The sequence below is a fragment of the Heloderma suspectum genome, chromosome 2 (assembly GCF_057233095.1).
Source record: "Heloderma suspectum isolate Gila_16-S chromosome 2, 16-S_ref, whole genome shotgun sequence".
NCBI classification, from domain to species: Eukaryota; Metazoa; Chordata; class Lepidosauria; order Squamata; family Helodermatidae; genus Heloderma; species Heloderma suspectum.
Genome location: NC_139459.1, coordinates 387599919 through 387672007, shown reverse-complemented (window position 1 = coordinate 387672007; position 72089 = coordinate 387599919).

Here is a 72089-nt window from a genome sequence, read left to right as displayed (position 1 = left end):
CATAAGACCGCAATCAGAGAAATGGATCCCAATGGGTCTTCTACATCAAAAACATTAAGTTGACTGCAAAGTCAAGAGATTGTATCCTGATGGTGCTTCAGAAAACAACAACAACTGGTTCTCGAAGGGTCTACTGCCTGCCTGCACTGCCATGCAGAGGGAACAATTATCTGCTCTATCCCACGTTTCGTCATCTTTATCATGCATCTTTATGGACGTGTTGCCAAACAGGTTGATGTCCATGTCCTGAAAAGCTGTCGTGATCCAGAGTTTTGCCCCAGTTGGGTTCTTTTTGAGTGTTCTTTGTAGCAAAATCAATGGAAAACAGCCGTAGTGGGAGTCCGCATAGTAAACAATTACCTTCACTTCTTTCCCCAAGAAAGAAAGGTCGATCTGGAATATGTAATTTAAGAAATGTCGTCCTAGTCTTTTGGAGAAAGCAACACAAATTCCACTTCTGATCATCAGGGGTGTCAAGGCACCTAGGAACCTCTCCCCATTCTCAGTGTCTGGAGCAAAGAGACCAACCCACGTCCATCGGAAGAACAGGAGCAGCTGGACGATCCCTGGGTACTGGGTTTCTTCCTTTGGGACTAGGCGGTAGACAAAAGGGAACTGACTTCTGTCATTAACAACAGGAGTAGTAATGCCATAACTGACCTAGGGAGCAAAGTAAAGTCAGAGACAGTAGTTTAGTATCAGTTTGTTTTCTGGATGAAGGTCAAATAATTTTGGCTAAAATAGAAGGATGATTATGTGCCCCGCATTGGGTTCCATAAAGAGGAAAAAAGGCAGGATATAAATGAAATGAATGAATGAATGAATGAATGAATGATATCTAAATCAATACCTGTCAGTATGAGGCAGAATATGTAGACAGGGAGTGCAAAAATATCTCAAGCTCCATTTGTGGTGCAGCCCAAGAGGAACACTGGGGTCCTTTACATGCATTCAAAATACTGTAGGGTGATACACTTCAGGAACCAGTCAATGGAGGTTAGACCTGCTTGCTGCCTTGCGTCAGGGAATTGAAAAGGATAGATTTACCCTCGCCCCCAACTATGTTCTAGATTCTGTTTGGGGAGCACACAGGAGCCTTATTCAAGAATTAAAGCAATCAAGGGGCCACATGAGAACCAAAGAAACCCACTTTGAGTTTCGACCTGGTTACAGGACCGAATCAGCCTTGGTTGCTCTGCTGGATGAACTATATCAAGAGAGGGATGGGGGAATACCACTCTGCTAATTCTGCTCCATCTCTCATCAGCTTTGGGTACCATGGACCATGGTTTCCTGCTGGATCGATGCTGTGGGAAGGGCAGCGGAAGATGTGGCTTACAATGTTTTCACTCAAACTATGGGGCTGCTTTGAGGGAGTAATGTTGGGTGTCCATTTCTTGACCCCTTGGCAGTTGAGTTACAGGGTTCCACAGGGCACCATCTTTTCCCCAATATTACTCAACATCTGTATGAATTCACTGGGAGTAGTCATGAGGGGATTTGGAAGAGGACAGAAGCCCTGTCGGTCACTGGTTCCCAAGTCCAGAAGATAGGGCCATTGCCTCTTCTGGATGGGGCTGCACTCCCCTTCAAAGATCAGGTTTGTAATCTGGGGGGAGTCCTACATCTGTAGTAAAAATGTAACCTAAAAGCCATTGTATGTGTCTTAAGCAGCACATAGTACTGTAAGAGCTGCGCATGCCTGGAATGAGCAGACAGTAACCCTAAGATAAGGTTGCTAAGCAAACCGCTGGCAACCAATCAAAAGTAACACGCTGGCTGAGGAATGCAAGCTAAGTGATAAAACTGTAGCGCGGAGGTTGCCCAGGGTCGACTCTGCTTTGAGCGTGAGCTCCTTTGTCGAACTGTTTCCAAACAATAAAATCGAGTTGGACCCAGCCTGAAGTTGACTCTCCTCTTTGGGGCAAATTGGACTAGCCTCCAGGGGGCGAAACTAGCATTTTGTGCAACAAACTGGCGAGCTGGCAGGAGTCCCTTGGACCACCCTGGGGTCAAACGACAGAACCGGCGAAGGTGCCTGTGGGGCGCGCCGGACCGCCTTTGAGGTCTGCCACGGCACCAGAGAACGGGGGTCGGGACACCCAGGAGGTTAAAGGCGTGGACTCCATTGATTGAGTCAACCAGGCTGAATGGGTCTGAAGAGACGGCACTAGGGTGTTGGGCAGAGTAAGTACTTGATTTCCCTTCTGTCTTTCTGTTTGAGTTGCCTTCGGAGCGTCTGAGGTTTGTCAGACTCTGTGTAAACGTCTGAGGTTTGTCAGACTCCGTGTAAGTGTCGGAGGTTTGTCAGGCTCCGTGTATGGTTTCAAATAGAGGTAGGCACAATGGAGGTGGGTAGCTCCCGTTTAGAAAGCTCTGCCACTCCCTTGGGATGCATGCTAAAGAACTTTAGCAAAGTCAAGCGTCTGAGGTTTGTCAGACTCCGTGTACTAAGATGTCGAAAGGCAAGCTGGTTACACTGTCAATTGGACTGGCCAGCATTTGGAATTAGTTGGCCAGACATAGGATCCTTTGGTGTAAATCTTGTAAAAGCTGTATATAAAAATGTGGTGAATAATGGGCAATGGGATCAATTCGCCTATATTGATGGGTGGTTGAATTGGTGCGGAAAGAATCCCCCTTAGTTACAGAAGTGTAAATGTGTAAATGTGTTACTGGCAAAGGACCACAGGGGCAAGAGACCCCGGGTGGTGTCTGAATCAAGTAGTGAGAGATAAATTTGCCTCAGGGAAGGTGAGGTTATCAGCATTTGGATGAGTGCCAACCAAAATCCACTGAAGGCGAGAAAAGGTTGAATATAAAGTTCAATATTGTAAAGTCATGATGGTATGCTCCGAGGTGAAGCCCAAAGCCCCTGTTCCCCCCGATTCAAGCCCCACGGAAGTAGCTTGAAGACTGGGAGACCCTGCCCAAGGTGCCCTGAGCTCCCCCCGGTCTGATTCGGCCTGTTAGGTTGGGAGGAGAGGTTGTTGGGGGGAGGGAGGGGGCCCTCCAGAGACAGTTTGTCTGCCACCGTATCCAAGTTTGTTAGAAGAAACAAAAGCAGTTGAAAAAGTTGCAACTTCTGAAGAAAGAGATTTGTTTGACGACTTAAAGACTGTGGCAAAATCAAGAAACAAAGACAGAGCAAGTTCTTAAAATATCAGGGTCTGTGTAAGCTTATCTCTGTCAGCCTGCTCAGAGCAGAGCCAAGGGGGACTTGCCTAACCCCCCTTCGCCGCGGCTGGTTTAGCCTTAGCAAGCAGAGAGGCTGGAAGGTGTCTGTGAGGACCTGACAAAAGAGTGAGATTTGCAAAAAAAAAAAAAAAAGCATCACAGCTGGAAAGCTGAGCAGCACTGCTCTGTTCTTATCTGTGGAGGAATCTAGAAGAGGTGTAAGGTTACACCTTCCCCATTCGAACTGATGAAGAGACACAGAGCTTTTGTTAAAACGCATCCCTTCTTTATGGCCCAAAGCCTTCTTTGTTAGAGGCACTCTGCACATGGACTGGAACTTTGGCCAGTTAAAGACTTGCCGTAAAAAGTACTGTGAGGCTTGTCATAGCCTTAAACTCCCGTTGTTGTAGATTGTGTGTTTGTTTGTGATCAGCTCAGTGTACAGTTTGATTTGTGATTTCAACACTCAGATAAAAAGCTGCATTTGACTGAAAGAACTGGGTATATTTAGCCTTGAAAAGAGAAGACTGAGAGGAGATCTGATAGCACTCTTCAAGTACTTAAAAGGTTGTCCCAGAGAGGAAGGCCAGGATCTCTTCTCAATAATCCCAGAGTGCAGGACACCGAATAATGGGCTCAAGTGACAGGAAGCTGGATTCCGGCTGAACATCAGGAGAAACGTCCTAACTGTTAGAGCAATACGACAATGGAACCAATTACCTGGGGAGGTGGTGGGCTCTCCCACCCTGGAGGCATTCAAGACGAGGCTAGACAGCCATCTGTCAGGGATGCTCTGATTTGGATTCCTGCAGTAAGCAAGGGGTTGGACTCGATGGCCTTGTAAGCCCCTTCCAACCCTACTATTCTATGATTCTATGATTTCCAAGGCTTTGATTTCATTTACCCTAATGAAGCATACAGACACAAATTTCTAGAGATTCATAGACTACAAAGGAAACAGCCTTCAAAAAGTTCAAAGAGAAACTACGAAAGTTAGTTTCCCTTTAAAAAGGGGGCAGCAAATTCTCTTAACTTAAGAGGTGAGAGAGAGAGAGTCCCCCACTCTCCCGTGATACTTCTAAGCCCAGCTGTGTTTCTGAAGCCTAAGAAAGTTCCTGCCCCATGTGTTCCAGCTCTTTCTCAAAATCTGAACTGTTCTGACGTTCCATTTGCTCAGAGGCAAACCTGACACTCTGCCAAAACTCATGCAGTGTGGAGTTGCTGATGCAAAAATGGTGGCTTGGAACTCTTTCCACATATGAGAACGCCCTTCCCTTGATTTTGATGGGCCCTGACCATGCAGTCAGAGGAGCAGTATAATGGTTAGATCTGCTCCACCATGCCCTACTATACAAAACAAATGTTTTCCAGTCATGGTGTTAGATTTTAATGATATGAAAAAGGTATAAAAGAAGGCAGAAGAAAGTAGCAGACAAAAAGGCTTAAAAAAAAAAGAAAGAAAGCTTATTCCAAATGTGTGTCGTTGAAATTAGTAAGATCTAAGCAAGCAAGTCTCTGTCGAAGCAATGGCAAACAGCCTAACTTGCAGAGAAAACAAAGAGTTAAAACTGGTGCATGGCACAGAGAATTTAAAACATGATTTGCAGAACAGGCAAGCCAAAAGATAAGTGTGCCTGTTACAAGAGGGAGGCTATAGTAGCCATAAAAAGGGGTGAAGCCCCCGTATGAAGCTTTAACAAAAATATTACCCACTAGAAGTGGACAATTAAAATAAAAAAAGGCTTTTCTTAAATTGAAGCAAGCCTTAATATCACCGCCTGCTTTAGCCTTATCAGACCCCAAATCATGAAGTTTTTAGAGGTATGGTGCACATGAGAGCACATAAAAAAGTGCCATTACTGGAAAAAGGAAAAGGCAATGCTGGCAGCCACCATGGGCGGAGATATAAACAGCAGCTTGAGAGTACAGAAGCGACCAGAGGGGGGGGGGCAGAAAAGGAAAGGGCCGACCGAGGCTCAATAAATGTGCGTATTGCCGAGAGAAGAGACATTAAAAGAAAGATTGTCCAGAGCTGAAAGAAAAAAGAAAAGAGACTCACCCTGAAGGCTGCCAAATGCTGGCAGGGTCCTCCAGTGGGGGGGAGTCTAGCTGAAGGGCCACCACCCTACGAACAAATGCTTGGAAGAATCCCAAGGTAAAAGTAAGGGTTGGTGGCGAGGACTGTAAAGCCCTAGTAGATACTGGAGCCACATTTTCTATGATCCCTGTGTAAGCCCCTCCTCACGAAGACTGGAAATAACATACTGGAACATGCCTTTGTAGTTTCATCTGCATACCTGGTTGCCCTCATGGAGCGGGACTTGTTAACAAAACTGCAAGCTAAAATCTTCTTCAGTGATAATCAGATTGTAGTACAGCTGCCAGCAATGCAGGGCTCAAATTATCAAATGGCCTTTCAAGCAATCAAGATTGTGTCAGAGGCCAAAGAGACTGAGATTTTAGAGAATGTTGATCCATGTGTGTGGGCAGACAGAACCCCTGCCCAAGCAAATGCATGACACCAGTTAAAATCTTCTTTAAAAAGGGAGAGCCCTGTGTGCGTGAGGCAGTATCCTCTGAAAAAAGCCACCTGTGCAGGCTTGAAGCCGCTCATTGAAAAGTTCAAAAATTATGGTTAGCTAATAAAGGGATCGTCCCCCTTTAACACCCCAATTTTAGGTGCGCCCGAGGCAAATAGCACCTCCTTCAGGTTAGACCAAGACCTGAGAACAGTGGCTGATTGCCCTTTGTGCCTCAAAAATGATTCAAAGATGTTTGAGCCCCCAGCTCAAATGAGAAGTCGCCCATGTGCTTACTATCCTTTTCAGAGATTTCAAATTGACTTTTCAGAGTTGCCCCAGACTCATGGCTATCGGTACCTGCTAGTAATGATAAAAGCAATTGACTGCACCGCTCAGACAGTAGCCAAGATCCTGTTAAAAAGTAATCCCTAAGCTCTTGTTACCTAAAGAGAGTGAATCAAATCAGGGGCCCCATTTTGTTGGACAAGTGACGCAAGTAGTGGCCCAGGCATAACAAACTAACTAGAAGCTACACCCCCCTTGGAAACCTCAATCTACAAGTCAAGTTGAGAAGATGAACTGCACCTTAAAGACAATGCTCATTAGAATTTGTTGAAAGATTAAGTTGAAAGGCCACAGGCCTTGCCAATCACCTTGACTCGAGTATGGTGCGCCCCCAAGGGAAGTATTAAATTGACACCTTTTAAACGTTCCATAAGTGCCCACCTCGAATATTACCTATGGCTGATAGCTTAAATGTGAATTTAAAAATAAAAGTTTTAAGATTCAAGGTTATGCTACTGCTTTGCAGTCTGTTTTGTTTTCACAGGTTTGCGAAACTGCACCAATCCTGGCCTTTAGATGCTCCAGTGCATAATCTCAATCCCAGCGATTGGGTGCTAATCCAGTCCTAGAAAGATGAACCACCTACCAAGAAGCAGAAGGGTCTGTTTCAGATCCTACTTACCACTCCCATTGCTATGAAAGTCGCCAAAGAAAAGAAGTGGATTCATCACACTGAATAAAGGCATCACCTGCACCAGAGAGGGTCACACCGGAAGCTGACCCACCTGAAGGTCACCGTTGGAATAATGAACCCCTGAAAAGACTCAAGTAGCTCTACAGAAAGAGGGTGCTCTCGTCTCAAAGGTTCCTGATGAACGGAACAATACTGAGTTCCAAAAGTTCAAAAAAAAAAGTGTTTTTGTTGTCAGCATTCTAGTAGCTAGAACAAAGGCGTCCCAGGCCTCACTTGCTGTTTAGAGAAAACCGTCAATGCCACAGGAATAATAGTTTGCGCCTTTAAGTGCGTAGTCCACCGCTGGACCAAAGAGAGTATAAATTTGAGAAAAGCCTTTTGAGGGGGGAATTGTAGTCAAAATGTAACCTAAAAGCCATTGTATGTGTCTTAAGCAGCACATAGTACTGTAAGAGCTGCGCATGCCTGGAATGAGCAGACAGTAACCCTAAGATAAGGTTGCTAAGCAAACCGCTGGCAACCAATCAAAAGTAACACGCTGGCTGAGGAATGCAAGCTAAGTGATAAAACTGTAGCGCGGAGGTTGCCCAGGGTCGACTCTGCTTTGAGCGTGAGCTCCTTTGTCGAACTGTTTGCAAACAATAAAATCGAGTTGGACCCAGCCTGAAGTTGACTCTCCTCTTTGGGGCAAATTGGACTAGCCTCCAGGGGGCGAAACTAGCATTTTGTGCAACACATCCATTGTCTCTGCAGGCCCACGTGGCCCATGCAGCTTGGAGTGTCTTTTGCCAACATCAGCTGGTTCGCCAGCTACGGCCTCTCCTGGATGTGGTAGCTTGTTCACCATGGTACAGGTGCTAATAACCTGGATTACTGCCATGCACTCTATGTGGGGCTACCCTCAAGGCTCCTCTGAAAGCTGGCGATAGTTCAGAATTCAGGAGCTTGGCAGTTGTCGGTAGGGATGTATGAAAGTCACTTACCTTTTCGAAGATGATTCCCAGTGGGAGGGAGGTATGGAAATCCTAACACAGCTGGCTTTGCTCTGCGGCGACTCGGCAGAGCTGCCAGCCAGGTGCATTCGCAGGCATGCAGAGCCTGCGGATGCAAATGGTGGTGGCTATGGTGGCCTCCCTTTGCGTTCCTGTTTTTTTGCTGTGATAGGCTATGTCTAGTACAGCTTCCGTGGTCTCCTGCCATCCCTGCCTCCAGGGATGCCTGGCCTCCCATCCCACAGCTCCACCACTGCCATGACTCACCTCCAACTCACACTCCAGAGAACCATTATGCCCAGGAGGCACAGGGACTGAAGAGCGAGAGCTGCGCTCAAGCAGTGCTCAGCTCCCCTTTCTATGCACCTGGCCTCCTGTCTGCTCCCCATTCACACCTGTGGGATTTTGGAGGTGCTCGACATGGAGGAAATGTGGAGGGAGAGGTCCGATTCAGCCCCTTCAAGGACGGCCAGCAGGTGATTCTTCCTCCCGCAGCTGTAATGTGGCAAGTTGCTTTCACCCCCAGCAAGGAGCTGCAGCATGGCGTAGGAGGTGGCTCTTCCATCGAAGAAGGACTTGTAGATGTTGTAGCCCAGGGTGATGTTTCTTTCTTTTATACCCTCAAATTCTTTTTCATGCTTTTTCAATCCCAGTAGAGCCGATCATCACATAATGCTTTGGACATTCATAGGGAGCAGCAAACATACCTGTGTTGCAAGGTAATTGAGTATCCATTTACCTGATGAAAGGAAAGATGGAGATATTTCTACCACATTGCTTGAGCGGGGATGTTGGAAGATTGCAAGGAGCAAGGACATAAGTATGTCTGTCTGACTATACTTAGGTAATCTCTCTCTCTCTCTCTCTCTCTCTCACACACACACACACACACACACACATCTCTTTTGTTAAGGCTTACCAGTAAAAACAATCATTCTGTCATGTAGAATCCTCATAGGGGTGGGGTATCATTCAGAATAGTTTCACCAATGTTTTTGAAACTTACAGGTGCCAGAAGAAGTGTTGCGTTTACATGCCATGAAATTTCCAGGTCTATTAGTGAACTATGGGGAGAGAAACAGCAGGATAAAGAGAAAAAGCAAGCAAGCAAACAAACAAACCCCTCTCTCTGTCCAGAGCGACTTTGAGAGTTTGTACCAACAACCTTTTTTGGATCTGAGTTTGTGGAGAAAAAACAAAACTTTTGTTTGTTTGTTTTAAGTATAAAACATTGATGCTTTCCTATTCCTCATGTAGTGGGGATGGTGGAAAACTTTTTTAAAAAATAATCCTTTTAATTTGTATGTAAGTCAATAGGATCTCCTGTCACTTTTTGATTTTGGATGTTGAGGAGGAAGGGGAGAAAACCGGCAGCCATTGTAGGCCTTGTTTTCATTTTCTTTTCTGCATCATGCCATGTTTTCTGGAGTTTGGGAAGGAAATCAATATGGCCACAGCCATTTTTTAAAAAAAAGTCCAAAATGTCTCTCTGTCCAAAGTGACTTGGGGAGTATGTTTTAGTGACCTTGTTTGGATCAGAGTTTGTGAAGGAAAAAAAACACTTTTTTAAAGTCTAAAACATTGATGATTTCTGATTCCTCCTGTGTTGGGGATGGTGGAATATATATATATATATATATATATATTAAAAATAACCCTTTTTAACATGTATGCAAGTCACTAGCCACCATTGTAGGCCTTGTTTTCATTTTGTTTTCTGCATCGTGCCATGTTGTCTGGTGTTTGAGAGGGAGATCAAAATGGCAATGCTAGACGCTATGTTATTTGCGTTCCCCTTATTTTCGCCGTAGTCTACGTAAATATTTACGTAGACTACACATGCCAAAATAAGGAACAGGAATGGCGGCGACCATGGGCGCCGCCATTTGCGTACGCGTGGTTTTTTGTTTTTGTTTTTCACACAGCTGTGATAGGCTACGTAACCATTTGCGTAGCCTATCATGGTATTTTTTTAAAATCTAGCCGTGATAGGCTACATAAATCTTTACGTAGCCTATCACATTTTTTTGCTTTTTTTTTTTTTTTTACTGGAAATGGCAGAGGCGGTTGCTGGTCGGAAATCCGGTGGCTTCCGCCGCCGAACCGCTGTCGACCCGCCGCTGAACCGTGGCCAGAGCCACGACCACCATGGACATTCGCCAAAGGTAAGTCCGGCCCTCGGTGGGTGGGGGGGCAGACCATTTCGCCACTGATTTCAGGGGGCCGAATGCACTGGCATTCAGCCACCCCGAGATTTGTGGCGAAATTCTCTGACATCCCTATGAAAAATGTCTGGAGGGACATGTAGTGGGTATGTACTGACCAATCAAATGATGGTAAAGTAGTCTGGCATATTTAAAAGTAAGTAAATGCTTTGAAGAAATGCTAATTTCAGGTCTTCTGTGTGCACCTGTGAGGGCATGGGCATGCACGGGTCCACAGGGCTCCTTCTTCCTGCCTTTATCGTTCTATGTGTTTCAAGGGATTTCCCTTACGGTTTGACTTCAGCTTCACTCTCTCCTTTCCCCAAAATTATCTTTAAATCACTTCTCTTTTAGCTTTGCAAGCTTTTGTTACCGAATATCACCCGTAGAGACTTAAAAGTGAGTACTATGGGGAGGGGATGTCATAGGTTGACTGTGCCCTCTTATCCATGCTGTTTCAGTATGTATAAATAAAAATAACAATGTTTTTTTATTATTACCTACATAGACCTTATAGTGTATACAGTATTTAAAGTGTTAAGGGCTCGGGAACGTCGCCTCAAAGAACAGCTGTGTCCCACTCACTTTTACTCACTGGAAATCACATCAAAGTGGAAACTGAAAACGAAGCACTCTTTAACGCTTCTGGAAGGATCACCATTTTTCCAGTCGGTAGTCACACAACCTGTAGAACCTTAAAAGGAGGGTTACAGACACTTGCTTTTGCCATCTTAGCTCACTGCAGACAGGATATTCAAAAAACACAGCCCCTCAGCTCAGCTTGGTGCCCCCGAATGCTCAATCTGCCCCCCCAGCACCCCCCCTTGGTACCTGAAGGATCGTATCCTCCCATCTACCCTTGCCCAGACTCTGAGATCAGCTTTAGCAGTCTGACTTCAGAAGCCCCCGCCAAAGGAAGCAAGGTGGGTGGCTAGTAAGACAAGTGCCTTTTCGCCTGTGGCACTCCAGTTGTGGAGGAGAAAACTGGGGTATCGTATTCTCTTATAAGCAGAGGTTGGGGGTGGGGAGTAGATTCTATTCCTTATGTTGAGAAAATGCCTCAACAGACCAGTCTGAATCTTCATAGTGGAGGAGAAGTGTATTTGAGGATGGCCTGTGGCAATTTTGAAGTAGAACTGGTCAGAAATTGCTTTTTTCTAGGAGGTTTAATTTTGATAGGCGAGCTCCTGCCTCATTGTTCTTTAATAACTTTCAGAATGGAGGAGTGATTAGACATATGTCTTGGCATGACAACCAAGCAACAAAGTGGTTTCCAAGGCTCTTAGCACTTTGCAGCTCTGGACCTGCACAATTAATGAGTTGCTGCTGATTTAAAAACCCTTCGGGTTGAGTTTTCTTCTCCTCTGGATTTGCAGTTCCTTAATAGCTTAGAATCCAGTACCACAACCAGTGGTGAATTTAGGATATTCCTGCATAAGGTTGCCAGTTCATAACTTGGAGCTCATGCTGCCTCTTTAATGATTTGGCAGCCATGAAAAGAGAATGCAGCCTCTGGTTCTCCTCCTAATTCCTATCTTTCATGCTCCCCTCCCACCAGCTGAAACAAAGGAGAACATTCTTTTTGTCCCCCCTTGTGGCTGGAGGGGGGAGAGCATTGAAAGGTGGCCTATGGGTTTGAAGAAGGTACACAGCCGTCGACGGTATGGTTTCTTCCTCTTTTGTAGCTGTTAAAAGTGAAAGGCGGGCTATGGGCATTACTTTCCACACAGACATTTTTTCTGGATCTCACAAATGCTCACTCAGTACATATAAAACCACTGCTGACTAACTTCCCAGGGCATTCTGAGGAAAGATTGGTCATTCACTGCCTTGGAAAAGTCAGATATCTCAACAAAGAGGTGGCCAATTATTTATTTATTTATTTATTTATTTATTTATTTCTATACTGCCCAATAGCCGAAGCTCTCTGGGTGGTTCACAAAAATTAAAACCAAACAACACACAATAAAACAATTTAAAATATATAGAACATTAAAACCACAATATAACAATACAACCACAATAAAACCTAGCAGCAGTACAGGAGTTTAAAATACAGATTTAAAACAGCAAAGATAAAAATTTAGAAAGCTAAAATGCCTGGGAAAATAAAAAGGTCTTCACCTGGCGCCGAAAGGAGTACAATGTAGGCGCCAGGCGAACCTCACTAGGGAGCTCATTCCAGAGCCGGGGTGCCACAACAGAAAAAGCCCTCCTCCTAGTAGCCACCCGCCTCACTTCCTTTGGCAGGGGCTCACGGAGAAGGGCTGCTGCTGATGATCTTAAGGTCCGGGCAGGCACATATGGGAGGAGGCGATCCTTCAGGTAACCTGGACCCAAGCCGTTAATGGCTTTGAATGTTAACACCAGCACTTTGAATCGGGCCCGGAAATGGACCGGCAGCCAGTGCAGCTGGAAAAGTACTGGCGTAATATGAGCTCGCAGGCCAGTCCCTGTTAACAATCTTGCTGCCCTATTTTGGACCAGCTGAAGTTTCCGGACCGTTTTCAAAGGCAGCCCTACGTATAATGCATTGCGGTAATCCAGACGAGAGGTTATCAGAGCATGGATAACTGTAGCTAGGCTATCTCTGTCCAGATAAGGGCGTAGTTGGTATACCAGCCTAAGCTGATAAAAAGTGCTCCGTGCCACTGAGTTCTCCTGTGCCTCAAGTGACAGTTCTGGATCCAAGACCACCCCCAAACTACGAACCTGATCCTTTAGGGGGAGTGCAACCCCCTACAGAACAGGTTGATTATCACCTAGCCGGGGAGACGAACCACCCACTAACAGTACCTCTGTTTTGTCTGGATTGAGTTTCAGTTTATTGGCCCTCATCCAGTCCATTACCGTGCCCAGGCACTGGTTCAGAACAGCCACTGCCTCACCTGGTTTTGATGAGAAAGAGAGGTAGAGCTGGGTGTCATCCGCATATTGATGGCACCTCAGCCCACACCTCCGGATAACCTCCCCCAGCGGTTTCATGCAGATGTTAAACAGCATGGGGGATAGAATAGAGCCCTGTGGAACCCCATGGCACAATTGCCATGGCACAGAGCAATAATCCCCCAGCACCACCTTCTGGAATCGGCCATCCAAGTAGGAGCGGAACCACTGTAGTGCAGTGCCTCCAACTCCCAACCCAGACAACCTATCCAGAAGGATACCATGGTCGATGGTATCGAAAGCCGCTGAGAGGTCCAGAAGAATCAACAGGGTCGCACTCCCCCTGTCCCTCTCCCGGCAGAGGTCATCCCACAGGGCGACCAAGGCAGTTTCCGTTCCAAAACCAGGCCTGAAGCCCGATTGACATGGATCTAGATAATCCGTTTCATTCAACAGTGCCTGGAGCTATCCTACAACCACCCGCTCAAGCACCTTGCCCAGGAAGAGGATGTTGGCCACTGGCCTATAATTGTTAACATCCTCTGGGTCCAGGTTAGGCTTTTTCAGGAGTGGTCTAATTACTGCCTCTTTTAAAGCAGCAGGCACCACTCCCTCTCTCAAGGAGGAATTTACAACCTCCTGGACCCAGCCGGACAACCCCTCCTTGTTTGATTTAATAAGCCATGAAGGGCAAGGGTCAAGCACACAAGTGGTCGATCGGACTTGGCCAAGCACCTTGTCCGCATCCTCAGGCCTCAGTAACTGAAACTCATACAATAAAACTGGACCAGACGGTGCTCTGAACACCTCTACCAATGGAACTGCATTAATCGTGGTGTCCAATTCATGACGAATCTGAGCGACTTTATCCTCAAAGTGCCGCGCAAACCCGTCACAGCGTGCTACCGAGGGTTCCACCGTCTCTCTCCCTGGCCCAGAATGTAACAGGCCGCGAACCACTCGGAAAAGCTCCGCCGGGCGACACTGAGAAGATGCAATGCTGGTGGAAAAGAACTGCCTCTTTGCCACCCTCACCGCCACAGAGTAGGCTCGATAGTGGGCTCTTTCCTGTGTTCGGTCAGACTCAGCACAAGTTTTCCTCCACCTGCGTTCTAGCCATCTCCCCTCTTGCTTCATTGCCCTCAGCTCAGGTGTATACCAAGGGGCTGGCCGGGCTCTGCTCAGAGGGAGAGGGCGCTTGGGTGCGATCGTGTCAACCGCCCGAGTCATCTCTGCATTCCACAGAGCGACCTGGGCTTCAACAGGAGCACCAGCCATACCAGCAGGAAAATCCCCCAGAGCCCTCTGGAATCCATCGGAATCCATTAATCTCCGAGGGCGGACCATTTTAATAGGTCCCCCACCCTTGCAGAGGGGAAAGGCCGCCAGAAGTCTAAACCTCAGCAGGAAGTGATCTGACCATGACAAAGGGACAGATGTTAATTCCTCTACTTTCAGATCACCATCCTCCTGCCCAGTCGAGAAAACCAGATCAAGCGTGTGTCCTTTTATATGTGTTGGGCCAATGACATGTTGGGACAGCCCCATGGTTGTCATGGCGGCCATGAAGTCCTGAGCCGCCACGGATACAGCGGCGTCAGCATGGAAGTTGAGATCCCCCAGGACCATCATCCTGGGGGTCCTCAACACCAAGTCCGAGACCACCTCCGTCAGCTCAGGCAGGGAGTCTGATGGGCAGCGGGGTGGGTGGTACACCAACAGAATCCCTAATCTGTCCCGGGTACCCAACACAAGGTACAGACACTCAAGATCTGCACTCGAATGAGCAGGAAGCCTGGAGAGGGAGATTGAATTCCTATAGACCACGGCAACCCCCCCTCCCCGACCCTCAAGTCGGTGTTGGTGCTGCACTGAGTACCCAGGAGGGCACAGCTGGGAGAGAATGACCCCTCCCAGTTCCCCCACCCAGGTCTCAGTAAAACATGCCAGGTCAGCCCCCTCATCCACAATCATATCATGGATGAGGGAGGTCTTATTTTGGGCCGACCTGGCATTCAGCAGCAGCACCACCAGACCCGAGGGCAGATTGGTAAGGCCATCAGGAACCATCAGGTTGGGGGAAGAACCAGAAGAGGGGACAGCTGTAAGGTGTCTAGCCCCTCTTCTCCTCAGCTGGCCTGTTAATCCCCCAACGCCATACCTCCCCCTGCCCGTGACCACAGTTATGGTGGCACCTCCCCCACCCCCTGAGTTGTCCAATAGTCCTCCCAGGCACATATTAAAATATTAAGATATAAAATATACAACAGTTTAAAAGAATATAAAAGAGATAAAAGAGAACAGCAGCTAAGAAGGAGCAGATAGTCCATGTTTGCCCCTTCCCCTGGACTTTAAAGCTGCTGCCCTCTGCTGCTGCTGCTATTTGCTGCTGGTGTTGTGGCTGCTGGTGTCTCTGGAGAGGCAGGTGGGTAGATCTTGCGACTCCATGTGCGACACTAAGTGCTCCTTCCCGAGCAGCCTCTGGCAGCCCCGCCTTAAGTACCTGTGGGCGGGGGCAGAAGCAGGCTCAGGCTCAGGATCCACCTGGTGCAGCTGCTGGCTGGTCCTCCTTCCCCAGGCTCCTTCTGTCCTCCTAGCATGGCTGGTGCTGATGGGTGCTTGCTGTGACCCAGAACCCAGGCCAGGCGCTGATGCAGGGGGTGGTTTGCACGATCACTTCAGTCCAATAACCCTACGACCCACTATGGGTTTTTTGAGGGTTCTTTAACCCTCAACCCCTGCTGACCAGGTTCAGATGACACAACCACCGTGGCAGTCATTATGCATATAATGCATAATGATAGCTTTGTTGAAGCTTTGAAGCTTTGAAGCTTTGAAGCAAATTGAAGCTTTGTCAAGGCTATTGGCAGAGCCTCCACCCCAGTAAGTTTTACCCCTTGCTGGAGCTTGGTTAGAGTCTCCTTAAGACTCCAATTGGTTCTTTCAACTTGCCCACTTGCCTGGGGTCTCTAGGGGCAGTGTAGGTGCCACTCTACCCCCAGGGCTCGTGCCAACCCTTGCGTAACAGCTGAGGTGAAATGTGAGCCCTGGTCGGATTCTATAACTTCAGGCAAGGACAAGCGGGGCACCACCTCCTGCAACAACTTAGCAACTACAGTTTTTGCCTGACAGTTCCTGCATGGGAACGCATCTACCCACCCCGTCATTTGACACACTATTACAAGCAAATACCTGTAACCCCTACACGGTGGTATTTCAGCAAAATCAATCTGTACCCTCTGGAAGGGATAGTACGCCCATGGTCGCCCTCCTTTTGGTGGAGGGGGTGCCCTGGGGGAGTTAGTTTTCTGGCAGACCTTGCAGGTTGCCGCTAGTCGATAGGCGCATACAGTTAGGCCAGGAGAGACAAATAGCCTCTTGCAATAGTCCATCATAGCTGATGCCCCAGGGTGTCTAAGAGAATGATGCACTTGTCCTAGGATAGCTCCCTGCAGGGTCTGCGGGAGAAGCAGTCTTCCATCCGTCATCTGGATCCATCCATTGTCGTGGGGACTCACTTTGTGTTCTTGTGCCATTTGCAACTCAGAGGGGGAGTATGTGGGGCGCTCTCCCCTTCTGGGTAAGACAAGGAATGTCCCTTGGATTCCTTCCTTGGCTGCTCTCTTTGCGGCCTCATCTGCCCTTTGATTTCTCCGCTTCCACTTTTCTTCTCTCTCCCTTCCATGGGCTCGGACGTGGATAACAGCTACTTGCAAGGGTAGTTGGAGGGCATCTAGAAGTAGGGATGGCGGAGAATTTCTCCCCGAAACTTCGGGGGGCCGAGCGCCAACGTGTTCGGCCCCCCGAACAAGTTTCGGGGAGAAATCCTCCGCCCCCCCCGCCCCCCGCCCCCCCCCCCCCGGACGGGACTTACCTTCCCTGAATGTCCCTCCCGGCGGCGGGTCCGGCTTGTCTTACTAGCCACCCACCTTGCTTCCTTTGGCGGGGGCTTCTGCAGTCAGAATGCTAAAGCTGATCTCAGGGTCTGGGCAAGGGTAGATGGGAGGATACGATCCTTCAGGTAGCAAGGGGGTGCTGGGGGGGCAGATTCAGCATTCGGGGCACCAAGCTGAGCTGAGGAGCTGTGTTTTTTGAAAATCCTGTCTGCAGTAAGCTAAGATAGCAAAAGCAAGTGTCCGTAACCCTCCTTTCAAGGTTCTGCAGGCTGGGTGAGTACCAATGGAAAAATGGTCTTCCTTCTAGGAGCGTTGAAGAGTGCTTCGTTTTCAGTTTCCACTTTGATGTGATTTCCAGTGAGTAAAAGTGAGTGGGATGCAGCTTTTCTTTGAGGCAATGTTCCCGAGCCCTTAACACTTCAAATACTGTATACACTATAAGGTCTATGTAGGTAATAATAAAAAACATTGTTATTTTTATTCATACATACTGAAACAGCACGGATAAGAGGGCACAGTTAATCTATGACATCCCCTCCCCATATTACTCACATCTCTGTGATACTCTGTGGGTGATATTCAGTAACAAAAGCTTACAAAGCTAAAAGAGAAGTGATTTAAGGATAATTTTGGGCAAAGGAGAGAGTGAAGCTGAACTCAAACCAGAAGTGAAATCCCTTGAAATACATAGAACTATAAAGGCAGGGAGACAGAGACCCGGAGACCCATGCATGCGCATGCCACACACACGGGCGCACACAGAAGACCTGAAATTAGCATTTCTTCAAAGCATTTACTTACTTTTAAATATGCCAGCCTACTTTACTATCTTTTCATTGATCAGTACATATTCACTACATGTCCCTCCAGACATTTTTTAACAGTCAATATCCCTGGAAATTGGGGAACTTTTTTTTTTTTAATGGCTGTTACCATTTTGATCTCCCTCTCAAACACCAGGAAACATGGCATGATGCAGAAAACAAAATGAAAACAAGGCCTCCAACTCCCAGCCCAGACAACCTATGCTGAAGGATACCATGGTCGATGGTATCGAAACCCACTGAGAGGTCCAAGAGAATCAACAGGGTCGCACTCCCCCTGTCCCTCTCCTGGCAGAGGTCATCCCACAGGGCAACCAAGGCAGTTTCCATTCCAAAACCAGGCCTGAAGCCCGATTGACATGGATCTAGATAATCCATTTCATTCAAGAGTGCCTGGAGCTGTCCTGCAACCACCTGCTTAAGCACCTTGCCCAGGAAGGGGATGTTGGCCACTGGCCTATAATTGTTAACATCCTCCAGGTTCGGCTTTTTTAGGAGTGGTCTGATTACTGCCTGTTTTAAAGAGGCCGGCACCACTCCCTCTCTCAAGGAGGAATTTACAACCTCCTGGACCCAGCCGGACATCCCCTCCTTGTTTGATTTAATAAGCCATGAAGGGCAAGGGTCAAGCACTCAAGTGGTCGATCGGGCTTGGCCAAGCACCTTGTCGGCATTAGGGATGTCAGAAAATTCTGAGACGGATCTCACTGAGGCCAAATGCCAGTGCATTCGGCCCCCCGAAATCCATTGTGGAACAAAGCCTCCACACACCCCAACCCATGAAATGCACATGGGACAAAGTCCCCGCCACCCCAACCCCATGAAAGGCGTGCAAAACGGAGCAGTTACCTGCTCCCGTCTGCGCTGCTTTGCGAATGGCAGCTGTTCTGCGGCCGCCATTCGCTTCTTCCTCTTCAAGCCCTGATAGGCTATGTAAATACTTACATAGCCTATCACGACTAACGCAGGGATGCCATTTGTGTCCCTGCAGAGGTCGTGATAGGCTATGCAAGTATTTACGTAGCCTATCATGGCGGGCGGGGGGGAACCCAGCGTATGCAAATAGCGGTAGCCACTGCCATTTGCGTACGCTGGGGTTTTCCCCCCTGCCGTGATAGGCTACGAAAATGTTTGCGTAGCCTATCACGGCTCAATATAGGGACACAAATGGTGGCGGCCACGACTTAGGGTCAACTTGATCTCTAGGGTCAACTTAGGCAGCTGCCTCCAAAAATATGGCCTCGTCTAACCCAGTATTGCTGACACTGACTGGTAACGCTCCAGGGTTTCAGGCAGGAGTTATTGCAGCCCTACCAGGAGATGCCAGTGCTTGAACCTGGGACCTTGTGCCTGTAAATCAGGTGCTCTACTGCTGAATTATGGCCCTACTATGGATAGAATTGGATTGAGTTAAAGAGGTGGTGAAACCCATGGCGGAAGGGCCTCCAACCCCCTGCCATCCTGCGGAATCCTCGAATGGGATTCCGCTGTGGCCGCGAATGGCGGCCGTCTTAGCTGCCGCCATTTGCTTCCTTCCAGGCTGCCATGATAGGCTATGTAAGTATTTACATACTTATATAACCTATCACGGCAAAGAGCAGGGACCAAATGGCCACCACTATGCCATTTTGGTCCTTGCTTTTTTCTGTGATAGGCTACGTAAATACTTACATAGCGTTTCATGGCTGACTTAAAAAACAACTACGACAACGCGCCTAAGGTTGTATGCTATTTGCGTTACCCTTATTTTCACCGTCTTAGTCTACGTAAATCTTGATATAGACTAAGTTGTGCCAAAATAAGGAATGCAAATGGCGGAGGCAGTGGCACGTTGTTGTTGTTTTTTTCAGTCAGCTGTGATAGGCTAAGTAATCATTTATGTAGCCTATCACGTTTTGTTTTTTTTACTGGAAATGGCGGCGGCCATTGTGATCGTTGTTGTGATGTGCAGTCTCAAAAGCATTTTAAGTAACACATTAAATATTCATACATTTTTGGAACAGATGCTAAAGTCTTATTGAACTTTGACCCCTACTTGGCTTCAGTTTATTTTTAATCTCTACCATTAATCCCATGAAGTGAGTGGAAATAAAAGATGATGGGAGTGAATCTCTGGGGTGCAAAGCAGGGGGGATGCTTAGTGCACACTGTTTCTGGAAAAAATCATGCCCCCCCCCTCAAAAAAGCCCCAACACTCTGCTTTTTCCATGATTGGGACAGGGCAGCTTGTACAGACATGGTTGGCCTTTCTCCATTATACGCAGAGAATTGTCTGCACTGCGCTGTGATCCTGTGGCAGGAAAGCAGGCGGTCCCTGGCAGAAAAGGGGATGTGAAAATGGTGCAACCCCAACTTTCTGGTAATCAAAGTACTCCCCTACTGAACGCTGATTCAGTCTTCCATTTTTTAAAAACCTCTTTAGTAAAACCTGATTAAAAAATAAGAAAGCTTTATGGAAGTTTACTACTCTGGATTTCAAACATAATCAGGACTCCCTCGAGCACAGGCTTGTGGTAGAAAGGTGGGACATAAGTTGAGTAAATACATAAATCACAACCCACTCAGCCACCAGGTAGCTTTACATGCCTTAAAGGATTATTATGAAGATAAGAACAGTATAACCTCACAGACACTCCCTTCCCTGAGCAACGTTGGGATAAATACCCTCACTTTTCCATATTTAAACCAGGTAGGGAGCTGTGTTTATTCCGAGTCAACCTATCAATCCATCTAGCCCACTCTTCTCTGTTCCTCTCTGACTGACACTCTCTAATGCCCCACAGAGATATTACAGTACCTTTCCTGGCCCTGCTACTACGAAGCTCCTCGCTTGGTGATGAGGCCATAGACTGGTCTGGTCACAAATAGGAGTGCACAAAAGCCACTTACCTGGTCTCGCAGCTTGCTTCGCGGTGGGGGGGAGGAGCTTCGCTTTCCCCCTGAAGTTCAGGCCGGGGAGGAGGCTTCCCGCCTCGCCCGGCTGAAATTCAGGCTGGGGAGGAGGCGCCTCGCCTCGCCCGGCCATGAAATAAAAAGTTAAAAAAACAACAAAAATGCCCCCGTGATAGGCTACGTGATGATTAACGTAGCCTATCACGGCTAGATCAGCAAAGTCAGCCGTGATAGGCTACGTAAATCGTCATGTAGCCTATCACGGGTGACTTTAAAAAAAAAAAAAGCGCGTACACAAATGGCGGCCCCCATAGGGAGCCGCCATTCGTGTTCCTTATTTGGTCGCTGTAGTCTACATAAATCTTTACGTAGACTACGGCGAAAATAAGGGCAACGCAAATAGCATTGCCCTTATTTTCACCGTAGTCTACGTAATCTTTACGTAGACTACAGCGACCAAATAAGGAACATGAATGGTGGCTCCCGATGGGGGCCGCCATTAGCCGTATGTGCTTTTTTTTTTTTTTAAGTCACCTGTGATAGGCTACATGACGATTTACGTAGCCTATCATGGCTGACTTTGCAAATCTACCCGTCATAGGCTAAGTTAATCGTCACGTAGCCTATCATGGCGGCGTTTTCTTTTTTTTTACTTTTATTGGAATGGCGGCGGCGGCAGCCGGTCGAAAGATTGGCTGCTGCCCCCACCCCTGACGAAGACCCGACGAACTGCTGCCGGGACCCGCCGCCGGGAGAGACATTCGGGAAAGGTAAGTCCCGTGCCGGGGGGGGGGTCCGGGGGACGGGGGGGTGCGGAGAATTTCTCCCGGAAACTACTTAGGGGGGCCGAACACGTTGGCGCTCGGCCCCCCGAAGTTTCGGGGAGAAATTCTCCCCCATCCCTAGTCATAAAACAGGTCCTCTGTGAGGGAATGTTTCTCTCCTTTCCCAACTGCACATTTTTTCTGGAGGTAAATTATAAATAAAAAAAAATATTTTTTTATAATTATAATTTAGGTTATTAGAGATAGGAGAATTAAGAATCTGTATAATGTGTATCCAAACTTGGTTCATCTATATCCGTGTATATCACATATACGGTTGCAGACCATCAGCACCGAGCTCAGAGCTACGCATCTTGTGTTATTAAGATGTAGATCTCGTTTTCTCCCCCCTCCTCCCCCTGAATCTAACAGGGCTTAAGACTATTAACATCCTTCATGAGATTAAGGACTGGTTAATATTCCAGAATGGCTGAGTGGCTGGTGTGGAAATTCTTTTTTAATTGAATGCCGGCTTAAAATGGAGTAAAAACCTTGAAATGACTTATCGTTTTCTGAGGCATAGTATATTCTACACCTTCTTCCTTCCTAAGAGGACAAACTGTTTTGCAGACTGTTTTTGCTGAACAAACAGGAGAAATGATCCTCCAAAGTAGCCCATGTAAACTCAAGTGGGAAAAAACAAGTACAGACAAAATCTGTCAAATTGCAGGAGCTCACTTTTCAAAATTTAACTCCTTAGAAAGAAGCAATTTCTGACCAGTTCTACTTCAAAATTGCCACAGGCCATCCTCAGATACACTTGTCCTCCACTAGGAAGATTCAGCCTGGTCTGTTGAGGCATTTTCTCAACATAAGAAATAGAATCTACTCTCCCTGCCCCCAACCTCTGGTTATAAGGGAATACGATGAACCCAAGTTTCTCCTCCACAACTGGGATGGCACAGGAGAAAAGCCCTTGTCTTTGTAGCTACCCACCTTGCTTCCTTTGGCGGGGGCTTCTGGAGTGAGATGGCTAAAGCTGATCTCAGGGTCTGCGTAAGTGTATATGGGAGAAGATGAAACTTCAGGTAGCAAGGGGGGGTGGTGGGGGGCAGATTGAGCATTCGGGGTCACCAAGCTGAGCTGAGGGGCTGTGTTTTCTGAATATCCTGTCTGCAGTGAGCTAAGATGGCAAAAGCAAGTGTCTGTAACCCTCATCAGCACTGAGCTATGCCTCTTGCATTATGAATAGAAGAAAATGCCCCCCCAACTCTGATCCTTAACAAAAGGCACGTCTTTGTGTGTGTGTGTGTGTGTGTGTGCGTGCGTGCGTGCGTGTGTGTGTGTGTGTGACAGAGAGAGAGAGAGAGAGAGAGAGAGAGAGAGAGAGAGAGGTTATCTAAATATAGACATACCGACAGCTAGATCCTTGATCCCTGAAATCTGCCAACGCCTTGCAGCACAGATATATTTGCCGCTCCCTATGAATATCCAAAGCATTATGTGATGATCCGCTCTTCTGAGATTTCAATTGCATGAAAAAGAATTTGGGGGTATAAAAGAAGGAAACTGAGATTAGTTTTTGTTCAGTGGAGAATGACAGCATGAGGTATTGAATTTTGTTCTTATTTACTGTTTTGCAGTTTCCACGATGCAAGGTACTGGCACATCCTGTCCTTCATGTTTGCCATTCAGGAGATCAACCTGAGCCCCAGCCTCTTACCCAACATCACCCTGGGCTACAACATCTACAATTCCTTCTTCAACGGAAGAGCCACCTCTTACGCCATGCTGCAGCTCCTTGCTGGGGGTGAAAGCAACATGCCACACTACAGCTGCGGGAGGAAGAATCACCTGCTAGCCATCCTTGAAGGGGCTGAATCGGACCTCTCCCTCCACATTTCCTCCATGTCGAGCATCTACAAAACCCCACAGGTGTGAATGGGGAGCGGACAGGAGGCCAGGTGCATAGAAAGGGGAGCTGAGCCCTGGTTGGGCTCAGCTCTCGCTCTTCAGTATCTGTGCCTCCTGGGAAAAATGGATCTCTGGAGTATGTGGAGGTGAGTCATGGCAGTGGTGGAGCTCTGGGATGGGAGACCAGGCATCCCTGGGCGCAGGGATGGCAGGAGACCACGGAAGCTGTACTAGACAACTTTCCATGTGATCCCCAGCCTGGTTCCTGCTCCTTCCCGAAGCCTCACATAGACACGTGGCAACGTCCATCTAAGCAAAATGCAGCACAGAGGGAATCCCCTTGTTTGCCCTGGTTCTGCCCTGCATTGGATCGGAGGTTGCCTCTGAATTCAGTGGAGGTCTGAGTGCCTGTCTATCTGTATAGGATTGCACCCTTAATCATGTCTTGAAAGGCTCTCCGATGCAGACGTTGCAGAAAATAGTAGTGGCTGACAGGAACGAGAACCCTCCCCAGCAGTTTTTGCAGCCCCTACATGACTACTGCCATGATTCTGCCCCAGAAGGTATGATGTCACCCATCTCTCTGTTGAAGGCACAGCCCTGTACGGCATTTATTATTTCTTTATTTATTTCTGTATTCATTTCTGTATTTATTCATTTACATCCATATTTCACTCCACATCTAGACAGATTCCGGAGTGGTGAACAATAAAAGATACAAGATAAGGTAAAAGAATAAAACACCATGTTAAAAATATTTTTTAAGAAGAGAGAGAGAGTGGGAGAAAGAAAAATAATTACAATACAACTGGATTGTATTGATGCTGTGGCAGCTATCCTGGTCGCAATTTGTTTAGCTCTTTGTTAGGGATGGCGGAGAATTTCTCCCTGAAACTTCGGGGGGCCGAGCGCCAACGTGTTCGGCCCCCTGAACAAGTTTCGGGGAGAAATCCTCTGCACCCCCCCCCGCACCCCGCACCCCCCCCCCCGGGACGGGACATACCTTCCCTGAATGTCCCTCCCGGCGGCGGGTCCAGCTGGCGGTTCGTCAGGTGTTCGAGCGGGGCGCGAGCGGCAGCCGGTCTTTCGACCGGCTGCCACCGCCTTTGCAATCAAAGAAAAAAAAAAAAGTCCCCTGATAGGCTACGTGACAATTCACGTAGCCTATCACTGCTAGATTGGCAAAGTCAGCCATGATAGCCTACGTGAATCGTCACATAGCCAATCACGGGTGACTTAAAAAAAAAAAAAAAAAAGTGTGTACGGATAATGGCGGCCCCCATAGGGAGCCGCCATTCACGTTCCTTATTTGGTCGCTGTAGTCTACGTAAATGTTTACGTAGACTACAGCAACTAAATAAGGAACGCGAATGGCGGCTCCCTATGGGGGCCGCCATTCGCGTACGCGCTTTTTTTTTTTTTTAAGTCACCCGTGATAGGCTACATGACGATTCACGTAGCCTATCACGGCTGACTTTGCCAATCTAGCAGTGATAGGCTACGTGAATCGTCACGTAGCCTATCAGGGGGCGTTTTTGTTTTGTTTTTTTTTACTTTCGCATTCGCGGCCGGGCGAGGCGGCAAGCCTCCTCCCCGGCCTGAATTTCGGCTGGGCGAGGTGGGAAGCCTCCCCCCCGGCCTGAATTTCGCCCGGGCGAGGCGGGAAGCCTCCCCCCCCAGCCTGAACTTTGCAGGGGGAGCAGCGAAGTTCTCCCCCCCACTGCGAACAAGCTGTGAGAAAAGGTAAGTGACTTTCGTCCACCCCTACTCTTTGTACACTAGTAAATAATCCCTTAAATCTCACCTGCTATCAAATGGGCAGGTAGTGCAGTTCCCACAGCAAAGGTAGCATGCTGAAGAGAGTCAGCTCCTGACAACAGCAAAGCTCCTGAATTCTGAACAATCTCCAGCTCTCAGAGCAGCCTTGAGGGCAGCCCCACATAGAGTGCATGGCAGTAATCCAGTCTTCAGGTTATTAGCACATGTACCATGGTGAACAAGCTACCACATCCAGGAGAGGCCGTAGCTGGCGAACCAGCTGAAGTTGGCAAAAGACACTCCAAGCTGCATGGGCCACGTGGGCCTGCAGGGACGATGGATGTAGGACTCCCCCCAGATTACAAACCTGATCTTTGAAGGGGAGTGCAGCCCCATCCAGAAGAGGCAATGGCCCTATCTTCTGGACATGGGAACCAGTGACACACAGGGCTTCCGTCCTCTTCCAAATCCCCTCATGACTACTCCCAGTGAATTCATACAGATGTTGAGCAATATTGGGGACAAGATGGTGCCCTGTGGAAGCCTGTAACTCAACTGCCAAGGGGTCAAGAAATGGACACCCAACATTACTCCCTCAAATCAGCCCCATAGTTTTAGCGAAACCATTGTAAGCCACGTCTTCCGCTGCCCTTCCCACAGCCTCAATCCAACATGAAACCATGGTCCATGGTACCCAAAGCAGATGAGAGATGAAGCAGAATCAGCAAGGGGGCACTCCCCCATCCCTCTCTTGATATAGATCATCCAGCAGGGCAACCAATGCTGATTCAGTCCTGTAACCAGGTCAAAACACAAAATGGGTTGCTTTTGTTCTCATTGCTTTAATTCCTGAATAAGACTCCTGTGTGCTCCCCAAACAGAATCTAGAATATCGTTGGGGGCAGAGCTAAATCTATCCTTTTCCATTGGCTCACACAAGGCAGCGAGGAGGTCTAACGTTCATTGATTGGTTCCTGAAGTGTATCACTCTACAGTGTTTTGAATGCATGTAAAGGACCCCAGTGTTCCTCTTGGGCTGCACCACAAATGGAGCTTGAGATATTTTTGCACTCCCTGTCTACATATTCTGCCTCATACTGACAGGCATTGATTTAGATAATATTTATTTATTTATTGCATTTATTGCATTTATACCCTGCCTTTTTTCCACTTTAAGGAACCCAGTGTGTGGCACATAATTGTCCTTCCATTTTAGCCAAAAATATTTCATTTTATCCAGAAAAGAAACTGATACTAAACTGCCATCTCTTACTTTACTTTGCTCCCTAGATGAGTTACGGCATTGCTACTCCTGTTTCTAATGACAAAAGTCAGTTCCCTTTAGTCTACCGGATGGCCCCAAAGGAGGAAGCCCAGTACCGAGGGATTGTCCAGCTACTCCTGTTTTTCCAATGGACGTGGGTTGGTCTCTTTGCTCCAGACACTGAGAATGGGGAGAGGTTCCTGGGTGCCTTCACCCCCTGATGATCAGCAGTGGAATTTGTGTCGCTTTCTCCAAAAGACTACCATGAAATCTCTTATATCAAATATTCCAGATGGACGTTTCTTTCCTGGGGAAAGAAGTGAAGGTAATTGTTTACTATGCGGACTCCCACTATGGCTATTTACCATTGATGTTTATGCAAAAAACACTCGAAAAGCAACCAACTGGGGCAAAAGTCTGGATCACGCCAGCTTTTCAGGACATGGACTACAACTTGTCTCTTGCACCTTCTTACTTCCATTTCATCCACGGATCTTTGTCCTTCAGAATGAAGACTACAATAGTGACAAAATGTGACTACTATGAGCCAATCTCCTCTTCTCTGGAACGGTTGTGGGATGAAATATTTGAGTGTTTCAGTTCAATGCATGTTTTGTCCATGAAAATTTGGACAGGTTGCAGGGAGAAAGAGAAACAGGCGATGCTTCCCCAGGAGGAGATTGAAAAAGCCCTGTCTCAGGACAGCTACATTACTTATAGCAGCATCCAAACTGTGGCCCATGCCTTACATGCTTCATATTCATCATGGGACTGAAGACAGGAGCTCATACATCCCCAAATAGCTTCCTTCCTCCAAAAATCCCTTAGAAATGGAGCCCCAGACCCATCGAGAACCAGTTGTGTTTTTCTGCAGCACTGTAAGAATACAATTTCTTGACTTGGCAGTGAACATCTTGCTTTTGTTGTACAAGCTCGAGTGGGATCCATTTCAGTTATTGTGGTGTGACCAAGTGCACAAATGAAGCCCCATGACAAATGAGGTCCCTTACAATTGAAGCCCCAGACCCTTCGAGAACCAGTTGTTGTTGTTTTGTGAAGCTCCATCAGGATACAATCTCTTGACTTTGCAGTCAACTGAATGTTTTTGTTGTAGAAGACCCATTGGGATCCATTTCTCTGATCGCGGTCTTATGAAGTGCACAGGGAGTTCGCAGCAATGTGCCTGATTACATGTCCTCCTAATAAAAGCTAGCTGTGGAAGATGGGGTATGACCAGGTGGGTGCAGCCTGTGGTAAATGGGGAAGTCACAAGCCCCACCTTCATCTGGGAGGCCAGCAAACTCCCCCCACCGAGCCCCCTTGAACCCAATTTGGGCAGAGTGTAACCCAGCAGTCTCCAATCAGTGACAGTGGAGGAGGAGGTGGGGCAGCATTGGAGTGGACACATTGGAGAGATCAGCCTGCTTTCATTTCAATGTGTGTATGTGATGGGGGGGGGAGACAGGGAAAGACAACGATGTGTTGTTAGAGAGATTTGGCTCCTTCCCCTTCTCTAATAGGTTTTACACTTCACTGTTTTCTTGATTGTTTATTTTAAATAGGACAAATACAATAAAAACTACTTTCCTTTTCCTTCCCTTGCCTCTTTCTTTCGCTTCCACAGCACCCTTCTCAATTCTCAACAATTTGTTTGCCCTTACTTTGAGTCTGTCTGGATTTTACACAGACAGTATCACACACACACACACACACACTCACACTATTCTCATGTCCTTTTTCTTGGCTCTCCTCCACCCACCCCACCCCTCCTCCTTTCCCGTATTCCTTCCTTTCCCATTTTTGAACATATTTCCCTTAAACAACAGCGAGAACAACAACAGATAAAACCCCTGTTGTCTTCTGTTGTCCTCCTGCCTTGCTTGTAGGTAGTCCAGCATTTGCTTCTCTTTTGATCCCCCCGTCTCTCAACTTGTGTGTTCATTTTTGTGTTTGTCTTTGTGTTGTGCTCAAGCAAGCAGTGTGTGTCAAAGTACGACACAGGCCACATTTAAAAAAACAGTAAGCAAAGCACTACACACACATTAACATCTATTATTTGAATAACTCAGAACCACCCTGTGTGCAAAGCAAGCAAGCCCAATATGGGGCAGCTTCAGCGTCTTGTTGGCAGGGGCAGAGCAGAGGTGGACGAGGTGGGGCTGGGATTAGCAGCCCTGGTTGGCAGTCCGCTGCTCCCCCAGTCCAGATAGTGCGCAGGCAAGTTGCAGTGCTCAGAGGTCACTGATGGAGGACACACTTCAAAGAAACCAACAGCAGAATTAGGGACAGTGACCTCCTCCACTTCAACAGCTGACTTCTCGGATTATTATCCCTCCTGAGTTTGGTTTGTATTTCTGAGAAAAGCACATTTAAGCAGTGCCTAGCACAACAACTACTTTGCCAGACTGTCTGACATTTGGCAGGTGGAATCCCCTCCATGGGGGATGCCAGGTTCCCAAATTTCATTTGTTTAGCACAAAAACTGTAAACCTGACAGCCATTTCTATTTTTCAAATCCAGTCAATGAGAACATGTCATATCAGAATGATTCGGGTGTCTAAATCTTGCTTTGGATTGGGGTCTGAAGAGAAGTGGAGGGGGTCAGAATCAGCCTGAAGCAAAGCAGGGCTGCTTCAGAAGGCCCAAAGTCGCATCCAAACCATAATGGGGACTCTGTTCACAGCCCTGCCTTTGGATAACTGCTGCCAGCCCTAATACCCCCCTTTGGCGAGTGGTCTCAAGAGGGAGGGTGGTGGCAGCCCAGATGCAGTTCCTGATTGTCTAGCTCCTTTCCATTTGGATTCCCTCTTTGGTTATGTGACTGAATCAGTCTTGGTCTCACGAAGGATGACCATTAAAATAAACAAGGGAAAATCCATGCTATTGATTCTACTTGATCTCACATCTCCTTTGACATGTCTGTTTCCTGTTTCCTACCTGAGCAGTGCAGAGGAAACTGCTCCAGCTGGTCTCAGGACTACAGAAGCAAGCAAGCTCCCAGAGAGGGAACGATCACAGGAAGCGAACAGGGAGAGCAGACAGGAGTTGGCCAGGGGAGTTGTAGGGGAAGAGGCGATGAAGGCAAAGCAGTGAGCTCCCTTCGCGCCAGCCACCAGCCTCACTTCCTTGGCAGGGGTGCATGGAGAATGGCCTCTGAGGATGATCTCAGGGTCTGGGCAGGAACACATGGGAGGAGGCGATCCTTCATATAACCTGGACCCAAACCGTTAAGGTCTTTAAATGTTAGTACCAGCACTTTGAATGGGGGCCGGAAATGGATTGGCAGTAGGGATGGGGGAGAATTTCTCCCCGAAACTTTGGGGGGCCTAGTGCCAACGCATTTGGTCCTCCCAAGGTTGTTCGGGGAGAAATTCTCCGCCCCCCCCCCCCGGGATGGGATTTACCTTTCACGAATGTCCCTCCCGGCGGCGGGTCCCGGCAGCGGTTCGGCAGGTCTTCGTCAGGGGCGGGGGCGGCAGCCGGTCTTTCGACCGGCTGCCGCCGCTGCCATTACAAGAAAAGTAAAAAAAAACAAAAACACCCCTGTGATAGGCTACGTGATGATTAACGTAGCCTATCACGGCTAGATTTGCAAAGTCAGCCATGATAGGCTACGTTAATCATCACGTAGCCTATCACGGGTGACTTAAAAAAAAAAAGAAAAGCACATACGGCTAATGGCGGCCCCCATAGGGAGCCGCCATTCGCATTCCTTATTTGGTCCCTGTACAGTACCTCCGTCTTGTCTGGATTGAGTTTCAGTTTATTAGCCCTCATCCAGTCCATTACCGTGACCAGGCACTGATTCAGAACAGCCACTGCTTCACCTGGTTTTGATGAGAAAGAGAGGTAGAGCTGGGTGTCATCTGCATGTTGATGGCACCTCAGCCCACACCTCTGGATAACCTCCCCCAGCGGTTTCACGTAGATGTTAAACAGCATGGGGGATAAAATAGAGCCCTGTGGAACCCCATGGCAAAATTCCCATGGCACAGAGCGGTAATCCCCCAGCACCACCTTCTCGAGTCGGCCATCCAAGTAGGAGCAGAACCACTGCAGTGCAGTGCCTCCAACGCCCAGCCCAGACAATCTATGCAGAAGGATACCATAGTCAATGGCATCGAAAGCTGCTGAGATGGTATCCCACTCCCCCTGCACTCTATGCAGAAGGATATCGGGGTGGCAGTGCATTCAGCCCCCCAAAATCCATCGCGGAACAAAGCCCCCACACCTCCCAACCCATGAAAGGCGCACGGGACAAAGTCCCCGCCGCCCCCCCCCCATGAAAGACGTGCGAAACGGAGCACTTACCTGCTCCCATCCGCACTGCTTTGTGAATGGCAGCCATCCTGCGGCCGCCATTCCCTTCCTCCTCTGCAAGCCCTGATAGGCTATGTAAATACTTGTGTACACTATCACGACTAATGCAGGGATGCCATTTGCGTCCCTGCTGAGGCCGTGATAAGCTCCATAAGTATTTACGTAGCCTATCACGGCGGGCGGGGGGGAACCCAACGTATGCAAATGGTGGTGGCTTCCGACATTTGCATACACTGGGGTTTTTTCCCCCTTGCCGTGATAGGCTACATAAGTATTTACGTATCCTATCATGGCAGGGGGAAAAAAAAGGGATGGAGACAGCCAGCGGAGCCGGCCAGGCAGGATTCCAGGGGGAAGGACGGAGCGCCTCCCCACACCGCGGATCCCCCAGTGTGGAATCAGGTAAGTCTTTCATACATCCCTAGCAGAGACAAGGGGCAGACTGTAAGAAGTAACACAAGGCCCATTTGGGGCAATACACATTGGAGCCGGACTCAAGGTGAGAGTTTGTGAGGAGATGCCCGTCCTTCCCATCTGTTCTGGGGAGCCACAGAGGGATATTATGAAATCATTCTGGTTCAGGGTTGATCTCCGCAGTTTTCTACATTAAGACCTCTCCAGGATAAGACCTAAAACTGTGTGTGGGGGGGAAAGGAACATAAATGGCACCCACTATGCCATTTGCACTCCTCTTTTCTTTGACGTGATAGCCTACGTAAATATTTACGTAAGCTGAAATGGTGAAAAATAGGGGACACAAATGGCAGCCGCCGTAGCCGCTGCCATTTGCCTACGCTTTTTTTTTTTTGGCTTGCTGTGAAAGGCTACATAAATACTTATGTAGCCTATCATAGGAGCTTTGCAGGATGCAAATGGTGGCTGCTACGGCGGCCCCCATTTGTGTCCGCAGAGCCCGTCCACGGCCAGAAGTCCTCCGGACTCATCCGCAGCGGAGCCGGCCGAGGGAGCGTTTCGGGGGGAGGGACGGACTATCTCCCCTATCCCATTTATATAGCAGATAAAGATAGGGATTCAGGCTTCAGACTAAAGTGGTTAACAGCTCTAGTAAAAATGCCCTCTTCCACATGACTCTTGGAAATGTTGTCTTTGAGCTCTTATGAGGCCCCCTCATGCGCACGTTTCGAAGCTTGTCCATTTATTGCTGTTGCTTGTAATTTCTGTTATTCTGGGATTGTCTTTTAGTTTATTTCATTGTCATACCTTTTCCCCTCCAGTTTTTATGTCGGCTTGAGTACATATATAGTACAGGTGGCATAAACATTTTGAAACAAACAGACCAAAAACGTCCATGCCATGTTGTGATGCATAAATAGTGGTTCCCTGAAACAAGGACCTGGGATCTATTCTACTTCATTTAGGGTCACAAGTGCTAGAAACCCTGTTGGGTCCTGTCTAAATTGGAGGACTCATTTCCATAGGTACAAATATTCATAACATTGTTTTCCTGGATGCTCCTTCTCTTTGTTGCTAGACCGTGCCTCATTCCAGATGCACTGAGAGCTGTCGCCGTGGATACTACAAGGAGGTCCAGGAAGGAGAGCCACCATGCTGCTATGCTTGGGCTCCATGTGCGGAAGGAACCATCTCCATTCAGGAAGATAGGCAAGATCAGAAGAATGGGAGCTCCCAAGTTCTAGGAATTTACGAAAGGCACTTACCTTTCGCATATTATGTTGATGGGGGAGGGGACGCGCTCCATTCCTCCTCACTCCCCGGAATCCTGGACAGCCGACTGTGCTCCGCAGGGATTCTGCAGAGCCACTGGCCGGATCCGCCAGCAGCTGGACATCCGGCCGCTGGCTAGCAGGGATGCAAATGACGGCAGCCTTAGCCACCGCCGTTTCCTTCCCTGCAGTCAGCTGTGATAGGTTACGTAAATGTTTACGTAGCCTATCACAGCTGACTTAAAAAAGAACAACTACAACAACACGCCTACAGTTGTATGCTATTTGCGTTCCCCTTATTTTCACCGTCTTAGTCTACATAAATCTTGACGTAGACTAAGACGTGCCAAAATAAGGAACACAAATGGTGGTGGCCGTGGCACGTTGTTGTTGTTTTTTTAAGTCAGCTGTGATAGGCTACGTAAACATGTACGTAGCCTATCACGTTTTTGTTTTTGTTTACTGGAAATGGCAGCGGCCATTGTGATCGTTGTTCTGATGTGCAGTCTCAAAAGAATTTTAATTAACACATTAAATATTCATACATCTTTGGAACAGATGCTAAAGACTTTTTGAGCCGCCACCATTTGCGTCCCTGCAGTCAGCCATGATAGGCTACGTAAATGTTTATGTAGCCTATCACAGCTGACTTAAAACAACAACAACTACAACGTGCGTACGCTATTTGAGTTCCCTTTATTTTCACTGTCTTAGTCTTCGTAAATCTTGACGTAGACTAAGACGTGCCAAAATAAGGAACGCGTGTTGTACGCGCGCTGTTGTTGCTGTTGTTTTTAAGTCAGCCATGATAGGCTACATAAACATTTACGTAGCCTATCATGTTTTTTTTTTCTTGTAACTGGAAATGGCGGTGGCCAGGAAGATCCGCCCTAGGTAACATCCCTAACATCCCTACCTAGGGCAACTCCTTGAATATGCCAAATAGTCTCCACAGCCCTATTTTACAACTCTCTTCTTTTCTCTTACACCCTTTTAGCAAAACATCCCATAAGTAGGTTAGAGAAGAAGGCTTCATGAATGACTGTTGCTCCAAGTGCAAAACATCATGGGAATCCCTTATGGTCATGGGCCATTCACTACGGCCCAGCCTGAAATACCTCATGATGCCCTTCTAGTACATTGCGTGATTTTAATGGAGACATGTTCCATTCGACTGAATGCTAATTTTATTTGTTATAACTTGCTTTTCTTCTACATGGTTTTATTCTTCTGGTCTGTACATCATTGTGATCGTTGTTCTGATGTGCAGTCTCAAAAGCATTTTAATTAACACATTAAATATTCATACATCTTTGGAATAGATGCTAAAGACTTTTTTTGAACTCTGTCCCCTACTTGGCTTCAGTTTATTTTTGATCCCCACCATCAATCCCATGAAGTGAGCAGAAAGAAAAGACGATGGGAGTGAATCTCTGGGGTGCAAAGCAGGGGGGGATGCTTAGTGCACACTGTTCCTGGTATAAATCATGCCCCCCCCCAAAAAAAAACACTCTACCTTTTCCATGATTGGGACAGGGCAGCATGTACAGACATGGTGGGCCTTTCTCCATTATACACAAAGAATTGTCTGCACTGTGCTGTGATCCTGAGGCAGGAAAGCAGGCGGTCCCTGGCAGAAAAGGGGATGTGAAAATGGTGCAACCCCCACTTTCTGGTGATCAGAGTACTCTCCTGCTGAACGCCGATTCAGTCTCCCATTTTTTTTAAAACCTCTTTAGTAAAACTTGATTAAAAAACAAGAAAGCTTTATGGAAGTTTACTACTCCGGATTTCAAACATCATCAGGACTCCCTTGAGCACCGTCTTGTGGTAGAAAGGTGGGGCATAAGTTAAATCACAAGCCACTCAGCTACCAGGTAGCTTTACATTCCTTACAGGATTATTATGAAGATAAGAACAGGATAACCTCACAGAGACTCCATTACACCGAACGACGTTAGGATAAATACCCTAACTTTTCCATATTTAAATCAGGTGGGGAGCTGTGTTTATTCCAAGTCAGCCCATCAATCAATCTATCCCACTCCTCTTTGTTCCTCTCTGACTGACACTCTGTAATGCCCCACAGAGATATTACATTACCTTTCCTGGCCCTACGACTACTAAGGTCCTCACTTGGTGATGAGGCCACAGACTGGTCTGGTCACAAAACAGGTCCTCTGTGAGGGAGTGTTTCTCTCTCTCCTTGCCCAACTGCACATTTTTTCTGGAGGTACAGTGGATGTAAACCCTGCTGAACTCACTCTCTGTCTTCTCAGATGCTGACCATTGCAACAAATGTCCGGAAGATCAGCATCCAAACACAGACAGAGATCAATGTGTCGCAAAGAAGATATCCTTCCTCACCTATGAAGAACCTTTGGGGATTGTCCTGATTTCCTCTCTATTCTTGTCCTTATCCACGGGCTTCGTATTAGGAATCTTCATGAAATACCAAGAAACTCCAATAATCAAGGCCAACAACCGAGACCTGTCCTACATTCTCCTCATCTTCATCATGCTTTCCTTCTTGTCCTCCTTCCTGTTCATGGGGTGGCCAAGGAAAGTGACTTGCCTTCTCTGACAAACAGCCTTCAGCATCATCTTCTCAGTTGCCGTTTCTTCGGTGTTGGCCAAAACCATCACGGTGGTGTTGGCTTTCCTGGCCAGAAAACCAGGGAACAGAGTGAAGAGATGGCTGGGGAAGAGTCTTGCAAACTCCATTGTCAGTTCTTGTTCTAGTGTCCAAGTTGACATCTGCACCATCTGGCTGGGGAGCTCTGCCCCATTCCCTGACTCTGACATGCATTCGCAGCCTGGACAATACATCTTGCAATGCAATGAAGGATCTGTTGTCTTCTTTTATACTGCCCTTGGCTACATGGGCTTCCTGGCTGCCATCTGCTTCACAGTGGCTTTGCTGGCGAGGAAGCTGCCTGGGGCCTTCAATGAAGCCAAACTGATCACCTTCAGCATGCTGGTCTTCTGCAGTGTTTGGCTGTCCTTTGTGCTCTCCTACCTGAGCACCAAGGGGAAATACATGGTGGCCGTGCAGGTCTTCTCGATCTTGGCCTCCAGTGCTGGGCTGTTGGGCTGCATCTTTCTTCCCAAGTGCTACATCATTGTACTGAGACCTGATCTGAATACGAAGGAGCATATCATGTTCAAAACACACTAGGGCATCTGATCCATAGAAGTAGAGTTGTGGGAGAATATTTGGTGTAGGTTTAGAGGAGATACAGGTTTGGTGAGATCTTAGTTATCAGAGCCTTTTGATGTGCTTATAGCTTCAGTTGCACTGTTTTGTTGTTTCTGTTACAGGAGACAGGCAAAGCTGAGCCTTGGGGCTGTCACTCTGCCAGTGACCGCCATCCGCATCTGAGGTAGTGTTGAGGCTGGAACTATACCATACTGACATTGTCCAAATAATGCCTCTGTTGAAGGTGTGGCCCTTCACAGCTGCAGTGTACCAGTATTTTGCAGCTTGCGTGCACATGGAAAGCCCTGAATGCAAGACATTAAATGTTTGTTTGTTACTGGCGTTAGTGTATTCTGATTGCTCTGCTTGCTGTGACCATTTCATGCACTTGTTGTCATAAAGAATTATTCTCAACGAATGAAGGAGTTTAATTCGGCACTTCCATTTCCTTGCTTCTCATTGTCATCTATGGTCATTACACATTTACTCCACAGAAATGATGATTTGATTGAAGGGAATTGTTTTTTTCGAAGGGGACAGTCTCCAGAACAGAGAGATATTTGACATGGGATAGTCTTGTGCTCAGTTTTTGGCCCCAAGCCATTAAACTTTAGATCCTGACATTCTCAGCCTGAGATTTGGGGCTGCTGCCAGTGGAGGCTGGCAGCTCTGATTTCAGTGGAGCTGTGAACCCATCCTGGGTTCCAGACAGAAACCACGTCTGGCAAAAATGTTTGCAAATGGCAGATGTTTGCTCATGTTCATTTTGAGCAACTTCCCCAGTTCAATTTGTGCAAATTTCCATGGAGACTGAATCAGCCCCACTTTAGTCTATGGAGGAAAGTTTCACCAATCAGGAAATGGGTACAAAGTTTGGGAAATGTGTACACATTTCACATTCAGTTGCTGCTTGATTTGTGCATTTTTCCTGTTCCTGCAGAGTGAGCAGACATCGTGAACAGGAAATGGGATGAGCGATGATACAATATTTGGAAGATCTGAGCAGTCTCGAGTCTCCCTCATTCACCCGTCTCTACCAAAGGCAGCCCCACATACTGGATGTTACTGCAACCCAAACAGGTTGTGACTTAGGCATGTCTCACCTTGGTCAGATCTGACATCTCTGGAATGGGTGCAGTTGGTACTCTAGCCTCGACCCTGGCCACTGCCCAAACCTGGATTCATGATCATGATCTCCCATCCTTGCCCCTTCCAAGCTGTTTTTTTAAAAAAAACATTTTTTGACTGGCTGGCAGAGAGACTTGTGAGTAGGAATGTTGAAGGAATCTGCAATAGAACTAAATGAGTTCAGATTTTGATGAACCCTACCAGCGGATGGGCTTTTCCCCTGGAGGGTGGGTTCCGCAGATTTGGGGAACCATGTTTCTAACCTTTAACTGTTTTGTCCAAAATTTGTTGTAAAAAAAGTCACAATTAAAAAAAAAAAAAAACCTGCCTAAAAATGCACATTTTCCCCATAGGCTAGGGAGATAAAATGCATATTTGGGGGGAATTTGTGCATGGGGGGGGGGGCATTTTGCCCATGCAAATTTGCAGAAGTTTGGAAACTAAGAAAATCAGACTCTGTCAATGGGAGGATGATGCAATAGAAGGTGGCTGACAATCCGCAAAATGAGCAGGCTTTTCATAATCCCTAATTCCCTACCTGGGAACAGGAGTTGTGGTGGTCAGGCAGTGCCTGGGGGAAGAGTTCAGAATGCAGAACAACCTGCATCTGAGGATGATGGGAGAGAAAGAAGGGTGGTGCAGGGCTTAAGAGAGAGAAAGGGCACAAGAGGAGAGAAAGGGGCCACAAAGGTAGAGAATGCAATTTCAGAGGGAGGGAGGGAGAAAGGGAAACCAGGGAGGCAAGGGGTGGGAGAGGTACAAATACAGAAAGGTGCTCTTGAGACAGCACAGGTTTAGGGATGTACGAATTGTGTACCTTCCGTGCCACTTGACTTCCGCAGTTTGTGGCCAGTGCTCCGTACCATCGTTCACAAGCCCCAGGAATTCTCCTCTTCTTTTCTGCTCCGAAAATTACGAAATTTAAATCCGTACGGACGACCGTAATTCCGGTGCCCAGCCATCTCCATGAATCTGCATAACTTCCATAAGAATGGCTATTTTTCGTAGCTATTTATGAATTTTTTCCCATGCCCTGAGACATGCAGTAATTACATTTCCTCCTCCTAGGGGCTTCCCAAAAGAAGGCTGCCCTAGGTGTGCCTGAGCGATGCACTCTTGGTTTAAAGCAACGCTGTTTTAAAGAAAGAAAAAAAGTTTTCAAATGACCATGCCGGTCTGGAACCCTGCACGAGGTATTATTCTCCCTGCTAAGCTTTATTTTTCCACATCCTTCATTGTTGTTGACATTGTGAGGCTAAAATGGAGAGGAGAACCAAACTAGTGCAAACTTCTGTCTATTCAGAAGTAAGTCTTTTGAGTTCAATGCGAGTTACTCCAGACATGTCAGCCACACACTTGCCCCCAGCTCAGCTTTGTATTTCCACATGGTGGCCAAGTTGGGGGATGGCATGACCCTGCTGGACTTCTCCTCCTCAGACGTAGACCTCCCAGAGACAGGGTGATGCCTTTGAACCATTTATATCAGGATACTTGGGGGAGCCTGGGCCCTCAGGGGAGAGGATCATGGGTGCATCCCCACAGCAAGAGGGGAGCTCTGCTTAGAAACAGAGGCTGAGCAACAACCCCCCCACACACCCTCAGTCACAGGGCGTATCATCACCTAAAGAGGGCAATCAGCAGGGCTCCTGTAAGAAGTGCCCAACTGCAAGGAATTTCTCCTCAGGAGAAAGTGCCTCCTCATGAGTAGGGCTCTGACCAGAGAGCTCTACTGTACTGCAGCCAATCTCTGGGTGGAGCTCAGCAGGCTTTAGGGTTAAAAGACTTCAGTGTCTGCCTAGCCAGTGCTAGAAACAATGGTGTTCCTTCAGGTTCTGTGGCTTCTGTCTTGCCTCGTGGACCTTGCCCTGTGATGCATGCTTGGTGTTACTGAACCTTTGCTTTTTTCTTGACTCTGCTTTTGGGCTGTGTAAGATATCTGACTGCCCAACTGTGTTTTGACATATGTCTGCTTATCTGTGCTTTCACCTTTGCCCGTTTCATTACCTTTCTGCATGGTTACTCCATCCACTCAGAAATTGTGGATGCGGCCGCTGAACAGGGGAGAAATTGAGGGAGGTTCATGGTGGACATAAGCAGTGGGCCAGGACAGGGCACAGGGACTGGGCAACTGCCCATGGACACCATGTAGACTCAGAAGAGGGCTGCTCTGATAACTAGAAAATTGTGTGTGGGCGTTTGTGTCCGCATTTGTGTGTATCTCTCTACTTGCTAGTTGGGAGTACGTTGGCCATCCCTTTTTGGCTTCCTTCCTGTTGAGAAAACACACTTCATTGGAAGGCTCTTCACATACAGATTCCACAGATAACCACAATTTTCACTATAATTCAAAGTCAGGAGGTTCTGTATAAATCTTAAAAAGAAGAAGAAAAGAATTAGCCGATTTTCTCAAATACTGTAGTATAAAGGTTTATATTTAATATCAAAAAGTCAAGTTTAATTAAACCATCTATTGCAAATTGGAGTGAAAGCAAATATGAACACACACAAAAGTCTCTGTACACCTGTATAAACAGAGGTGCAGGCCAATGTACTATTATAGGCCAGTAACATACAGCCAGCAAAGAAATCATGAATGGATTAATACATACCTGCAGTTAAAAGTTAGCTAGTTGAAGTTGATTTATTGCTCAGAAAGGAAGTCTTGAGCTGTTGCATTTAACAAAACAATATTTATATATTCCATGCATTACTACCATCCCTAGGCATGAAATGCTTACTGGTAACAGGTCCAGATTTCACCCGCAACACTGACACTGATGGCTCCTTTCTGGGCAAGCAATTCCTGAAGGGCGTTCGCAAGGACAACGGGCCTCTAGGCTGGGCTTCCCGGTCTGCACCACTCAAGACTGCACAGCAACAAGGCCCCAGCGCACTTGTGTTCAGGGTGCAAGGCTCAGTTCAGCCTCTGATGAGCACTTTGCGGTCAGATGAGCCTCCAAGCTACGGCCAGCTGTGCATTCTGGACACCGAGGAGGCCACTATGGCTCTCCTGGATCGAGCAGAGAACAGCACTGGGCTGCACGTTGCTGGAGTCACTCACTAACTGATACTCAATGTTTGCCCATGCGCTACTGAGTACCGGCAGGTGGGTGAAATCCTCGAGCACGAGGACGCTGCTGCACTTGCTGCTGGGCATGCACCAATGCACGTACCTCTGTGCTTCCATCGTGACTGCAGAATGATGAGCACTTTGGCTCACTCTGGATGCGATAATGTTCCCGGGGTCTCTTGAATTGCTTCTGTGTGGACCAGCTCAGATGGCTTTCCTTTGGCTCATCTCTGTTTGGTAGTGTACCCTAAGGGGTGAGAGTGCTGCACGTTCTCCGATACGGAGATGCTGATGCTGGGGAAAGTGGAAGGCAAGAGGAAGAGGGGCCGACCCAGGGCAAGACGGAAGGATGATATTCTGGAGGTGAGGGACTCGACCTTGTGGGAGCTGGGGGTGGCGACAGATGACAGGAAGCTCTGGTGTGGCTGGTCCATGAAGTCATGAAGAGTCGGAAGCGACTGACCAAATAAACAACAAAATCCTGGCTAATCCAGCACAAGGAGTGCAACTGGGAGGGTTGAAAGGGAGCAGGGCTGGGAAACTCCCCCAAGTAGTGTGCACCTTCATGCGCATAAGGAATGGGGAAGATGTGGCCCTCCTGATGTTCTCGGACTGCAACTCCCATCGTTTTTCCCCATGGGCTAGGCCAGTTAGGGCTGCTGAATGTGCAGTCCAGTGCTATCTGGAGGGCCACACATTCCCATTCACTGGTATACATCCTAATCTACTCTGCTGGATCGTCACCCTGCTGTGGTGAGTGGGCTTGTGTGTTCCAGTGAACTCCGTGAGCAAAGCCATCGGGAGTTATGTACTCCCAGCAGGGTCACCCATGGCGGCAAGATCAAGGGGGAGGAACCAGACAAAGAACGATCCAAGCAAGTCCTCAACAGCAGAACAGGCGGAAGATAGCAAGGTGTACAGTCAGGGCCAGAAATATTGGAGCAAGGATAACTGTTTTGACAGTTGGCCTCTGTATGCCACTGGCTGTACTTCCTGAATGGTTAGTGCCCCACTTTTGTCAAACTGCTTGAATTTCAGCTGAAAGTCCTGACTTCGCTCCCATCTGGGTGTGTTTCCTTTAGGGATGGCAGAGAATTCCACCATGGATCTCGGTGAGGACGAATGCCAGTTCATTCGGCCCCCCAAAATCTGTGGGGGAACGGTCTGCACCCCCCCCCCCGCAGATCCTCCCCAGGATGAGACTTACCTGGGGCGGATCTTCCAACCGGCTGCCGCCGCCATTTGTAGTCTTGTTAAAAAAACAACAACAACGATGTGATAGTCTACGTAAAGATTTACGTAGCCTATCATGGCTGGGTTTAAAAACAACAACAACAACTGCGTACGCAAATGGCCGCGGCTACGTCTGCCGCCATATGTGTTCCTTATTTTGGGCCATCTTAGTCTACGTAAATATTTACGTAGACCAGAGCTTTCCAAACTGTGTGTCGCAACACATTAGTGTGTCGCTGGCAGTGTGTAGGCGTGTCGGGTGAAAATTGTGCAGAAGGGCACTGCGGAGCTCCCTTACTCACGTTTGCTTCGCGTGGTCCCTCCCCCAGAACTTCCTAAAGCAGCTAATGTTAAAGCAGCTTAGTTGCTAAGGCTTAGGTGCTTTAACATTAGCTCCTTTAGGATCACGGGGCATCTTGACACAGGATGCATGTGATTGGCGGTGTTGGAGCAGTATGGCGAGGATTGTGGTAACTCTGGCTGCATGAGGAGTGTGGAGAATTCGAAGTTAGCAGAGCAATTAGTCGAGCAATTTGCAATCAGCTCGGGCGAGAGGCTTCCCCACGTCCTTGGTGTGGCTGCAGGGTAGCGGGGGAGAACAACGGCCCGCTGGACGCCCCCAGAGCAGGGAGGGCTGCGCCGGGCAGGTGAGGAGCTTCGAGCCCGCGCTCCCCAGAAAGGTAGAGGCACGGGATGAAGAGAGGGGAAGGGAGTCACTGCCCTGGGAGCAGAGCTCGGCCGACACCGGCGCGAAGAAGTGGCAGCGGCCACCAGCCCTGCGTGGTTTCCGGTGTGCCCTTCACGGACTTCTGCACCGTGCTGCCGCGCAGCCATGCCAAAGTAACACACAGGTGGAAACGCCACCTGGGACTGCACCGAGCGGGCCCTCCGCCATCTTGGCCAGTCGGAACGGAGCTCAGTTGATTTCTGCCATTTATTTTTATTTGTACTCTGCTGTAATTGTGGATTAACCACCCACTGGCAGTGTACCACTGGAGAGTGCTGGAACTGGACTCTGGACATAGGCATTGCAATATTTACAGCAGTATAGCCTTGTAGTCTATAAGGAAGCAGTCTGCATCATTCTATAAAGAGAATGAAGACATCAGAGAAAGCTCAAAAGGCAAGTTACTTGTTTGCTCAAATAATTGCCAAAAACAAGGACCCACACGCTATTGCCGAAACCACCATAAAGGAATCTTGCTGTGCTATTGTTCGAACAATGTTTGGCCCCGAATTTGAGATAGAAGTTAATAAAATCCCTTTGGCAGATAACACAATCGGAAGACGTATTCAAGACATGTCTCATGACATTAAGCAGCAAATGAAGGATATTTTTCAAGACGATAATATGATCTTTACATTGCAATTAGATGAAGCAACAGATGTCTGTGGGTTAGCACAATTACTGGTTTTTATACGCTTCATTCATACTGACAGAATTATTGAGCAATTCTTGAACTTCCAGTGAGTCTAGAACTTCCAATGAGAACTAGAGGTGAAGATATATTTGAAACTTTTGATTGCTTCATGAAGGAAAATAATTTGCAATGGTTAAATTGTGTAGGAATATGCACAGATGGCACATCCTCAATGGTTGGTTCAACAAAAGGTTTTACAGCTTTAACAAAGAAAGAGAATGAAAATATTATAATTACTCATTGATTTTTACATCGCGAAGCACTAGTCATGCAAACCATTGGAAATGAATTAAGAAACGTTTTGGACAAAGTGGTTCAAATGGTCAATTACATTAAAAATAGACCTCTTCATTCAAGATTATTTGCTCATATTTATAAACATGGGGGCAAAGTTTAAAAAGCTTCTACTACACACAGAAGTTCGTTGGCTCTCAAGAGGTCGAGTGCTTTGTCGTGTATATGAATTGAGGGAAATGATGCTTAAACTTTTTGAGGAAAATCAGCAAAATGAATTCTGCGATCTAATTCAAAGGAAACTTTGGTGCACAAAATTGGCATATCTTGCTGACATACTTGAACATTTGAATAAAATAAACACCAGTATGCAAGGAAAAGGAGAAAATATCTTAACAGCGGTAGATAAAATTTATGCTATGAGAGACAAAATAGCAATTTGGAAAAGGAAAGTGAAAGAAGGAAATTTTGAAATGTTTTCCAAAACTGCTGAGTGCAGGCTAAAATGTGATATCAGCTCGATAATTGTTGACCGTTTAACATTGCTTGGAGAGAAAGTTCATCATTCCTTCCCAAATGTTGAAATCCAAGACTATGATTGGATCAGAAATCCATTTCTTTCAACTGCAATGAGGAATTTTTCACTTATTGAAGAAGAAGAATTGTTGTTTTTGTTGTTCAGTCGTTCAGTCGTGTCCGACTCTTCATGACCCCATGAACCATAGCACGCCAGGCCTTCCTGTCCTGCGCTCTCTCCCGGAGTGTGCTCAAGTTCATATTCATTGCATCGGTGATGCTATCTAGCCATCTCTTCCTCTGCCTCCCCTTCTCCTTTTGCCTTCAGTCTTTCCCAGCATCACGGTCTTTTCCAGAGAGTTTTCTCTTCGCATTAGGTGGCCAAAATATTGGAGCTTCAGCTTCAGGATCTGTCCTTCCAATGAGCACTCAGGGTTGATTTCCTTTAGGATGGACTGATTTGACCTCCTTGCAGTCCAGGGGACTCGTAAGAGTCTTCTCCAGCACCACAGTTCGAAAGCATCAATTCTTCGGCGCTCAGCCTTCCTTATAGTCCAGCTCTCACATCCATACATTACTACTGGGAAAACCATAGCTTTGATTAGACGGACCTTTGTCGGCAAGGTGATGTCTCTGCTTCCTACTATGCTGTCTGGGTTTGCCATAGCTTTCCTCCCAAGGAGCAAGCGTCTTTTAATTTCATGGCTACAGTCACCATCTGCGGGGATCTTGGAGCCCAAGAAAGTAAAATCTGTCACAGCTTCCATTTCTTCCCCTTCTATATGCCAGGAAGTGATAGGGCCAGATGCCATGATCTTAGTTTTTTTAATGTTGAGTTTCAAACCAGCTTTTGCGCTCTCCTCTTTCACCCTCAACAAGAGGCTCTTTAGATCTTCTTCGCTTTCTGCCATTAGGGTGGTATCGTCTGCATATCGGAGGTTGTTGATAATTCTCCCGGCAATCTTAATTCCGACCTGTGATTCATCCAACCCAGCGTTTCTCAGGATGTACTCTGCATATAAGTTAAATAAGCAGGGTGACAATAAGCAGCCTTGTCGTACTCCTTTCCCAATTTCGAACCAATCAGTTGTTCCATGTCTGGTTCTTACTGTTGCCTCTTGACCCTAGTACAGTTTCTCAGGAGACAGGTAAGGTGGTCTGGTACTCCCATCACTTTCAGAATTTGCCACAGTTTGTTGTGATCCACACAATCAAAGGCTTTAGCATAGTCAATGAAGCAGAAATAGACGTTTTTCTGCAATTCTCTTGCTTTCTCCATGATCCAGTGACTGTTGGCGATTTGATCTCTAGTTCCTCTGCCTCCTCGAAACCCAGCTTGTACTTCCGGTAGTTCTCGGTTCGCATACTGCTGAAGCCTAGCTTGTAGGATTTTGAGCATAACCTTGCTGGGATGTGAATGAGCGCAATTATGCGGTAGTTTGAACACTCTTTGGTGTTGGCCTACTTTGGAATTAGAATGTAAACTGACCTTTTCCAGTCTTGCAGCCACTGATGAGTGTTCCAAATTTGTTGGCATCTTGAGTGCAGCACTTTAACAGCATCATCTTTTAGGATTTTAAATAGCTCAGCCAGAATACTGTCATCTCCGCTAGCTTTGTTGTTACTAATGCTTCCTAAGGCCCACTTGACTTCACTCTTGAGTGAATGAAAAGGGCCATGATTTAGGTCATACCTGAATGGTTTAGTGGTTTTCCCTACGTTCTTCAATTTAAGCCGAAATTTTGCAACAAGTAGCTCATGATCTGAGCCACAGTCAGCTCCAGGTCTTGTTTTTACTAACTGTATAGAGCTTCTCCATCTTTGGCTGCAAAGGATATTAACCATCTGATTTTGATATTGACCATCTGGTGATGTCCATGTGTAGGGTCGTCTCTTGTGCTGTTGGAAAAGAGTGTTTGCTATGATCAGCGTGTTCTCTTGGCAAAACTCTATTAGCTTTTGTCCTGCTTTATTTTGTACACCAAGGCCATGCCTGCCTGTTATCCTGGTGATTTCTTGACTTTCTACTTTAGCATTCCAATCCCCTATGATGAAGAGGACATCTTTTTTTGGTGTTAGTTCTAGAAGGTGTTGCAGGTCTTCATAGAACCGATCAACCTCAGCTTCTTTGGCCTCAGTGGTTGGGGCATAGACTTGAATTACTGTGATGTTGAATGGTTTGCCTTGGATTCGTACTGAGATCATTCTATCATTTTTAAGTTTGTACCCCAGTACTGCTTTTCCCACCCTTTTGTTGACTATGAGTGCTACTCCATTTCTTCTAAGGGATTCTTGCCCACAGAAGTAGATATGATGGTCACCTGAAGTAAATTCACCCATGCCTGTACATTTTAGTTCGCTGATGCCCAAGATGTCGATGTTCAATCTTGCCATCTCATGTTTGACCACCTCCAGCTTACCTTGAATCATTGATCTTACATTCCAGGTTTCTAAACAATATTGTTCTTTACAGCATCGGATTTTCTTTTCACCACCAGACACATCCACAGCTGAGTGTCCTTTCGGCTTTGGCCCAACCGCTTCACTCTTTCTGGCGCTACTTGGAAATACCCTCTGCTCTTCCCCAGTAGTATATTGGACACCTTCTGACCTGAGGGGCTCATCTTCTGGCGTCATATCTTTTAGCCTTGTGACACGTTCCATGGGGTTTTCTTGGCAAGAATACTGGAGTGGGTTGCCATTTCCTTCTCCAGTGGACCACATTTTGTCAGAACTCTACACCATGACCTGTCCGTCTTGGGTGGCCCTGCACGGCATAGCTTATGGCTTCACTGAGTTATGCAAGCCCCTTCGCCACAACAAGGCAGTGATCTGTAGTCTACGTAAATATTTACATAGATTAAGATGGCCAAAAAGAAGGAACGCAAATGGCATCACCCGGAGCTGCTGCCATTTGCGTACGCAGTTGGTTGGTTGTTGTTGGTTTTTTTACCCAGAGCCCTCCGTGGCCAGAAACCCGGCTGTGGACAGGTCTGGCCTGGCTGGGCCGGGCCTGGCCAGCTGCTCTGCGGAGCTGCTGTGGAGCACAGCCAGCTGTTCAAGCATTCCGGGGGGAGGAACGGAACGCCTCCCACCACCACCATCAACATAATCCGTGAAAGGTAAGTCACTTTCGTACATCCCTACAGGTGGCTGTCTCAGCTTCATCTTGAATGCCTCCAGTGTGGGAGAGCCCACCGTCTCCCTAGGTCATGGGTTCGATTGCATATTGCTCTAACCATCAGGAAGTTTTTCCTGATGTTCAGCTGGAACTGGCTTTCTGTAACATGAGCCCTTGATTCCGTGTCCTGCACTCTGGGATGATCGAGAAGAGATCCCGCCTTCCTCTCTGTGACAACCTTTCAAGAAGTACTTGAAGAGTGCTGTTGTATCTCCCCTCAGTCTTCTCTTCCCAAGGCTAAAGATGCCCAGTTCTTTCAGCCTCTCCTATTAGGGCTTTGTTTCCAGTCCCCTGATGATCTTTCTTGCCCTCCTCTGAACCCACTCCAGTTTGTCTGCATCCTTCTTAAAGTGTGGTGCCCAGAACTAGACACAGTACTCCAGATGGGGCCGAACCAGTGCTGAGTAGAGGGGAACTTGTAATTCATGTGATTTGGAAGTCTTAGATTCAGCTTGTGATTGACAACAACTCCAAGGTCCTTCTCGCTTGTATTCCCCACCTTGTAACTGTGCATTTAGGTTCTTTTTCCAAGGTGCAGAACTTGGCATTTATCTCTACTAAATTTAATTCTGTCTTCTGCCCAGCGCTCCAGCCTATCAAGATCACTTTGAATTCTGTTTCTGTCTTCCATGGTATTTAGCTATCCTGCCCAATTTTGTGTCATCTGCACATTTGATCCACATTCCCTGCATCTCCTCATCCAACTAAAAAAAAAAATGTGGACAAGAATTTGGCCCAGGACTGAGCCCTGTGGTACCTCGCTCGATACCTCTCCCCAGTTTGAGAAGGTCCCATTGATAAGCACTCCTTGAATCCAATTCTGTAGCCAACTGTGGATCCACCTGATGGACCCTTGCCACTGGTCCATCTGCCAGGAAATATAGCCCACTGTCCTAGAGACCAAATTTCTCATGCCGGCACCTCCCCTGGCCAACTCATCTCTGCTCTCCCTGTTCTCTTGCTGTGATCACGCCCATTCACGTTCCTTATTTTGGCATGTCTAGTCTACGTAAACATTTAAAATTTTAATATTTTAAATTCCTGCACTGCTTCTAGGTTTTATTGTGGTTGTATTGTTATATTGTGGTTTGGATGTTCTATATATTTAAAATTGTTTTATTGCGGGCCATTGGGTCTTAATTTTTATGAACCACCGAGACAGCTTTGGCTATTAGGCGGTATAGAAATAAAATCAAATAAATAAATAAATAAATAAATAAATACATGTTTAGAAGATGGGAGTGGGGGTTGGGACACACAAGACAGGATTGATATTCTTAGAGCTTAAGAGATGTCAAAAGCCAATAATAGGACATAAATCCTTTCCCCTACCTCATTAAACTGGCTGGGCCAGGCAATGGCTTCCTGCTTAAATCTCTTTTTCCTTCACTCCGTGGTCTCTCTGACTCTGGGTTCTGCAACATAAATGGTGCCATGACTCGGATGTGGCAGGCTCTGAGCCAGACAGGTGGCATTTGCCTGCTCTTGATCGCCGCACCGGGAAGACGAGCTTGGCGCATGCCTCCCTTTCTTGGCGCCACCAAACTTTTTGTCGGGTGAACGGGAGAAAGCCTGCGCTGGGACCGCCTGAATGGCAGCAAGTGGCAAGAGAACCTTGGGAAGAGGAGGAAGGAACTTGAGCCCTGCCTGTATCGCAGCTGAAATTGAGTTGAAACCCACATTGGAAGCCTTCAGGAGAAAGGCAAGTATATGGGAAAAAGAGGGCCCCGCCTTTAGGGAGAAAGGCCACTGGGCAGAAAAAAAGAGGGCCCCGCCTTATGAAGAAGGCCAGTGTTGGTGGTATACGTATACAAAAGAACCTACTCCTTGCGGGTAGAAGGGGGGGCTGATCACACCCCCGATTGGGCTCCAGTACCCAGCATGCCAGTACTCAGTAGGAAGCTGAGGAAGCTGTGGAAGCTGCTTTCCGCTCTGGTAAAAAGTGGGAAAAGTGGGTGGCAGGGACATATGGATGCAGTGGAGAGATTGATGATTGTGTGAGTGGCTACTGCGGTTTCTGACACATACCTTTGACCGTCCGGGTGCCCAGGCCAGTAGCAAAGTGCGTGGTGTGTAAAATCCTCTTGTGTCGGCCAGTGAGACCCCTTACTCACTGACCAATTCCCATTCCCTAATTGTGTCTGTCTTCAATTTAGGAGGGAGGCTATGGGTGGTGGGGGAAGCAAACCTTGCACCCCCTTGGGATGTATGCTAGCAAATTTTAAGAAAGGTTTTAGTGGAGATTATGGGGACCCATCCCATGAATCCTCAATGGTTGCAGACTTTTTGTAAAATAGAGTGGCCATCTTTTGGTGTAGGATGGCCTACTAAAGGCTCTTTAGAGCCCAGCAAAATCAGCCGTGTATATGCCATTGTGGTTGGGAGACCTGGGCACCCTGACCAATTTCCCTACATAAACTCATGGGATTCCATAGTCCGCGCTTCTCCTCCATGGCTAAAGAAATGCCTAGAATCCCAGGCAAAAGTTTTGGTGCTCAGAAAAGAAAAATTGGCCAAAATGAAGTTACAACCAGTGTTAGAAGCCCCGTGTGAAGATCTGGCAGAGCTAACGGCGTTTCCACCTGCTTATGCCCTGCTTCCACCACGGGCCCATGTTACTGTGAGACCACCGCATAGAGATCCAGATCCTGTGGCTCCTGAGCCCCTGCCATCCCCCCTACAGAGGCATTGCCCCTTGCTTTGACTTAGAACTGTCGCCATCAGTTTCAAGCCCCACCGGCAGTAATTTGCCGATTTCAGCTACGGTCCTCAACTCCCAGATATTGTCTGCCAAGACTTTCATCTCTACGGGATCGGGAGGTTCCCCTCTTACACCTCAGTCAGCATTAATAAAAGAAACTGAAGAACTGAAGTGTTGGGCAGAAGATTTAATAAAATCGGCAGTGACCCTTAAAAAGATGTGTTCTCACAAAAAAGAGGAGGCGAGCTCTTCTACTGCTCAAGACTTGCACCCCCTTGAGATGTATGTCAAACAAAGAAGGAAAAGGGTTTAAAAAAAAAAAAGATTCAGAATAGAGAGAGAAAACAGCAAAAAGCTCAAGGTCAAGCTGAGAGGAAAAAAAGAACAAGATCTGAGGCTGTTAATTAGAAAAATGTTGCAGGACAGTCTGGCTTTTAACAAAGCGTGGGAGCGTGAGAGTGTAAGGCCGAAGAAGTAGCTGTTAGCCTAGCGCACCGAGAGAGGGGGGGGCAGGAAAATTGCCCACAACTTTCTGAGTTGTGCAACATCATCACCTCGCCTAATTGAGATGAAATCCCTAAGAAATGGAAACTGAAAATGAAGACCCAGAAGATGAAGGCAAAATAGAAAATAAAGGTGAAGAATCAGCCCCCAGAGCACAGGCTAGACCCCTCTTCAAGTGAAAAGTGTGCCATAAGACTGTCCCAAAGCAGAATGAAGTGGAGAGACCATGTTGAAGATCTCTGTCAAGGTAAACATGATTAGATTTGAACTGTGTTAGAATTGCATAGAGCCTGTAGCTACTGACCATCGGCTATAAGATTTCTGAAGAGCGTAACCATTAAGCTTTTGCCGTGGGATTCCCTGCAATGAAGAAATCTCACTGATTTGAGTGTCCAGTGTTACACTGCCTAAGTGTGTGTGCTAAAGAGACCGAGAAACCAGACACCTTTAGCAAAACATTCCATGAGTAGGTAAGAGGAGAAGGCTTCTTAAATGACTGTTGCTCCTAGTGTAAAACATCATGGGAATCCCTTATGGTCATGGGCCATTCACTACTGCTCAGCCTAAAATACCTCATGATGCTAGGGATGTATGAGTCCCTTACCTTGCTCTACTGATGGGCATTCGTGGTGGAGGGGAGATGCCCCTGCCCTCCCGCTGGAATCCTCAACGGGGGGGGGGAGGCGCTTGGTCCCTCCCCCCAGAATCTTGCCCGGCCTGCTCTGCTCTGCTGCCAAGCCACGGAGCTGCTGGCCAACTCCGGCCAGCTCCGGCACCCGACCACCGGACATCTGGCCGCTGGGCAGCCCTGCAGGGATGCAAATGGCAGCTGTCGTAGCCGCTGCCATTTGCGTCCCTGTATTGAGCCGTGATCCCCTTCATGGATCACTACCTTCTTGTGGTGAAGGGGCTTGCATAACTCAGTGAAGCCATAAACTATGCCGTGCAGGGCCACCCAAGATGGACAGGTCATGGCAGAGAGTTCTGACAAAATGTGGTCCACTGGAGAAGGAAATGGCAACCCACTCCAGTATTCTTGCCAAGAAAACCCCATGGAACGTATCACAAGGCTAAAAGAGATGGCGCTGGAAGATGAGCCCCTCAGGTCGGAAGGTGTCCAATATACTACTGGGGAAGAGCAGAGGGTATTTCCAAGTGGCAAAAGAAAGAGTGAAGTGGCTGGGCCAAAGCCGAAAGGACACTCAGCTGTGGATGTGTCTGGTGGTGAAAAGAAAATCCGATGCTGTAAAGAACAATATTGTTTAGAAACCTGGAATGTAAGATCAATGATTCAAGGTAAGCTGGAGGTGGTCAAACATGAGATGGCAAGATTGAACATCGACATCTTGGGCATCAGCGAACTAAAATGTACAGGCATGGGTGAATTTACTTCAGGTGACCATCATATCTACTTCTGTGGGCAAGAATCCCTTAGAAGAAATGGAGTAGCACTCATAGTCAACAAAAGGGTGGGAAAAGCAGTACTGGGGTACAAACTTAAAAATGATAGAATGATCTCAGTACGAATCCAAGGCAAACCATTCAACATCACAGTAATTCAAGTCTATGCCCCAACCACTGAGGCCAAAGAAGCTGAGGTTGATCGGCTAGAATGGAGCCATCGGTGACAATGTTGCAGACGAAAATGGGAACCAAGGGTGGTGGTAGTGAAAACTTTCAGCCATGGCAGCAAAGAGTTGACAATTCACACTTGAAAAGGAAGGCGGCACAGTGCTCACAATCATTAACACAGTTGCCGATATCAAACCTGTCGAGGTTGGTTGCAGGACGCAGGGCAAAAGGTGCAGTCTGCCTCCAGTGCCTGGGCTGGTTTCAGATGTTGACAGATGAAAGGCTGGCCAGAGCTTTGTTGACTCCCAAAGCCGAGGGATTGCCTGCATACGCAAGCTTCTTGAGGCAGGGGTGGATTCATGCAGGCTGGGCCACAAAGCTTCTTCTCTAGGGGCTGGAGGGTTAGAATTGGTGTGGTGGCATGAGGTATGCTGGGACTCATGGTTCTCCTACTGGTTGCTGTTACCAGTAAGCATTTGATGCCTAGGCATGTTTGAACACTCTTGGGTGTTGCCCTTCTTTGGAATTGGAATGTAAACTGACCTTTTCCAGGCTTGCGGCCATTGCTGAGTGTTCCAAATTTGTTGGCATATTGAATGCAGCACTTTAACAGCATCATCTTTTAGGATTTTAAATAGCTCAGCTGGAAGACTGTCATCTCTGCTGGCTTTGTTGTTAGTCATGCTTCCTAAGGCCCACTTGACTTCACTCTCGAGGATGTCCGGCTCAGGTTCAGTGACTGCACTATCATGGCTATCAGGGACATTCAGATCTTTCCTGTATAGTTCTTCAGTGTATTATTTCCATCTCTCCTTAATCTCATCTGCTTCTGTTAGGTCCCTGCCTTCTTTGTCCTTTATCATGCTCGTCTTTGCACAAAACATTCCCTTGAGATCTCCAATTTTCTTGAAGAGATCTCTAGTCTATCTCATTCTGTTGTTTTCCTCGATTTCTTTGCATTGTTCATTTAAGAAGGCCTTCTTGTCTCTCCTTGCTATTCTCTGGAACTCTGCATTCAGTTGGATATATCTTCCCCTTTCTCCCTTGCTTTTCACTTCCCTTCTTTCTTCAGCTACTTGTAAAGCCTCATCAGACAGCCACTTTGCTTTCTTGCATTTCTTTTTCTTTGGGATGGATTGAGTTGCTGCCTCCTGAACAATGTTATGGAACTCTGTCCATAGTTCCTCAGGCACTCTGTCTATCAGGTCTAATCCCTGAAATCTATTCCTCACCTCCACTGTATATTCATCAGGGATATGATTTAGGTCATACCTGAATGGTTTAGTGGCTTTCCCTACGTTCTTCAATTTCAGCCGAAATTTTGCAACAACCAGCTCACGATCTGAGCCACAGTCAGCTCCAGGTCTTGTTTTGACTGACTGTATAGAGCTTCTCCATCTTTGGCTGCAAAGGACATAATCAATCTGATTTCGATATTGACCATCTGGTGATGTCCATGTGTAGAGTCACCTCTTGTGCTGTTGGAAAAGTGTGTTTGCTATGATCAGCGTGTTCTCTTGGCAAAACTCTATTAGCCTTTGTCCTGCTTCATTTTGTACACCAAGGCCATGCCTGCCTGTTATCCCGGTGATTTCTTGACTCCCTGCTTTAGCATTCCAATCCCCTACGATGAAGAGGACATCTTTTTTTGGTGTTAGTTCTAGAAGGTGTTGCAGGTCTTCATAGAACCGATCAACCTCAGCTTCTTTGGCCTCAGTGGTTGGGGCATAGACTTGAATTACTGTGATGTTGAATGGTTTGCCTTGGATTCGTACTGAGATCATTCTATCATTTTTGAGATTGTACCCCAGTACTGCTTTTCCCATCCTTTTGTTGACTATAAATGCTACTCCATTTCTTCTAAGGGATTCTTGCCCACAGTAGTAGATATGATGGTCACCTCAATTAAATTCACCCATGGATGTTGTTGTCCCCATTTGCGGGAAACTGTCCATCTTTTCTGGTATCTCTGGTCATCCCTGATAAATCACTCCCCTGACTTTTGCCACTCTGTCCTTTTTGAAGAAGAATTCAGAGCTTCATTAAAGTGAAGGCGGCATTTAGTTCAGTACGCTCACATATGACTGGATCCATGGGGTTCCCTTGCATTGTTTCTGCCAAAACAACCAGCAGCCTCTTTGATAGTAAATGTTGTGCTACTGCTAAGACACAGGCTGGAGCTGGGGAGGTTCTTTCTTGGGAGTGATCCAAATGCAAATGTCCGCACAGAGGTTCCCCCTCCAGAATAATTACAAGCCCATCGTTGTGGCCCTTTCATAAGGCTGAGCACCTTTCTTCCTCATCCACCACAGCACGTGACTGTAAATCCTACTGCACTCTGAGGGATTTAGTTCTGAAGAAACCACGTCTGTGTGTGTGTGTGTGTGTGTGTGTGTGTGTGTTTATGTAATGGGTATGAATAGGTAGATCTCTTTTTCTTCGCCCCTCCTCACCCCGAATATAACATGGCTTAAGACTATTAACATCATTCATGCTATTAAGGACTAGTTAATATTCCAGAATGGCTGAGTGGCTGGTGTGGAAATTCTTTTCTATTTGAATGTTGTAATAAAATAGGGTAAAAACCTCGAAATGCCATATCGTTTTCTGAGCAGAGTATATTCTACACCTTCTTCCTTCCTAAGAGGACAAACTGTTTTCCAAGAGACACGGTACAAACAGGAGAAATGATCCTCCAAAGTAGCCCGTGTAACTCAAGTGGGAAAAAAATCCAGACAAGATCTGTCAAACTGCAGGAGCTCGCCTATCAAAATTAAGCCTCCTAGAAAAAAGCAATTTCTGACCAGTTCTACTTCAAAATTGCCACAGGCCATCCTCAAATACACTTCTCCTCCACTATGAAGATTCAGACTGGTCTGTTGAGGCATTTTCTCAACATAAGGAATAGAATCTACTCCCCCACCCCCAACCTCTGGTTATAAGAGAATACGATACCCCAGTTTTCTCCTCCACAACTGGAGTGGCACTGGTGAAAAGGTGCTTGTCTTACTAGCCACCCACCTTGCTTCCTTTGGCCAGGGCTTCTGAAGTCAGACTGCTAAAGCTGATCTCAGGGTCTGGGCAAGGGTAGATGGGAGGATACGATCCTTCAGGTAGCAAGGGGGGGTGCTGGGGGGGCAGATTGAGCATTCGGGGGCACCAAGCTGAGCTGAGGGGCTGTGTATTTTGAATATCCTGTCTGCAGTGAGCTAAGATGGCAAAAGCAAGTGTCCGTAACCCTCCTTTCAAGGTTCTGCAGGCTGTGTGAGTACAAATGGAAAAGTGGTCTTCCTTCTGGGAGCGTTGAAGAGTGCTTCGTTTTCAGTTTCCACTTTGATGTGATTTCCAGTGAGCAAAAGTGAGTGGGACACAGCGTTTCTTTGAGGCAATGTTCCCGAGCACGTAACACTTCAAATACTGTATACATTATAAGGACTATATAAGTAATAACAAAAGAATAGTTATTTTTATTTATACATACTGAAACAGCATGGATAAGAGGGCACAGTTAATCTATGACATCTCCTCCCCATATTACTCACATGTCTGTGATACTCTGTGGGTGATATTCAGTAACAAAAGCTTGCAAAGCTAAAAAAGAAGTGATTTAAAGATAATTTTGGGGAAAGGAGAGAGTGAAGCTGAACTCAAACCAGAAGTGAAATCCCTCGAAACACATAGAACTATAAAGGCAGGAAGACGGAGACCTGGAGACCCGTGCATGCGCATGCCACAAACACAGGCGCACACAGAAGACCTGAAATTAGCATTTCTTCAAAGCATTTACTTACTTTTAAATATGCCAGCCTACTTTACTATCATTTCCTTGCTCAGTAAATACCCACTACATGTCCCTCCAGACATTTTTTAACAGTCAATATCCCTGGCAAATTGGGGAACTTTTTTTTTTTAATGGCTGTTGCCATTTTGATCTCCCTCTCAAACACCAGAAAACATGGCATGATGGAACGAAAATAAGGCCTACAGTGGTGGCTAATGACTTGCATACAAGTTAAAGGGGTTATTTAAAAAAAAAAATATTTAAAAAATATTCCACCATCCCCAACACTGGAGGAATAGGAAATCATCAATGTTTTAGACTTTAAAAAAGTTTTTTTTTCTTCACAAACTCTAATCCAAACAAGGTCACTGAAACATACTTCCCAAGTCACTTTGGACAGAGAGAAGGGGTTGTTTGCTTTTTTTTCTTATACTGCTCTTTTTCTCCCCATAGTTCACCAGTAGACCTGGAAATTTCATGGCATGTAAACGCAACACTTCTTCTGGCACCTGTAATTTTCAAAAACATTGGTGAAACCATTCTGAATGATATCCCACCCCTTTTATGATTCTCCATGACAGAATGATTATTTTTACTGATAAGCCTTAACAAAAGACACGTGTGTGTGTGTGTGTGTGTGTGTGAGAGAGAGAGAGAGAGATTACCTATATAAGTATAGTCAAGGAGACACCTATCTCCTTGATCCTTGCAATCTGCCAACATCCCCTCTCAAGGAATGTGGTACAAATATCTCCATCTTTCCTTTCATCAGGTAAATGGATACTCAATTACCTTGCAACACAGGTATGCTTGCTGCCCCCTATGAATGTCCAAAGCATTATGTGATGATTGGCTCTTCTGGGATTGAAAACCCATGAATAAGAATTTCGGGGTATAAAAGAATGAAAGTGAGATTTGTTTTCGTTCAATGGGGAACGACCATATGTGGTGTTGCATTTAATTTTTGTTTATTTTTTGCAGTTTCCAAACTACACGGTACTGGCACATCCTGTCCTTCATGTTTGCCGTTCAGGACATCAACCGGAACCCCAGGCTCTTACCCAACGTCACCCTGGGATACAACATCTACAAGTCCTTCTTTGACGGAAGAGCCACCTCCTACGCCATGCTGCAACTCCTTGCTGGGGGAGAAAGCAGCATTCCACATTACAGCTGCGGGAGGAAGAATCACCTGCTGGCCGTTCTCGAAGAGGCTGAATCAGATCTCTCCCTCCACATTTCCTCCATGTTGAGCATCTTCAAAATCCCACAGGTGTGAATGGGGAGCAGACAGGAGGCCAGGTGCATAGACAGAAGAGCTGATCCCCAGATCAATTCCTGACTGTTCCCGTAGAGACATGAAAACGTCCATCTAAGTCAAAGTGCAACACATAGGGAATCCCCTTCTTTGTGCTGGTTCTGCTCTGCATTGGATCGGACGTTGCCTCTGACTTCGGTGGAGGTCTGAGTGCCCATCCATCTGTATAGGATTGCACCTTTAATCATGTCTTGAAAGGGTCTCCTATGCAGACGTTGCAGAAAACTGTAGTGGCTGACAGGAACGACAACCCTCCCCAGCAATTTTTGCAGCCCCTACATGACCACTGCCATGATTCCTCCCCAGAAGTTATGATGTCACTATCACTCTGTTGAAGGTACAGCCCTGTAGGGCATTTATTATTTCTTTATTTATTTCTGTATTCATTTCTGTATGTATTCATTTACATTTATATTTCACTCCACATCTAGACAAAAACAATTACAATACAATTGGATTGTATTGGTGCTGGGGCAGGTATCCTGGTCCCAAGTTGTTTAGCCCTTTGTACACTAGTAACCCCACCCCCCGAAAAAAATCTGACCTGGTATCAAATAGGCAGGTAGTGCAGTTCCCTCAGCAAAGGTCGCATGCTGAAGAGGGTCAGCTCCCGTCAACAGCCAAGCTCCTGAACTCTGAACTATCGCCAGCTTTCGGAGCAGCCTTGAGGGCAGCCCCACATAGAGTGCTTGGTAGTAATCCAGTCTTCAGGTTAATAGCACCTGCACCATAGTGAGGAAGCTACCCCATCCAGGAGAGGCCATAGCTGGTGAACCAGATGAAGTTGGCAAAAGAAACTCCAAGCTGCATGGGCCATGTGGGCCTGCAGGGACGATGGATCTAGGACTCCCCCCAGATTACAAACCTGAAGGGGAGTTCAGCCCAACCAAAAGAGGCAAAGAGCCTGTCTCCTGCACTGCAGAACCACTCACCCACAGGGCTTCCATCCTGTTCCAAATCCCCTCATTACTGCTCCCAGTGAATTCATACAGATGTTGAGCAATATTGGGGACAAGATGGTGCCCTGTGAAACCCTTGGCTCAATTGCCAAGCGGTCAAGGAATGGACACCCAACATTACTCCCTCAAATAAGCCCCATAAGTAGGAGTGAAACCACTGTAAGACACAGCTTCCGATGCCCTTCCCATAGAGTCGATCCAGCAGAAAACCATGGTCCATGGTACTAGGGTTGGCGGAGAATTTCTCCCCGAAACTTCGGGGGGCCGAGCGCCAACGTGTTTGGCCCCCCGAACAGGTTTCGGGGAGAAATCCTCCGAACCCCCCCTGCCCCCCGCACCCCCCCGGGACAGGACTTACCTTCACCGAATGTCCCTCCCGGTGGCTGGTCCGGCCGGCGATTTGGCGGGTGTTCGAGCGAGGCAGCAGCGGCAGCCGGTCTTTTGACCGGCTGCCGCCGCCGCCATTGCAATGAAAGAAAAAAAAAAAACGCCCCCTGATAGGCTACGTGACGATTCACGTAGCCTATCACGGCTAGATTTGCAAAGTCAGCCGTGATAGGCTACGTCAATCATCACGTAGCCTATCACGGGTGACTTAAAAAAAAAAAAAAGTGTGTACGGATAATGGCTATTTGCGTTGCCCTTATTTTCGCCGTAGTCTACGTAAACATTTACGTAGACTACAGCGACAAAATAAGGAACGCGAATGGCGGCTCCCTATGGGGGCCGCCATTCGCGTACGCGCTTTTTTTTTTTTTTTTAAGTCACCCATGATAGGCTACGTGACGATTGATGTAGCTTATCACGGCTGACTTTGCAGATCTAGCCGTGATAGGCTACGTGAATCATCACGTAGCCTATCAGGGGGCATTTTTATTTTTTTTTTAACTTTCGCGTTCGCGGCTGGGCGAGGCGGGAAGCCTCCCCCCCGGCCTGAATTTCGGCCGGGCCGAGGCGGGAAGCCTCCCCCCCTGGACGGAACTTCGTGGGGGGACCAGTGAAGCGCCTCCCCCCCACCGCGAACGTCCTTCGAGGAAAGGTAAGTGACTTTCGTCCACCCCTACATGGTACCCAAAGCCGATGAGAGATGGAGCAGAATCAGCAAGGTGGCACTCCCCCATCCCTCTGTTGATATAGATCATCCAGCAGGGCAACCAAGGCTGATTCGGTCTTGTAACAAGATCAACACCCAAAGTGGGGTTCTTTGGTTCTCATGTGGCCCCTTGATTTCTTTAATTCTTGAATAAGGCTCCTGTGTGCTCCCCAAACAGAATCTAGAACATAGTTGGGGGCGGGGATAAATCTATCCTTTTCAGTTCCCTCATGCAAGGCAGCGAGCAGGTCTAACTTTCATTGATTGGTTCCTGAAGTGTATCACTCTACAGTATTTTGAATGTGTGTACAGGACCCGTGTTCCTCTTGGGCTGCACCACAAATGAAGCTTGAGATATTTTTGCACTCCCCGTCCACATCTTCTACCTCATACTGACAGGCATTGATTTAGATACTATTTATTTATTTGTTTGTTTGTTTGTTTACTCATTCATTCATTCATTCATTTCATATATATCCTGCCATTTTTCCTCTTTAAGGAACCCAATGCGGGGCATATAATCGTCCTTCCATTTTAGCCAAAAATATTTGACCTTCACCCAGAAAACAAACTGATACTAGACTACCGTCTCTGACTTTACTTTGCTCCCTAGATCAGTTATGGCATTGCTACTCCTGTTGCTAATGACAGAAGTCAGTTCCCTTTTGTCTACCGCATGGCCCCGAAGGAAGAAACCCAATACCCGGGGATCGTCCAGCTCCTCCTGTTTTTCCGATGGACGTGGGTCGGTCTCTTTGCTCCAGACACTGAGAATGGGGAGAGGTTCCAGGGTGCCTTGACACCCCTGATGATCAGCAGTGGGATTTGTGTCGCTTTCTCCAAAAGACTACTACGACATTTCTTAAATTACATATTCCAGATGGACCTTTCTTTCGTGGGGAAAGAAGTGAAGGTAATTGTTTACTATGCGGACTCCCACTATGGCTGTTTACCGTTGATGTTTATACAAAGAACACTTGAAAAGAACCCAACTGGGGCAAAACTCTGGATCACACCAGCTTTTCAGGACATCGACATCAACTTGTCTCTTGCACCTTCTTACTTCCACTTCCTGCATGGATCTTTGTCCTTCAGAATGAAGACTAAAATTATGACAAAATATGACTACTACGAGCCAGTCTCCTCTTCTCTGGAATTGTTTTGGGATGAAACTTTTAAGTGTTTCGGTTCAATGCATGTTTTGTCCATGAAAATTTGGACAGGTTGCAGAAAGAAAGAGAAGCAGGCAACGCTGCCCCAGGAGGAGATTGAGAGAGCCCTGTCTCAGGACAGCTACATTACTTATAGCAGCATCCAAGCTGTGGCCCATGCCTTACATGCTGCATATTCATCCCGACCCAAGCGGAGCTTGATGGTGGGTGATGGAGAAAGGCAGGAATGTCAAAGGCTGCAGCCCTGGAAGCTATTCCCTTTTCCTTGGGCAACACCTCCATAAAGATGCATGATGAAGATGACCAAACATGGGTTAGAGCAGATAATTGTTCCCCTTGCATGGCAGTACAGGCAGCCACTAGACCCTGTTTTCTGCCACCTTTACATTCTCAAGTAGCTTCCCTCCTCCAAAAATCCCTTACAAATGAAGCCCCAGGCCCATTGAGAACCAGTTGTTGTTGTTTCTGAAGCACCATCAGGATACAATCTCTTGACTTTGCAGTCAACTGAATAATTTTTTTGTAGAAGACCCATTGGGATCCATTTCTCTGATCGTGGTCTTATGAAGTGCCCAGGGAGTTTGCAGCAATGTGCCCCCTCTTACATGTCCTCTGAATATCAGCTAGCTGTGGAGGATGGGGTATGACCAGGTTGGTGCAGCCTGTGGGAAATAAGGATGTCACAAGCACCCACCTTCTTCTGGGAGGCCAGCAGACTCCCCCCACCCAGCCCCCTTTACCCCACTCACCGAGCCATGTGGCGCTGACAGAGCTGGTCGCTGAGCAGCTGGGAACAGCCCCGAATTCTACCCCCCCCAACCACTCTCACTTTCTCCTCCTTGCAAGGAGGAGTTGGAAAGTGTGGCTGGGGGATATACAGCACACACACACACACACACACACACACCCCTCCTGTCCTTTTTCTTGGCTCTCCTCCACCTGCCCCTCCTCCTTTCCCGTATTCCTTCCTTTCCCATTTTTGAACACATTTCCCTTAAACAACAGCGAGAACAACAACAATTAAACCCCCCGTTGTCTTCTGTTGTCCTCCTGCCTTGCTTGTAGGCAGTCCAGCATTTACTTTTCTTCTGATCCCCCCCTCTCTCCCTCCCTGTGTGTTCGTTTTTGTCTTTGTGTTGTGCTCAAGCAAGCAGTGTGTGTCAAAGTACGACACAGTCCACATTTCAAAAAGCATTAGGCAAAGCACTACACACATATTAACATCTATTATTTGAATAACTCAAAACCACCCTGTGTTGCAAAGCAAGCAAGCCCAATATGGGGCAGCTTCAGCATCTTGTTGGCAGGGGCAGAGCAGAGGTGGACGAGGTGGGTCTGGGATTAGCAGCCCTGGTTGGCAGTCGGGCTGTCCCCTGGTCCAGATAGTGAGTGCTGGTGTAGTGGGGCAGCTGAATGCGGAGGCAAGTTGCAGTGCTCAGAGGTCACTGACCGAGGAGACACTTCACAGCAACCTACAGCAGAGATCAGGGACAGTGACCTCCTCCACTCCAACAACTAACTTCTCAGATTATTATCCTTCTTGTGTTTGTTTTGTAATTCTGAGAAAAGCACATTTTAGCAGTGCCTAGCACAACAACTACTTTGCAAGATGGTCTGAAATTTGGCAGGTGGAATCCCATCCATGGGGGATCCCAGGTTTCCAAATTTCATGTGTTTAGCCTAAAACCTGTAAACCTGACAGCCATTTCTATTTTTCAATGACAGTCAATGAGAACATGTCATATCAGAATGATTCTGATATCTAAATCTTGCTTTGGATTGGGGTCTGAAGAGAAGTGGATGGGGTCCGAATCAGCCTGAAGCAAAGCAGGGCTGCTTCAGATGGTGCAAAGTCACATCCAAACTGTGATGGGGACTCTGTTCACAGCCCTGGTTTTGGATAACTGCTGCCAGCCCTAATACCCCGCTTTGGCTAGTGGTCTCAAGAGGGAGGGCGGTGGCAGCCCAGATGCAGTTCCTGATTGTCTAGCCCCTTTCCATTTGGATTCCCTGTCTGGTTATGTGACTGAATCAGTCTTGGTCTCATGAAGGATGACGATTAAAAGAAAAAAGGGAAAATCCACGCTGTTGATTCTACTTGATCTCACATCTCCTTTGACATGTCTGTTTCCTGTTTCCCACTTGAGCAGTGCAGAGGAAGCTGCTCCAGCTGGTCTCGGGACTAGAGAAGCAAGCAAGCTCTCAGAGAGGGAGCGATCACAGCAAGAGAACAGGGAGAGCAGACAGGAGTTGGCCAGGGGAGTTGCAGGGGAAGAGGCAATGAAGGCAAAGCAGTGAGTGGGCTGGAGTAAGCCCAACGGGCTGTCCTTTCCCTTCTGAGACTCTGTGTGCTCACCATGTGCTCCTGAGAGCTCCAAATGAATTGAGGGGGTGTGGCTGGAGTGGTCCCTGCAGCTATGTGGGCAGGAAGTTTCAGTCTGTGTCCCACCTCCCAGGTGAGCAGAGCAGAGGAGGCTGCTCCAGCTGGTCTACGGACTATGCAAGGAAGCCAGCTCCCATAGAGCGAGCCATCACAGGGAGTGAACAGGGAGAGAAAACAGGGATTGGCCAGGGGAGTTCGGCAGGGGAGGTCAAGGGGGAGGCAGCTAATGATGGGGTTTTTTTTCATTTTTTTAATCCTTTTCTTGTAACACACACTTCCATACCAGTGGGGCTGTGTTTTTAACTTCCAGTGAACAGAGGACGAAGCACAGGCTATTCCAGTACAATCAGAAAGCGAGAAACATAAAGCTAGAAGAGCAACAGCAAGCTGAGGCAGAATAGGAAACTGCTGAGGTGAGGGAAAATGAAGTAAAGGATACTCCTTGGAAAAGCATGACAATTGGTAGCAGAACAACTGGAAGCCACTCTAGACCAGTGAAAGCATTGGAACTATGGAATCATTTCCAGTTACTTGAGGATAAGACTGGAAGACACTGTGCTGAAGAAGAATTACAGGGGACCCCGCATGAGAGCAAGCAAGAGGCTGAAGGTCAGTCAAACAGAGGCAATGAAAGCAAGTCTTACAACAGGAAGAAGAGATGACTAGTAGTAGTGGGAGACTCCTTGCTGTTTGGGATTGAAATCTAAGTATGTCGTGAAGACCCATGGACTCACCAGGTAAGCAGTCTCCCAGGAGGATGGACTAGAGATGTGTCTGAAGGTTTCCCTATGCTCATAAATCCCAATGACAGGTATCCGTTTCTTCTCATCTATGTGGGAACAAATGATACCGACAAGCAGAGCTACAAAGAAATCATGTCAGACTTTGAAGCTTTGGGAAGGAAGCTCAAGAACTTTGGGGCCCAGGTAGTTTTCTCTTCCATCCTTCCAATAGTTTGAAGAGGGATAAAAAGGGAAAGAAAAATACTCCAGGCGAATAACTGGCTATGAAGGTGGTGCTAGCATGAGAAATTTGGAATCTAGGACCACGGGCTATATTTCCTGGAAGATGAACCAGTAGCAAGGGTCCATCAGGTGGATCCACAGTTGGCTACAGAATCGGACTCAAGGAGTGCTTATCAATGGGACCTTCTCAAACTGGGGAGAGGTATCGAGCGAGGTACCACAGGGCTCAGTCCTGGGCCAAGTGCTCTTCCACATTTTTGCTAATGAGTTGGATGAGGAGATGCCGAGAATGTTGATCAAATCTGCAGATGACACAAAATTGGCCAGGATAGCTAAATACCATGGAAGACAGAAACAGAATTCGAAGTGATCTTGATAGGCTGGAGCGCTGGGCAGAAGACAGAATTAAATTTAGTAGATATAAATGCCAAGGTCTGCACCTTGGAAAACGAACCTAAATGCACAGTTACAAGGTGGGGAATATTTCTGGCCGCGGAGGGCTCTGGGTAAAAAACAAACAAACAAACAAACGCGTACGCAAATGGCGGCAGCTCCGGCCGACGCCATTTGCGTTCCTTCTTTTGGGCCGTCTTAATCTACGTAAATTTTTACATAGACTATGACGGTGAAAATAAAGGGGAACGCAAATACCTAGGGATGTCGGAGAATTTCTCCATTAATCTCCGGGAGGCCGAATGCCAAAGCATTCGGCCCCCCGATATTGGTGGAGAAACGGTCCACCCCCCCCCGCACTCCCCCCCGGGATGGGACTTGCCTTGGTCGAATGTCCCTGGCAGCGGTGGGTCCCAGCGGTGGTTCGGCAGTGGCAGCGGTGCCCGGTCTTCCGGCCGGCTGCCACCGCTGCCATTTCCAAGTGTAAAAAAACAACAACAACAACAACAAACGTGATAGGCTACGTAAAGATTTACGTAACCTATCATGGCTAGATTTTCAAAAAACACCGTGATAGGCTACGTAAATATTTACGTAGCCTATCACGGCTGACTTTGGGAAAGAAAAAAAAAAGCACTATTTGCATTGCCCTTATTTTCGCCGTAGTCTACGTAAATATATACGTACATTAAGACGGAAAAATGAAGGAACGCAAATGGCGGCGCCCATAGCTGCTGCCATTTGCGTACGCGGAGGTTTTTTTTTTTAAACCCACCCAACCATGGTAGGCCACGTAAATCTTCACGTAGCCTATCACGTCTTTGTTCTTTTTTTTACACACAGGCCTGGAAATGGTGGCGGCAGCAGCTGGAGCCGCAGTCGCCTGGAAGATCCGCCCCAGGTGATTCTCATCCCGGGGGCATCCGTGGGGGCAGGGGGGGTGGCAGGCCTCTGCCAGAGTTCGGGAGGGCCGAATGCAGTGGCATTTGGCCTCACCGAGATCTGTGGCAGAATTCTCTGACATCCCTAGCCACCTGTCAGGGATTCTTTGACTAGGATTCCTGCATTGAGCAGGGGGTTGGACACAATGGTCTTATAGCCCCCCTCCAACCCTACTATTCTATGATTCTATGATTCTACCATCAAACTTTGTATCCTTCTGGGCCTTCTACACTGGTGTTGGAGGCACTGAACTCCAGTTCCCCTGCTACCTGAAAGGGTGGTTTCATTTTTTGATCCCTTGCGCTGTGGCATTCCAAGAGGGTATATGAGCTTTTCCACCAATGTTGTCTTCATTTTGGTAACCATCCTCTCTCCATTGTTATCTGGCTATCTTCTTGATGTGTTTTGTGAGCATCCCATCTTCTGTGGCATGAAAAGGGCTCCTGGTGTCCTCTCCAGGGTCCAAAATAGCACTTGGCCATAGAGAAAATCCATGGCATTTTCCATGACATTCTACCCAGCAGACTCTATGGTCATGGCCTGGAAGTGCTCTGGAGCCTGTTGAAACCCTGGGGAGTCCGCCAGATGACACAATAAGTCACCTTGGCCCCTTAACACTTTTTCAGAGTGGTGGTTAGTCGGGGTGGCTTACTCAGAATGGGGAATGTGGTTTTCTCCCCCACGCTAAGCCACCAAGGTGAGCAGAGATTCCGAAACCATTATGGCTTAGCATGATGTCTGAATATGCCTGGTATCTTAATTATGAGTAGGAATGGGCAGGTTTTGTTTTAAAATCTCAACAGATGATCAGTCATCTTTACTTCCCACCTCTGTTCATTGATGGGTTGCACATTTTTGTACGAGGATTTTGGTCATGTGCCAAGGCGCACTTTGTACTAATGTGCATGTGCACCTCCCCCCCCCATAAAACAACAACAAAAAAGTCCTGAAAGTATCCCTAATCTGTACAACTTGGGAAAAGCCATCTCTTAAATATGATCCCTTTTGAATTGATTGCGGATTATTCTGACAACTCTAGTTGTGACTGTGAACAGCCAAAGAATGGCATTGTGAGCTCGGATGGGATGTGCCCTGACCATGGAAGATCACAGCTCAAAGTGATGAGGCCTAAGATATGGACTACATTTTCATGATTTCTAAATCTGGGCTGTTTTCTCTGTCATTCTAGCTTCACACTTCCTTACGAGACATCCAGTTTTCTAATGCTTCCATGGGCGGACTGTATCTGGATAAGACTGGGGAACTGGGAGCTGACTTTGATATCGTGAATTGGGTGATGTTTCCCAATGAATCTCATGCTAGAGTGACCATTGAGAATGTGGAGAGACAAGCCTCTCCAGACATGAAACTCACCATTAAGTGGGAAGCCATTGCCTGGCCCGGCCATTTTAATGAGGTAGGGAAAAGGATTTGTGTCCTATTAGCTTGTGACATCTCTTAAGCTCTAGGAATATCCACCCTGTCTTGTGTGTCACACCCCCACCCCCAGATTCTAAACATTTATTTATTTATTTATTTATTTATTTATTTATTTTATTTCTATACCGCCCAATAGCCGAAGCTCTCAGGGTTGTTCACAAAAATTAAAACCAAATGTCCCGCAATAAAACAATTTTAAATATATAGAACATCCAAACCACAATATAGCAATACAACCACAATAAAACCTAGCCGCTGTGCAAGAATTTGAAATACAGGTTTAAAGCAGCAAAGCTAAAATTCTAGAAAGCTAAAATGCTAAAATGCATGCTAAAATAAAAAGGTCTTCACCAGGCACCGGAAGGAATACAATGTAGGTGCCAGGCGAACATCCCTAGGGAGCTCATTCCACAGCCGGGGTGCCACAGCAGAAAAAGTCCTCCTCCTAGTAGTTACCCGCCTCACTTCCTTTGGCAGGGGCTCATGGAGAAGGGCTGCTGAGGATGATCTTAAGGTCCATGGATGCGTGTTTCTACGTTGTATTGATCTGGAATCCTGATCCTGTCAGTTCCAGTCATCAAGTCTTTTGGTTGAAGCTGAAACAAGCCAATTGTGCCAAAGATGGCAGTTTCTGCATAGAAAATGGATGTAGAATAAATATGTACAAAGAAGATCCACACCTCCCTCCAGGTGACAAAGCAGTGGGTACCGTGAATTTCTGCCAGGGTCCCCGGAGCACAATTTTCTCTAGGCTAGTTGCTTGCCTATTCCTCCTTAGAGCACGACCAAAGGAGCCAGCAAGTGGGATCTTACAAGCGTCTCTGTTAGATGCCTCCTTCTACCCATGAGCAATGCCTCTCCCCTCCTCTCTCACACCAACCGGCTGACATACTCACAAGAGTAGGGGGGCTTCTACCTTACCCAACAGGTGCTCGAAACATTTAGCCTGGGAATCTAATTGACCTGGGTACAGGGTTGGGAGCGTTGCTGTGATACTCAGGACAACTCACCCTCAGCTCTGTGGAGTTCAGAGTTTCTGCTCACAAACCAGCTCACTATGTATGCCAGTGCTAGAAGCCTTTGATTTGTTTATTTATTCCATTAAGCTCTCTGGATGGTTCCCAAAAATTAAAACTACAAAGCACAGCATGAAACAATGTAAAATATGAAAGCTTGAAACCACAACAGAACACTACAACCAGAATGAAAACTTTTAGCAATGCAGAGATTTTAAAATACATATTTAAAACACTGAAGCTAAAAGACTAGGAAGCGAAAAGGTTAAAATACTTGGAGAATAAAAAGGTCTTCACCTGGTGCCAGGAGGAGTACAATGTAGGTGCCGGGCAAACCTCCCAAGGGAGCTCATTCCACAGCTGGGGAGCCACCGCAGAAAGGGCTCTCTTCGCGCCAGCCACCGGCCTCACTTCCTTGGCAGGGGCGCATGGAGAATGGCCTCTGAGGATGATCTCAGGGTCTGGGCAGGAACACATGGGAGGAGGTGATCCTTCAGATAACCTGGCCCCAAGCTGTTAAGGCCTTTAAATGTTACTACCAGCACTTTGAATCGGGGCCGGAAATGGACTGGCAGCCAGTGCAGCTGGAAAAGTAAAGGGATGGCAGAGAATTCTGCCATGCATCTCGGTGAGGCCGAATGCCAGTGCATTCAGCCCCCCGAACTCCGAGTCGGAATGGCCTGCCACCCCCCACCCCCCCGCGGATCACCCCTGGGATGAGACTTACCTGCGGTGGATCTTCCAGGCGGCGGCGATTCCGACGGCGGTGGCGGCTGCGGCGGCCGGTCTTCCGACCACTGGCAGCCGCCGCCATTTCCAGTGTTAAGAACAACACAAAAAACCCAGACGTGATAGACTATGTAAAGATTTACGTAGCCTATCATGGCTAGGTTAAAAACAACAACAACAACAACATGATAGGCTACGTAAATCTTTACGTAGCCTATCACATCTGACTTTAAAAAACAAACAAATGCGCGTACGCAAATGGTGGCAGCTACGGCCGCCGCCATTTGCGTTTCTTATTTTGGACCATCTTAGTTTACGTAAGTATTTACGTAGACTAAGAGGGCAAAAATTAGGGGGAACACAAATAGCGTCCGCTACGCTATTTGCGTTCCCCTTATTTTCACCATCTTAGTCTACTTAAATATTTACTTAGACTAAGATGGGCCAAAATAAGGAACACAAATGGCGCCGGCCGTAGCCACTGCGATTTCCTTACGCGCGTGGTGTGTGTGTTTTTTTTTTTTTAAAGTCAGACGAGATAGGCTATGTAAAGATTTTTGGAGCGTATCACAGCTGACTACAAGGATGCAAACGGCGGTGGCTACGATGCCAGCAGGAGGGATGGAGAACCTCCCCCCCCCCCAGCGGAACCCAGCGGATACAGGTAAGGGCAATTTCGTACATCCCTAGAAAAGTACTGGCATAATATGAGCTCTCTGGCCAGTCCCTGTTAACAATCTTGCTGCCCTATTTTGCACCAGCTGAAGATTCTGGACCACTTTCAAAGGCAGCCGCATTGCAGTAATCCAGGCAAGAGGTTATCAAAGCATGGATAACTGTAGCTAGGCTATCTCTGTCCAGATAAGAGCGAAGTTGGGATACCAGCCAAAGCTGATAAAAAATGCTCCATGCCACTGAGTTCAGCTGTGACTCAAGTGACGGTTTTGGATCCAAGAGCACCCCCAAACTACAAACGTGATCCTTTGGGGGGAGTGCAACCCCCCCCCAGAACAGGTTGAATATCACCTAGCTGGGCAGACGAACCACCCACTAACAGTACCTCCATCTTGTCTGGATTGAGTTTCAATTTATTGGCCCTCATCCAGTCCATCACTGTGCCCAGGCACAGATTCAGAACCACCACTGCCTCAGCTGGGTTTGATGAGAAAGAGAGGTAGAGCTGCGTGTCATGCGCGTATTGATGGCGCCTCAGTCCACACCTCCGGATAACCTCCCCCAAGCGGTTTTATGCAGATGTTAAATAGCATGGGGGATAAAATGGAGCCCTGGGGAACTCCATGGCACAATTGCCATGGCACAGAGTGGTAATCCCCCAGCACCACCTTCTGGAGTCGGCCATCCAAGTAGGAGCAGAACCACCGCAGTGCAGTGCCTCCAACTCCCAGCCCAGACAATCTATGCAGAAGGATACCATAGTCAATGGCATCGAAAGCTGCTGAGATGGTATCCCACTCCCGCTGTCCCTCTCCCAGCAGAGGTCATCCCACAGGGTGACCAAGGCAATTTCCATTCCAAAACCAGGGCTGAAGCCCGATTGACATGGATCTAGATAATCCGTTTCATTCAACAGTGCCTGGAGCTGTCCTGCAACCACCCGCTCAAGCACCTTGCCCAGGAATGGGATGTTGGCCACTGGCCTATAATTGTTAACCTCCTCCAGGTTTGGCTTTTTTAGGAGAGGTCTGATGACTGCCCCTTTTAAAGCGGCCGGCACCATTCCCTCTCTCAAGGAGAAATTTACAACCTCCTGGACCCAGCTGGACATCCCCTCCTTGTTTGATTTAATAAGCTATGAAGGGCAAGGGTAGGGTTGTACGAAAGTTCCGCCACGGATCTCGGGGAGGCCAAATGCCAGCGCATACGGCCCCCCAAAATCTGTGGCGGAACGGCCCGCCCCCCCCCCGGGACGAGACTTACCTTGGGTGGATCTTGCATCCCTGCTAGCCAGCATCTCTGCTAGCCAGCGGCCGGATGTCCGGCTGCTGGCGGAGCCGGCCGGCGGCTGTGCAGAATTGCTGCGGAGCACAGCCAGCCAGCCAGGATTCCGGGGGGGGGGGAGGAACAGAGCGCCTCCCCCCTGCCCAGGATTTCGGGGGGAGGGACGGAATTCCTCCCTCCCATCAACATAATCCGCATAAAGGTAAGTCACTTTCGTACATCCCTAGGCAAGGGTCAAGCACCAAGTGGTCGATCGGACTTGGCCAAGCAACTTCTCTGCATCCTCAGGCCTCAATATCTGAAACCCAGCCAATAAAACTGGACCAGATGGATCTCTGAATGCCTCTACCAATGGATCTGCATTAATTGGGGTGTCCAATCCATGACAAATCTGAGCGACTTTATCTTTGAAGTGCAGTGCAAACTCATTACAGAGTGCAACTGAGAGTCCCACAGTTGTCTCTCCCTGACCAAGAATGTAACTGGCTGCAAACCACTCAGAAAAGCTTCTCTGGATGACACTGAGAAGATGCAATACTGGAAGAAAAGCCTCTTTGCCACCCTCACCGCTGCCTCTTTGCCACCCTCACTTCCACAGAGTAGGCTCGATAGTGAGCTCTTACCTGTGTTCGGTCGGACTCAGCACGAGTTTTCCTCCACCTGCATTCTAGCTGTCTCCCCCCTTGCTTCATTGCCCTCTGCTCAGTTTTATACCAAGTAGGGATGTACGAAATGACTTACCTGTTTCATTTCATGACATCCGCAGTGGTGGGGATGCGCTCCGTCCTTTCCCCAGAAATCCTTGCCAATCGGCTCCACTCATCGATGATTCCACAGAGCCACTGGCTGCGGTCACCCGCAGCGACATCCAGCCGCTGCTGGCCTGCGCGGGGACGAAAATGGGAGCCGCCGTTGGCACCGCCATTTGCATCTAGGCTATTTGCATTCCCCTTATTTTCGCCGTCTTAGTCTACGTAAAGGTTTACATAGACTAAGACGTGTCAAAATAAGGAACACAAATGGCGGCGGCCGTGGCCGCCGCCATCTGTGTACGCGCGTTCTTTGTTTTTGTTTTAAATCAGCCATGATAGGCTACGTAAAGATTTACGTAGCCTATCACGGCGGGCTGACTGCAGGGACTCAAATGGCCGCGGCTACGGCCGCTGCCATTTGCGTCCCTGCTAGCCAACAGGCAGATGTCCGGCTGCTGGCGGAGCCAGCCGGCGGCTCCGCAGAATCGCTGCGGAGCACGGCCGGCCGGCCAGGATTCCTGGCGGGGGGGTTGGAACGGAGCACCTCCCCCCCTGGCAAGGACTCCAGGGGGAGGGACGGAATGCCTCCCCCCACACCATTAGCATAATCCCCAAAAGGTAAGTACCTTTCGTACATCCCTAGAGCAAATTGGGAGTAATAGCACAGGAAGATGGACGTTCCTCTAAACTCAAGAAGTACAGAGGTCTGAAAGGAGGCTTGGAGGTGCCAGGTGGGCCTTCCTCTGAAGGCAGTGGAGAGAGTTCTGGTGACCCCTCAGTTCACAACTGGGACAGGGAGGAGACACAGCACTACACCTGTTTTAAAAGAGATTCTTTCGCTCACACTCAGCTTCAGGGTGCAGATTAAGGTGCTGATACATTTGAATCCCTCTAAGATCAGGCTAGCAAAAATGAGGGTTGTGCACAGCCAACCCAACCTAATTCAGACATCAAATTAGAGGACTCCAATCAGCCTGAACTCGCCTCAACCGCCCCTGAAGCTGGGTTGACCTACTTCTCCAGTTCTGAAGCAACATCTAGAGACCAGAAGCAAAAGGGGGGAAAACCCCACCAAAAGTGACCCCCCCACAATGAGTGATCCAACCCATATTGGAGTTCTTCGCCTGATCCTGACCTGCTCTGGAGTTGCACCGCTTTGCCCTGCAGCACCCAGACACACTAGGGATTCAGGCTTCAGACTGACGTGTTTAACAGTCCTAGTAAAAATAGCATCTTCCACATGACTCTTGGATATGTTGTCTTAGAGGATCTGATGAGGCCTCCTCCAAGTGGCAAGGTCAGATGCGAATTGGCTGGTGACAACTGGCAGGAAGTCCTTTTGTAGTGTGGCAACATCCGTGGAGATGTCGGTCTGCCATGAGTCTCAAGCAGGAACTGCTTTCTGTTTCAAGAGGCCTTTCTATTATTTGAATGGGATTTTAATGTTGTGATCCTTTTGTGTTAAATGGTTGGTTTTTACGTAGTGCTTTTATTCATTTAATTCGATGTATTCTGTGGTTTGGTGCAGTGGAGAATCGTGGCTCTGATTTCGGCGGGGCTGTGGATCCATTCTGGGTTTTAGTAAGAACCATCCAGAACTATAAAAGAGTTATCCAAGGTGCTGAACATATTTGGGCGATATAAATCCATCATGTACCCCATTCCCTTTCTCTCAATCCACCAGGTGCCCCCCCTCCTTAAAAAGCCATTCCGTCTCCAGCTGTGCCAGGAGGCCTCCAATCTTTCCTTTGCTTTCTGCCCTGCCTCTGAAGATCAAAACACAGAAGAGGAGAGGGCCTTTCCAATGGTGGTGCCTATCCTCCAGCAAAAATCTCATCTCCCTCCCCCATCGTTCACCGTCATGCATGCACATGTCTTGAAGCTTGTCCTTTTATTGCTGTTGCTTGTAATTTCTGTTATTCTGGGATTGTCTTTTAGTTTATTTCATTGTCGTACCTTTTCCCCTCCAGTTTTTATATTGACTTGAGTACATGTATAATATAGGTGGCATAAACATTTTGAAACAAACAGACCAAAAACGTCCCTGCCATGTTGTGATGCATAAATAGTGCTTCCCTGAAACAAGGACCTGGGATCACTTCTAAATCACTTAGGGTCACAAGCGCTAGAAACCCTATTGGGTCCTGTCTAAATTGTAGGACTCATTTCCATAGGCACAAATATTCAAAACACTGTTTTTCTTGATACTCCTTCTCTTTGTTGCTAGACTGTGCCACATTCCAGATGCACTGAGCGCTGTCACCGTGGATACTACAAGGAGGTCCAAGAAGGAGAGTCACCATGCTGCTATGCTTGCACTCCATGTGCGGAAGGAACCATCTCCATTCAGG